General features: G+C 38.2%; 2 protein-coding genes across 2 annotated transcripts; one reads left to right on the top strand and one right to left on the bottom strand.

Moving 5' to 3' along the window:
* Positions 1-23,533: 23,533 nt before the first annotated feature.
* On the top strand, positions 23,534-24,718 carry LOC145093460 (uncharacterized). The gene is made up of 2 exons (XM_079031590.1): positions 23,534-24,063; positions 24,250-24,718. The coding sequence occupies exons 1-2, from the start codon at positions 23,704-23,706 to the stop codon at positions 24,412-24,414; spliced, it is 525 nt and encodes a 174-aa protein (XP_078887716.1). The 5' UTR covers positions 23,534-23,703; the 3' UTR covers positions 24,415-24,718.
* A 985-nt stretch (positions 24,719-25,703) lies between these two features.
* On the bottom strand, positions 25,704-28,985 carry LOC145093459 (glucuronokinase 1-like). Its single transcript, XM_079031589.1, has 6 exons — positions 28,523-28,985; positions 27,839-27,988; positions 27,529-27,717; positions 27,347-27,463; positions 27,106-27,266; positions 25,704-26,071 (listed from the first exon to the last, which is right to left on the bottom strand). The coding sequence occupies exons 1-6, from the start codon at positions 28,748-28,750 to the stop codon at positions 25,822-25,824; spliced, it is 1,095 nt and encodes a 364-aa protein (XP_078887715.1). The 5' UTR covers positions 28,751-28,985; the 3' UTR covers positions 25,704-25,821.
* Positions 28,986-72,089: the final 43,104 nt, after the last annotated feature.

Below are 72,089 nucleotides of genomic sequence, written 5' to 3'. Positions count from 1 at the left end.
TCCAGCATATTTTTCATAGAAAACAGCTTAAGTCCCTGAAATTTCAGTTTTCTCGGTTATAACCCTTCTTTTTCGCAAGTTTGACAATTTTGGCCCAAATTGTAAAATTTTTGCAACTTTGGTCCTTTTTAAATTTAAAAAGCATTTTAACCCTTTGAAAAGGACTTGGATCACTTATGGTCCACTGTTTTACAAAAAAACACAGTTTTGGCCCTCCAAAACAGAAAATTTCGCATAATGGGCCTCATTGGGCCAAAAATGTCATTTTTAGCCCATTAAGCTTGAAATTTATGTTTTTAATCCTCTAAATGAGTATATTTCCAGAAATTGTTTTATTGAAACTGTTTTGACACACTTCATCCATCAGAATTCGTGATTTGTCAATTTGGGCCCTTAAATTTTGTATTTTTCACATTTTAAGTCCAAAATTTGTGTTTTTAGCCCAAAGAAATTGTTACTAAGCCATGTAGCTATTTTTCTAGAAACACATTGTATGTAGAAATATATTTGATGCTAAAATCATTTAACATGAGGTATATCACGGTTTTGAGGGATTTTATGGCTAGATCCAACATTATAACACACATATAAGCATGGAAATCATACAAAGCATACAAAACACATATAGATCTACACTTTCACTTGTATTCCCCCCCCCCCCCCAAAAAAAAAAAAAACTCATAAAAACAGAAAATAGAGGGTATGAAGCTCACCTTAGGATGTAGTTTCGGTTTTTGAAGAGAATATGGAAGAACACTTGGTGATTTTTGGCCTTAGCACTCTTTCCTTGAAGATCTCGAGTTTGAGTGTTTCTAGGGTGTAAGATCATGATTTTTGCATGGATTAGGAAAAGATTTTGATAACAAAAAGAATCTAAATCATAGATCCAAGCATAATCTTACCTTAGATGAAGAATTTGTGGAAATTTCTTCTTGAATGCTTCCTAATTTTCGAGATTTTGAGTGGAGAGGAAGGGATGTTCTTGAGAGAGCTTGAGAGATTTTTGTGAGTGTGTGTGTGTGAGTATGGCCGAGAGTGAGAGAGAGGAGAGGATAGAAGTGATTTTGAAGTGATGTTGCATGGAAATATGGACTAAATTGCATGGATATCCAAGGGACAATAATGAGGTGGCATACTAAAGTCAACTCTCTTCTTATCTTCTTGGATTTGGGCCTTGGGCCGAGATTTTTGGGAGGGAAAGAAAAAAAATTGGGCCTTTGCCCCTAAGACCACTATTAGAGTTAATCTTGGGTATTTATTGGCCTTATAAAATAAAATTGCGATTTTTATGCTTTAATAAGCTAGATTAGGTTAATCATGGATCAAAGCTTTCAATTTATTTCATTCTAGGCCCAATATGGCCCATAATATTGAAATAAATGAATGTGGGTCCAATTAGAGCCCAATTAGGGTTCTAAGCCCATGATAGTCTAATTGGAAGCTTATTGGTCCATTTGGATCCAATAAGGGAGTCCTAGTCCAAAATGGTCTTAAACTAGGACTTCTAGGGTCTCCAATTGTTTGATGACTATTTGTAGTACTTGTATAATGTATTTGATTGAAGTTTTTGAAGTCATAATCATAGGTGTTACACATGTTCTTAAGTTTTTGATTCACATTAGCTTGAGTGTATAGATTACATGACACAAAATTTCCAGTTGTGACAAATATTCTAAAAGTCGTATCTAAGTCTTGCTTGAGCCATGGAAGGTTTTAAGGGCTTAAAACCCTTATAATTTAGTGTTTACGGCCTAGACACCTTCATGGGCCGTAAACTCATAAACAAGGCTCTAAATTATGTTTCAAGGCATTCTAAGCTCATTCCATAAAGTCATTTAGCCATATCTAAGGTCTAATTGTGGTTTGGAAGGGTTTTGTTGCTCCAAAAACCCCATTATATGAGTTTACGGCCTAGGACTGTTCTACGGCTGTAAACTCATGGTCATGATCCTAATCCATAGATTAATCTCAAATTTGAAGGCTAAAGAGGTTACATAACAAGCTAGGGAAGGTACCTTGGTGATTAGGAGCCTTAAACTTGAGATTTGGACCCTTAAACTTGGATTTAGGAGAGAGGTTGGTGTGAAAGTTGTAAAATGGAGAAAAAGCTTCAAAATGAAGACTTAAATCACTTTAAATAGTGTCCAAGTTCGGGACACGGTAGAATTCTACCCGATACCGGCGTTAGACGGGGCTTTTGGTCGCACCCGACCAATTTGTTGTAACCCGATATGGTTGATTCTAGAAACGTTCCGATCATTAATATGAGACGTTAGAATGAGTTCTAAGGGTATTAAGACACTTATTAAGTCATAAAATAAAATATACATTAATGACTTAATAAATTGTCGGAATCGGAAACGAAATCGGAAACGGCGATTGGATGATCGGAACGAGTCGCGAGAAGGGTTACATTTAAAGATATAAATTTCGGGTTGTTACAAACTAGGGACTTCAAGAAATGATATGGTACTCCATAACATGAGTTTACGGCCGTAAACTCATGGGGAAGTGGTCCCCAGGCCGCAAACTCAATACAAGGTCATTCTTGGACCTTAAACCCACATAGCATCTTGTTTAAGCCTTGGAACACTTAACCACATAAGACACCTTACCTTTAAGCCTCATTTGGTGACCCATTTGAGAGTTTACGGCCAGGAGTAAACTCCCCTGAGCCGTAAACTCCAACAAGTATGTTCTATGGACCATAAACTCACTTACAATGCCTTGCACTCCTTTGTTGCAACCCAATGGCCTCCTAACACTTTGACCAAAGTGTTTTCCACGCCTTAGAATGTTTATACTTGTCTAATTAGTGTTATAATCACTAATTATATATATACATATGTCTTTATATGTTATTAGGATCATTGTGTGTGTTTAAGTCTTCACTTGACACCAAGCACTTGTCCGACACTTCCATCCGATCCACTCAATACAGGTGAGTTCATACCCCTTAATTAACCTTTAAATGTTTTTAAATGTTTATAAATGCTTTATGGGGGGGGGGGGGAATACAAGTTAAATCATGCTAGTTATTATATCAATCACATGTGATTAATAACTAGCATACAAATGGATTTACTATATTGTTAGCTGTTTTACATACGTTTTCAAACTCTGTTACAATTGTGTTTCAAACAAAGGTTTTCCTTATACTTAAAACTGTCTTTTCAAACAAACTACTTTCAAATCATTTTATACACTGACATCAAGTCATCATTTCTTAGTTATTAAACTTTTCAAAGGTTTTACAAACTTCTTTTATACTTTAATATTGTCAAATGCATGCCTAGATAAGTATAGTTATATAAGTAATGTTTAAAGGATTAGGACGGCTAGCTCGCTTTATTTCCTTTTCCTCGTTGGGATGTGGCCTTAGGGCATCGGTTACTCGTCCGAATGTCGTCTAAATATTAGTTATATATATCATGTATACATATATAGACATAAAAGTTCCAGCAGTCAGTTCAATACCTTTGGGTAGCAAAGACATACTTTCGGTTATACACGTACATTACTAGTAACTATAATAGGTATAGTTAGGAGATATTACTTACTATTCTAAGTACAAGGAATCACACAAGAGTCAGTTCATTCATGAGTCTATACTAATAGATTACATACAATATGAAGAGATACGTTTACATAGATACGTTTACATAGATACATTTACAGAGATACGCTTACATGAATACGTTTACATGAATACGTTAACATAGATACGCTTACATGAATACGTTTACATAGATACGCTTACATGAATACGTTTACATAGATACGCTTACATGAATACGTTTACATAGATACGCTTACATAAATACGCTTACATGAACACATTTACATTAATACGTTTAATAGATACTATTACATAGAATCTTTTACAAACATTTCGGGACTTGCCATTCCACACCCAAGGCTGTTAGCTACAGTAGGGAAAATGCTCATCGACGGGTGTCTACGGTTGTACTGTTCGGCGAGTTTCCACGCCGTGAATATCCTAGTTCAAAAGGATACAATTTCAGTTATTATATTATTTTCTTCTTACCTTTACTTTGTGACACATTCACATGAACGACAAGGTAGGATATATTTGATATAGATAGACTATTTTCCTTATTACCTTTATATTGTGACTCATACGCATAAACGATGAGGTAGACTATGTTTTATAATAATAGTTAAATAGGGAAAAACTGTCACATTTACAGTGATGCTTACCTACAAAACAGTCGGGTCTTAGTAGAAGACTACTTTCAAAACAGTTGGGTCTTGGTAGAAGACTACTTTCAAAACAGTCGAGTCTTGGTAGAAGACTACTTTTTATACTAGTAGGAAATATGGGATTTTCTAGGGTTGTCAAACGCTTATGATTACTTACAAACATGTTCATTGATACAAACTTTTCTTCAAACATTTACAAGTCTTTCTATACATTTTTACAAATCAAAGACACATTAATACTTATGAATTCACCAGCTTTATTGCTGATACTCGCTTTCAAAACAACTTGTATTCTCAAGTCACAAATAGACAGGTACGACGACCAGGTTTTGTGAAGACAGAGCAGTCAAGAATCGTCTTTTATTTTGATTATTCATTATGTTGTTTTCTACTATGAAAGAACACACTTGTAATTAAAATTATACTATTAATGCAATGGATGATGTTGTTGCTTGTTTACTACTTTGCATTGTTGTGATACTTTACATGACGTCCTTCGCCCTAAAACGTTTCCGCCGTTCTCGATTTTGGGGTGTGACAGATTGGTATCAGAGCATTGTTTATAGTGAATTAAGTATATCAACCCATAAAAGATATACTAACTATAAATATAATGGGTTTAAAAATACTCTGACCAACATTTTATACTTTTAAATAATAAAATATTTAACTAAGTATACATACCTGCATTTATACTAAAATCTGTGTCACAATGACAAGAACAAAAGTATTACGATTGTTGAATATCACAAGTAAGCTCGGGGATGTATGGTCAGTCTTGGGAGTGGCATAGCCTGATCAACTATGCTGGTCCGAGGAGTGATTAGCACATGCCCAAGAATGGTTGTGATGTGGCAACAAGTCTAAAAACTTACCAACACTACCACAATGAAAACATTATAACAGAACCTAAGTTTAAAATACTATATGAGTATTTTGTGTTACTATAATTACTTACTTGAGAACTAAAAAGATCTTCATTAATAGGTCAATGGTTTCTAAGTGGATACACTAAGTTTATATGTAACTAGGATGACATAGACTTAGAATCTGTGAATTTTTTCTTTACCCCTATTCCTTGTGAATTGGAGTTAAGGTCACTTATTCGAAGGCCTATCCTGTTTTGATTTCATATAATTGGTATGCACTTTACAAATAGTGATGTAACTAATGAAGATTATCTAATAATTATCTAGATAGTTCGTCTAATAATTATTTTCTTACCCCAATTCTCGCGTAGATAACATGGCTGGACTCCATCCCCACGACAATCCGTACCTTCCGAACGAACACAATGCTGGATGGTTTGGAGAAGAACCCGAGAATGATCATCCAATCCTTTTGAATGCTCACCATGTTGAAGAACTTTTGGATGATGATAACTCCAAACCCGAGGTTGATAACCTACCTCCGGTAGCTCCCATTCCAAATCCTAACCCTCGTCCGACTTTTCATGGCCCGACGCCTCCTTGGGTAGAATGTTTGGAGACATGGAGCGAAGAGCAAGATCAGCCTATGCCGTTTAATAGAGACCGAAGCTTCTACAACGTAAACTAAGGGAGCTCAGCAGACAGAGTTCTACCAATCCTGATCCGTAGGGTTGCCCGAAACGAGATTCAGGGCAGGACAGCTCTCCATCGTATTGCAGAGGTTGATGTCAATGTAGGAATGCATACCATCCGCACCAATCGCCTTGAACACACTCATGAGAGATCTGAGAGAGACCATGAGACCCTGCTACAAGCACTAGCTGAAACACGAGCCAAAATCATAGAGCTCCGAGTATGCCAGAGGGTGTACGAGAGCCACCTGCTTGATATGGAACGTCAAGTAGCTGAACTAAGGGTTCACCATAGGGGTGACCGTCACCAGTAGGAGATGCTTTACTTTCCTTCTTTGTTTTAAGGAACCATGTTCCTGTCTATGTTCTGTGTAGCACTTTTCTATGTGACTACGTTGTACTGTAAGTACTTTTAGTTAGGTCTTTATGTTGTCAAAGACTTTTCTACTCCAAATATGATGTAAGATCTACTACAAGGTCAATTTTCCCGAACTTATTACATCTTAAACATCGATGATATTGACAGTCGGCTAACTTCCGTGTCACTCTTCGTTCAAATACTTTCATCATACCTTCATTGGAGTCTATCTGAAACTCGCTTTAGTCAAGTCATTAGACTATAGTAATTTAACTCTAGAAACATTTTCAAGTCTCTTTCAAAGGTTGGATCATATTATCCACCAACCTATAATACCTTGGATTGAACGACAAACGTCTTGAGACCATCCTACGAATTTACTTCTACTCTTTACTAGGTGTAACATCCCAAAAATACAGGCCAAAAATTTCATTTTTAAGTACGTCATTATAAAACCAACAGTGTAATAAAACATTTGTAATATCATGTCATGTCAAAACTAAAGTAGAAATAATCAAAGATGTTATCATAAAACAATATCAGAGTTTAATCCCAAAGATCTCATGTGCGGAAAACCATAGTGTGATGCACTGCGATCAAGCCGGCTCCTTTCCTTTAAACACAAAGTACCTGAAACCAAAACTGAAAACCGTAAGCATAAAGCTTAGTGAGTTCCCCCCATCATACCACATACCGTATAAACACATAATGCCTAGAATATCTGGGTGCTGGCCTCCCATTTGGTATCTTTCAACCGGTAACCGCCTACCATATATGGGTGCTAGCCTCCCCTTCGGTCTCTCCGGATAACTGCCTAACATATTTGGGTGCTAGCCTACCCTTCGGTCTCTTTCAACCGGATAACTGCCTAGCATATTTGGGTGCTAGCCTCCCCTTTGGTCTCTTTCAACCGGATAACTGCCTAGCATATCTGGGTGCTGGCCTCCCCTTCGGTATCTTTCACCGGTAATCGGGGACTATTCACCCCTACCACTACCACATAAAAGCATAACATAAACACATAAATCACATACTACCTAGCATATCTGGGTGCTGGCCTACCCCTTCGGTCCTGTCGACCGGTAACTGGAGACTATTTCACCCCTACTACTACCACATAATATCATATCACATATATCATAATCTGTCTAACACATAAACATAACATGTAGTAGCAAACTGTCACACCCCAAAACCGAGAACAGCGGAATACGTTCTGGGGTGGAGGACGTCATGTCAAGTATCACAACATATGCAGTATAGTAATCAAAGTACAACAACCATTGCATTAATAGTAATAATTTTACATAGGTTACATTTCATAGCAACATCAAAGTAAATACAGAACATAACATAGATGCAGCTTGGTTCTAGGCTGACTTCGCAAAAGCTCCCGGGATGTACCTGTCTATCGATAACCTGAGAATACAAGTTATTTTGAAAGCGAGTATCAGCATTTTTTTATAATGCTGGTGAATTCATAAGTATTTAATGACATTAGTATAAATACACATTTTTATTCAAAATAACCTCATGAAAGATGGTAGTTTAGAATCTACAGAATATTAAAATTCTTTCCAGAAAATCCTATATTTTCTAAATAAAAGTAGTCTTCTACCAATACCCAATTGTTTTGTGTTTAAACCAAGGAGTATCTCTATTAAAAGCAGTCTTCTACCAAGACCCGACGGTTTTATGTTTAAGGAGTAATTTCCCCAAAAGTACTAACATTATCAAAATATAGTTTTTACTTTTAAAGGAATTGTGAGAAAAGTCACAAGTAAAAATAATAGGGAAAAATAATATTTTACCTCAGCAGAAACACTGCTGGCTAAAAGTAAATAAAACCTAGACTCCAGGCAGGACGCCTCGCAAAGCTTAAAGGTAAATAAATCATAGACTTCAGGTGGGACGCCTTGCAAGGTCTAAAAAGGTAAATAAATACAGACTCCAGGAAAGTATCGAATGGACAATACGCCTGGCCCATTCTAAAGGAGAATAATACATAGACTCCAGGAGGGTATCAAATGAACAATACGCCTGGATCAGTCTAAAGGAGAATAAAAGGGTGAATGTGAACTCGTATGTAACCATGTTGATTGACGATCAAATCCTTGACGACCCTCCAGGTCACGCGTAGAGTTAGTAACATTATGTCACCCATGGGCCTTACCGGCTCAGACTGTAGCTAGTAGTCAGGATGTGGGAGTGTCTGTCCCGTATAGATCTATACACATGATGTCCGATCTCCCTCCAAGAGACTCTGGTTACACGACGATGGCGCTATGAAGCGTCGTATTAGGAAATAGTGCGTCACATTCCATTTAAAGTATTATAATAATAGTATAGACTCACGAATGAACATGACTCCTGAGTAATTCGTCGTACTAGAGAGAGAGAGTGTGTGTGTGTGTGTGTGTGTGTGTGTGAGTAAGAGAGAGTGAGAGTGAGATAGTAAATAGAATCTCCTAACTATTCCTATAATAGTTACTAGTGTTCTAGATATATGAATAATGGAAGGATGCTTTTGCTACCCAAAGGAGATGAACAGGCTGAGAGATCTTTTATGACCATACATGTATACATGATATATAACTAATATTTAGACGACCTTCGGACGGATAACCGATACCCTAGAGCCACATCTAAACAAGGAAAAGGAGGTAGGGCGAGCTGGCCTTCCTAAGTCCTTTAAACATTACTTATATAACTATACATATACGGGCATGCATTTTATAATATAAAAGCATAAAAGAAAATTTGGTAAAAACCTTTGGAAAACTTATGAATAAGAATTTATAACTTGATGTCCTTTTATAAAGCAAGATTTGAAAACCTTTGGAAAATCTTTAATAATCTAAAAGAGGATATTCATACTTTAACGAGACTCAAAAACATGATTTGGAAACCTTTAGCTGGATAAAGCAGTTTAACATGCAAAAATCTATTTTGCTATACAGTTATTAATCACATGTGATTGATCTAATAACTGTATAGTTCAACTTGTATCCCCCCCCCCCATAAAAGCAGTTAAAATCGTTTAAAAGGTTAATTCAGGGGTATGAACTCACCTGACGTGGGTGATTTGGATGAACGGATGGTATAGGATGCTAAGTGTCAAGTGAGGACTTGAACACACACACGAATCCTATTTAACATGTAATGATACATTTAAGTATCCAATTAGTCATTTAATAACTAATTATGCAATTAAGGACATCCTAAAGCACGAAAACACTTTGCTACAAGTGCTAGGAGTACCAAGGATTGCATATAAAGAGAGTATGGCCTCACATTGGAGTTTAGTCTTCAAATGATGGCCCTTAGGGGTGTTTACGGTTTTTGGACCATAACCCCCATGAGTTTACGGCCGTAAACTCATGGTAGTGGTGCCATGGGGTGTTTAAAGGTCTTATCTCACTCAAGGAATTATGCTAGACTCGAATCAAGGGCTATGGAAGTTACTAGGGCTCAAAATAGACACTTTATGGAGTTTACGGTCCTTGGACCACTCCCTTGGGTGTTTACGGTCGTAAACACATGGGTTTACGGCCGTAAACCCATGTTTGTCCATTTCTCTTGTGTTTTGGTGGTTCTAACTCATGCATGCAAGGTTCTAGTCACTTATACGAGCATAGGAAGGTGTTAAGAGCACTTAAACACCCTTTGGAAAGGTGTTTACAGTTTTGGGAGGTCCCCAAACCATAAAATCATGTTTCTTGGTGTTCTTCAAGGCTTTGACATGAATTCTAAGCAATCAACTAGCTAGGAGAAGTATACTTACATATAGGAAGCTTGAATGGGTGTTTGGAGCCCAAGAACACTAGTGTGTTCTTCGTGATCTTGATGAACACTTGAAGATCTAAGCAAAATCGAAAATTCATGGATGAAGTGTTGTAAAAACACTAGATTAAGTGTTATATGAACAAATCTAGGCAAGAAACACTTACGTTTTGGCAGATTTAACGGAAAAGAAATATGATACTTGAGAGGATTTCTTGAGTGTTCTTGAGTTGAAAGTTGGAAAAATGAGAGAAAATGACTAAGTGTCATATTTATACTCTCTTGGGTTTGCGGTCGTAAACTCCAAAATTTTGGAGTTTCGCGACTTACGTTAAACACGCAAACTCTAAATTTATAATTCCTTATTTTTTTTGGTTCGTTTGACGAATATTATTTAAAATATTCCAACGGGATTAAATCCCGCCAAAAATGTTTTGAGATGAATTTGGCTAATTTTTGAAGTGCCTAAATGCGGAGTTTATACAAATAAAAATTTCGGGTTCTCACACAAACATAGACGATTATCACAAAGACAATCATCTAACAACAACTCCTACTGGTGGGCCGGCATTGTGGCCTTAGACCCACCCCTACTGGAAGGTAACTCACCTCACACTGTTGAAGTCTTGCAGACACAATCCCACACTGCTGAAGTCCCGCAGACTCAACCCCAGCTGCTGGATGACAGATTCCCGATCTGTCAATATCTAAACATAACCCAATTAATAATTGGGTCCCACTACATAACCATAAACACTTACTTTGGATAATTACTACATTACCCCACGCTTGGCTTATTCAAGCCCAAGGCCCAATCCGTAGGCCCAAAGTCAACTAGGAATCAAAGCCCAAAACATGGCCCAATTTTCCAAATTAGGCTTAGGCCTATACATGGTCTCATTCTAAGGCCCAACATCATATAATTATTAAGGCCCAAACTATCGCCCATTTATGGCGAGACCCTTACATGGGCCTTACCCTAGGCCCATTAAATTACTCTAGACCATTTGCTTGATCTTAGATAGCCCATTTAATAACCCAATCATCAAGGCCCAATAGAAAGGTCCAACAATAAACCCAAGTGAAATTAGGGTTTCACATAAAATGATGATTAGGGTTAAGTTTCCTACTTAACACGTCTGGCGACAGTGTTGTGGTGGTATCAAGCGGTTGACGACCTCAACGGAGGTGCTTGTGCGGCGCCGGAGGTTGAGTAAGTGGGAGTGACGGCTGGAGGTTTCACTTGGCGGCTGAAACATAGCAACTAGGTTTAGGGTTTGGCATGGAGGAGGTAACGGGTTTAATACCCGTGTCCCATACAACTTCGTGAGTATTGACACTTCCAACCCCTCCTATCTCTAATATTTAAAATCGAAATCTAAATTTTACTCTTTTAACCCCTGCCTTCAAAACTCTTTACAAATGGAATCCAAAATTTACCATTTAGCCCTTAGCTCCCAACATCTCTTCATATTAAGTCCCAATAATTATCCAATAGTCCCTGCCTTCATAAATATTTATAAAATGAGTCCCGAACTCACACTTTTAACCCCCGACTTCTAAAAATGTGGCAATTAACTCCACAAACCCAACACCATGCATATATAATTATTTATTTTAGGTCTACCATTTGTTCATTAATTAATTAATTTATTTAATAAATAAACGGGTGTTACAACTCTCCTCCACTTAAATAAGATTTCGTCCTCGAAATCATTCCTTATCCTTCCTTACACACCCAACCACTCTGGTAACATGGTCACCATCCCAGGGCATACCCTTGCCTTCCCAGGGCAGCCATGTCCAATCTCCGCAAGGCCCTAAAATCTATATGTGAACGGGTCCCTCGCAAAAAGCTCTCATTTACCCCGTCTGGAATATGTTGTCTCGAGATGATCTGAATCCCTGACATACCACTCTTACTGAATCATCATCGTCGAATCTAGCCCACTTATCTTTCATCTGATTACTCAGTCCCTGATAACTCGAGGTTCCCACTGAAAATCGGGACTACAAGCCCAATTACCTTTGCAGGTCACTTATACTCGGCTAAGGCTCAAATAACCCCGATGTGAGTGACTTGCCACTTCCCAATCAACCAGCTATTTCGTACATATTTGCAACCTGAAATGCAAATACTAACACTTCCCAAACGCAGAAACTACCCGAACACTAAACTGCCTGAAGCAATATGCTGCTACCTAGTTGCTTCCCAAAATCTATCGAGACCTGCCTGGTCTCGATTCATTCACCAATGATCTGAAATGTAGGGTTCAGGCCCGGCTGCGGAGCCAAAGGACTCCCCACTTAGTTGCCTCACACGAATTCTGAATGAAATACTTCCTTGGAACTAGTTGCCACTAGTTATCATGCCATAATGGCTCAAACAACTTTCTGATCTAACCGATCGGCTCCATGCGTCGAATCCTAATGTCACCCAATCCAAAACTAAAAGTGATTGCTACCTAACCAATGGTGGTCTTCATCACAAACGACCTTAAGCAGTCCATTGCTTCCCTGATCTCATATCTGTAGTGACGTCCCTACCATCTCATTATTGGCTTAACCAGATCTAATCCATTTGGGTAAGTCCGAAATCCAATCCGTGGATTTCCATATCCTCACTGCTGCACCCGAACTGGTGTGTACTATTGCTCCTTTCGCATCCTAACAACGCACTCATGCTACCTACTAACCTAGTGAATGCTATGGCTACACCCACAGACTTACAACACTATATCGCTATCTGGATGCTAGTGAATGCTACGGCTACACCTGCCGACTTACAACACTCTATTACTATCTGAATGCTTGTGAATGCTACGGCTACCCCCGTAGTCTTACAACACTTTCCAAACTATCTGACTGCTAGTGAATGCTACTAGGGGTGTTTACGGGGTGGTTCAGATCGGATAGTAAAAAAATTATAAACCGTGACAACGGGGCGGGTACCTTGCTAGCACTAACCGTAACCGAACCGAATTGCTAAAAAACCCGAACTGAACCGAACCGTATAAAGGCGGGTAACCACGGTTCGGTTCACGGGTATCCATTAAATATAAAAAATAATATTCAATCAAAACTACAAACTACATTTTAAACAATTCTTTTCTAAAAATAAAAAACTCACAAAATTAAGAAAAAATCAATGCTTGCTAATAAACCAACTCTTTAATATTATAAAACCAATCATCAATTCTTTGATATATTGATATTTGATATTTCTTAATTCTTGTTTTTTTGCATGTGGCATCAAACTAATTCTTTGGTTACGAAGGATAATTAATTTGATATCATAAAACCAACTTCACTTCTAGATTTTCTAGATTTACGCATAACAAAACACAATATATTCGAATTACAATAAAAAAGAGTTAATTCTTTGATGTTTAAATTACAATCAAATATATTAATATAACCGAATATATATATATATATATATATATATATATATATATATATATATATATATATATATGTATATAACGGTTCGGTTCGGGTATCCGCGAATATCTAAATATCCAAACCAAAACCGACCTGTAGGTACTTGTTTTTTTCGGTTTCGGTTTTTTCGGATTCACCTTAACGCTAACAAAGTGAATGTTAGCGATAATTCCAATCCAAGTAATAATAAAGTACCTCAGCGAGTAACGAACTACCACGACACTCCAAATCTCAAGCCCAAGAATAACAAATGAAAGTTCTGGGCTAAATTTAAAGGCAAATCACCCCAAGGGGCAAGCAAAAGACAACAACCTGTGGCAACCTTCGCAGCCACAACATTTGTACCTCCTACTACCATCCCTTCAGGTATCCCAATTGCCCCTAACCCAGCCAGACAGTATGTTGGAAACCTACCAAAGTGCAATAAGTGCAGCTTGCATCACCTAGGTAGTTGTCATCAGTTACACTGCTATAACTGCAACAAGAACGGACATACTACCAGCTGCTGCAGGACTCGGATCCAACACATTTCTTCAACCACAAATGTCGAAATCTCTCGAATATGCCATCTATGTGGCGTAATGGGACACTTCAAGAGGGACTGCCCAATAGAGAAAAACGATGGTGGAACAGGAGGAGTTTGACCTCAGAATGGAAAAAGGCAACGAAGGACCCTACTATAGTATAGGTTCACTTCCAATCGTCAGTATTATGTATGCTTTTAAACTGTTTTAAAACTAGTGCAACTCGAGTCTTATCTTTTGCGATATCCCGCCAGTAAAGGGACCCTCGTGCTGCGTATACTTGTCTTTTGTAGTATACCTTGTTCGCAGCAATAGTCTTGTAGTAAATCTCAAGTACTGTAACTCTGTTAAAAGTTGCACTGTTGTATTTTGTCTGTAATGCCTTTATGTTCAAATCTAATGTCTTTACTTCCAAGTAAGTCCGACATTATCATACAACTTGAGTCAATTCGATCTGCACAATACCAGTTTCGTGCGCACATCTCTTTCTCCGAAATCGCCTTTCTAGCAAAGCCGTCATTCCAGAACTCCGAAGCATTTGTGCATAGAGTACCTCATACTTTTATCCTTTCCGAAGAAAACTCAGCAAACCTCCCCGAAGTACCACTCGTACAGTACATCAAGTTCAAACCAAGGACCTTTACGTTTGATGCATCGCTAAAGAATGTATACACAAGGGTGGTATATAATCAAGGTTCTACAGGTTTAGAATTGATGATTCCACTTTAACTTCTTTTCCTCATCGGGATGTGAGCTTAAAGAAGAATCATTTATTCGACTACCTTTTCAATCTTAATTATATACGACTCGTATACACGAGACTATGATTGATGAACTATGTGTGGCTTCTAATATGAACTTCAGGAAGGAGATTGCCCAAGACTACGAGTAATCGCATCGTCATGAGAACAAACTTAGAGCCCAATATTGCTCCTGTAACTAGATCGCCCTACGGTCTAACGCCCACGGAGATACAAGAACCATCCGGAAAACTTAACGAACTACTCAACAATGGAATGAAAAGACCAAGCTTCTCACCCTGGAGAGCTCTAGTCTTGTTCTTCAAGAAGAAAGACGAATTGTTTCGTAGGTCCATCGACTTTAGAGACCTCGACAAGATTTCGATTAGAAATCATTACCCTCTACCTCGCATAGAAGAATTGGTTGACCAACCACAAGGAACTATTTACCTTTCAGAAATAGACCTGAGATCCGAATATCGCCAGTTATGAGTGTTAATGAAGGATGTCCCGAGGACAATCTTCCAAACTCGATACGGACACTACGAACCCGTAGTGATACCCCCAGGATAAGACCAATACGCCCGTAGTATTCATGAACTTAATGAATAGTGTACACCATTCTTACTTGGATCAGTTTGTCATCCTCCTTATAGATGACCTACGTATCTACTCACATAGTAAGAAAAAGCAAAGAAACATCCACGACTCAACTTACCCCGCGAACTCAGTAACGTACATTTTAAACTCCATGACTCAAACTTGAAAAAGTACATTTCCGTCAGGACTCTTGTAATCCCACTTGACGAGATCGAGATCAACAAGAACCTCACCTTCGTGAAAGAACCGTAGTGACCATGGACTGAGAGGTCAGGCGAACAAGGCAAAGCCGCTTCCCATTAATGAAGGTTCACTGGAATGCCAACCGAGGACCTGAATTCACTTGGGAGCACGAGAATCAATCGAATAGGAAGTGTCCCCACCTCCTTGATCGATTATTCATGCCTACTCCTTTACCTAAATTCTAATTTCGGGACGAAATTCCCTCTAACAGGGGGATGATGTGACAACCCGAAAATTTCTATCCTGTATAGTCAAACACTTCATTGAAAGTCAAACTCATTGCTGTTATCTTTTAGCACAATTAGGAGTTTATTTGAGTGTTTTGAGCCTTGTGCACTTAAGGGATAAGTGTCGGGGTTTATTTGCTGAAGTTATAGCTCAAAGAAACGACCTTAAACACCCTTACAAGGAGTTCACGGCCACCACATGGGAGTTTACGGCCGTAAACTCCATGTGGGCCGTAAACTCCATCTTATATGATGAAAGGGTGGCCATTAGTTCACTTCCTTCTTTCCCTTGGCTGAAAATCCTCTCAAGTATCATCCCGATCTTCGTCCCCGATCTTCAAAACTCGTAAGTTTCTTGTCCTAACTAGTTGGTATCTTACTTAATCTAGTGATCTTACACAGTTCCATCCGTGAAATCATTCCAGTTGTGTTGATCTTCAAGTGTTCTTAGTTTCACCAAGAACACACACTAGTGTTCTTGGCCAAAAAGCGACCATTCAAGCTCCTAGATCGTAAGTACTCTTGTTCTAACTCCTTGTACACTAGGTTTAACATGTTTAGGGCTTAGAAAACATAAATAATCACATGATCCAAGGAGTTTATGGCCAAGACATGTTCTTGGGCCGTAAACCCCTTTAAGTGGGGCAAGATGCACCCTAACACCTTGCCAAGCCTTGGATCTTAGTCTAGAACCTTACACCATTGAACTAGGGACTTCAAGAAACGATATGGTACTCCATACCATGAGTTTACGGCCGTAAACTCATGAGGAAGTGGTCCCCAGGCCGCAAACTCAATACAAGGTCATTCTTGGACCTTAAACCCACCTAGCATCTTGTTTAAGCCTTGGAACACTTAACCACATAGGACACCTTACCTTTAAGCCTCATTTGGTGACCCATTTGAGAGTTTACGGCTAGGAGTAAACTCCCCTGGGCCGTAAACTCCAACAAGAATGGTCTATAGACCATAAACTCACTTACAATGCCTTGCACTCCTTTGTTGAAACCCAATGGCCTCCTAACACTTTGACCAAAGTGTTTTCCACGCCTTAGAATGTTTATACTTGTCTAATTAGTGTTATAATCACTAATTATATATATATATATATATATATATATATATATATATATATATGTCTTTATATGTTATTAGGATCATTATGTGTGTTGAAGTCTTCACTTGACACCAAGCATTTGTCCGACACTTCCATCCGATCGACTCACTGCAGGTGAGTTCATACCCCGTAATTAACCTTTTAAATGTTTTTAAATGTTTATAAATGCTATGGGGGGGGGGGGAATACAAGTTGAATCATGCTAGTTATTATATCAATCACATGTGATTAATAATTAGCATACAAATGGATTTACTATACTGTTAGCTGTTAACGACTTTCTCAAACCTTTTCACATGTTAAAACTCTTTATCAAACTGCTTTACATATTGTATGTTTCCTTTCAAACTCTGTTACAATTGTGTTTCAAACAAAGGTTTTCCTTATACTTAAAACTGTCTTATCAAACAAACTACTTTCAAATCATTTTATAAACTGACATCAAGTCATCATTTCTTAGTTATTAAACTTTTCAAAGGTTTTACAAACTTCTTTTATACTTTTATATTGTCAAATGCATGCCTAGATAAGTATAGTTATATAAGTAATGTTTATAGGACTTAGGACGGCTAGCTTGCTTTATTTCCTTTTCCTCGTTGGGATGTGGCCTTAGTTCATGGTTACTCGTCCGAATGTTATCTAAATATTAGTTATATATCATGTATACATTTATAGACATAAAAGTTCCAGCGGTCAGTTCATTACCTTTGGGTAGCAAACGCATACTTTCGGTTAAACATGTACATTACTAGTAACTATAATAGGTATAGTTAGGAGATATTACTTACTATTCTAAGTACAAGGAATCACACAAGAGTCAGTTCATTCATGAGTCTATACTAATACATTACATACAATATGAAGAGATACGTTTACATAGATACGTTTACAGAGATACGCTTACATGAATACGTTTACATAGATACGCTTACATGAATACGTTTATATAGATATGCTTACATGAATACGCTTACATGAATACACTTACATGAATACGTTTACATAGATATGCTTACATGAATACGTTTACATAGATACTTTTACATGAACACGTCTAAATCAATATGTTTAATAGATACTATTACATAGAATCTGTTACAAATGTTTTGGGGCTTACCATTCCACACCCAAGGCTGTTATCTACAGTAGGGAAAATGCTCATCGACGGGTGTCTATGGTTGTACTGTTCGGCGAGTTTCCACGCGGTGAATATCCTAGTTCAAAAGGATACAATTTTAGTTATTATATTATTTTCTTCTTACATTCACTTTGTGACACATTCACATGAACGACGAGGTAGGATATATTTGATATAGATAAACTATTTTCCTTATTACCTTATATTGTGACTCATACGCATAAACGATGAGGTAGACTATGGTTTTATAATAATAGTTAAATAGGGAAAAACCGTCACATTTACAGTGATGCTTACTTACAAAACAGTCGGGTCTTGGTAGAAGACTACTTTCAAAACAGTCGGGTCTTGGTAGAAGACTACTTTCAAAACAATCGAGTCTTGATAGAAGACTACTTTTTATACTAGTAGGAAATATGAGATTTTCTAGGGTTGTCTTATGCTTACAATTACTTACAAACATGTTCATTGATACAAACTTTTCTTCAAACATTTACAAGTCTTTCTTTACATTTTTACAAATCAAAGACACATTAATACTTATGAATTCACCAAATGTATTGCTGATACTCGCTTTCAAAATAACTTGTATTCTCAGGTCACAAATAGACAGGTACGACGACCAGGTTTTGTGAAGACGGAGCAGTCAAGACTCGTCTTTTATTTTGATTATTCATTATGTTGTTTTATACTATGAAAGAACACATTTGTAATTAAAATTATACTATTAATGCAATGGATGATGTTGTTGCTTGTTTACTACTTTGCATTGTTGTGATACTTTACATGACGTCCTCCGCCCCAGAACGTTTCCGCCGTTCTCGGTTTTGGGGTGTGACATTTTTTTTCCTAGATATCGTTCTAACCATCTTAACTAATAGAGTAAATTACACGAATGGTCCCTATGGTTTGGGGTAATTTACGTGCTTGGTCCCTAACTTATTTTTTTAACTCGAAAGGTCCCTATGGTTTGGTTTTGTTACGTGTTTGGTCCCTACTGTTTATTTTTGTTACGCGTTTGGTCCCTGTCTCATTTAAAAAGACTATTATTTAAAGAGGGAAAAATGATGGGGTAGGTGAGGTAAGGTGAGGGTGTAACACCGTGAATTTCAAAATAATTTTTCGCATATTATAAAAACATTTCTCATTTAATTTTCATAAAAACATTAAGTTTAAATCCCAATTCACATCATACAAAATCCCAAGATCATATATATATCAAAAATCCCATGCGTGTGTATAGATCAAGCCGGCGCCTTCCCACGGTCATCGCTAGTACCTGAAACAACAACACTAACACTGTAAGCACAAAGCTTAGTGAGTTCCCCAAAATACCACATAAACATATATTAGCCACTCGAGGCTATAACTCTATGGGTCCGTGCACCCAAGCTCTGTGAACCCTCAGGTTCTAACTCTGGGAACCTTCCGGTTCCAACTCTATAAACATGCACAGCATAAATCACATAGACATCATGCAGTACAACACATAGCATACACATAACATACACATACTTCTGACACATAACTCTGATTACCTACTCAAGGTAAAGTATAGTGAGAAGACTCACCTCGTGTATCTCGATAACTCGCGAATCCTGGAAATCACTCGTGCTCGATCCTCCGAGCTATAATCCTCCTATAACATCATATATCTCTTAATTAACACTTTTACCACTAAGGCTAACTACCCCTATCAAGTCAACTCTGGTCAACGGTCAACGGTCAACGGTCAACTTTGACCGGACTCGGCGAGTGCACTAGTGCGACTCGGCGAGTCTATACCTATTCACCAACTCTCTAGGATTCTCTTTTGACACATCGAGTACTCCCCTGACTCGACGGGTTTCACCTGGCATGAATCGCGGGTCTACCACGACTCGAATCGTCGAGTCTCAAGAACAACTCGGCGAGTCCCAGCTTGACTCAGTCCAACTGTCAACCCTCACTAACTCTCCTTGACTCACTGAGTCGACCCTTAACTCGGCAGGACCACTCGCTGAGTGGTTAAGGACAATCTTCATGCTACTCGCCGAGTCTGTTCTTCAGACTCGGCGAGTCCATGTCATGCAGCAACTCAAACTAGTTTCTGAGGTTAGATCCGCACCATCCACTCATAGATCTGGCCCTCCTAAGCTTATTCATCACGTAAAGTCCATATCTTGGTTACCATACAACACCTACAAGGCTCTTTTGGAGAAATAACCTCTAAAATGGCAACCCTAGCCTCCAACCCAAAAAGGGAGGACATAAAGCATGACATTAGGGACTCTCTGGACCTACTAAGGTCCAGATCTAAGCACCATAACCCCATGGGACCTCTCACACTTCCAATACAAAGAAAATAAGGCATGAAGAAACCCTATATTTGACCAAATCAACAAAATATGGAAATGAGCTCTGAATGATACCTCAAGAAGCCTCCTCAGATGAAATGAAAGAAGATCCCAGCTCCCCAACTCTTCTAGCTTGACTTTCCTCTTCCTTTCTTGCAAAAACACACAAATTTGGTGAACAATAGCCTCTTATCTCACTCACACGAATCCCTCAGCTGCTTTGGTGCTCTCAAGACCCAGGTAGCCGCAATGAAGGGCCATAAGGTCCTTTAAATAGGGCTTAGGACCGGGAATTTAGGGTTTCATTAAACAGCGAGGACTCGCCGAGTCCATTCCTTGGACTCGTCGAGTCCGGGCGCGAACCCGCGTCCTGAACCGCGATCCTACTTGACGAGTTTGAGCTCCAACTCGCCGAGTCCCCTCACAAAACTCCAAAAATATAAGCATAAAAGATACCTGGAGATCCGGGCTGTTACATAGGGGATGAGATTAGGGGTGTGTTTATTTAAATAAATTAAAAAAATCAAGGGCATAATAGTCTTTTTAGGTAAGATAGGGACCAAGCGCGTAACAAAAACAAATAGTAGGGACCTTCCGAGTTAAAAAAATAAGTTAGGGACCAAATGCGCAAATTATCCTAAACCATAGGGACCATTCGTGTAATTTACTCTGACTAATAACACATGTCATATTTAATAAAAAAAATATATTTTTTAATATATTTTTGTGATACATGTATAAATTTACTATTACATGAGTATAAAAACAATTTTACAACTAATGTACTAGCATTTTGGAAACTTATTTACAAATTCGAATTTAACGCAAACCAATTAACAAATAGACCAATACTTGACAAACTGGTTTAAAATTTCAAGGATTTATGAAATTACAAAATCCTAATTACACATGGATTCAGTCAATTTGGCAATTTTCAAAACGGCAAACCATTTAAATTTTAACATAAAGGAAATTATCATCAAATGTAGCAAAAATAAATCACTATGTGTAAATTTCATCCAAACTTGAAATCGTGAAATTACATCAATGCCCCAAGGGTCATCGTCCTTAAGTTATCAAAAATCCAAATCTATCCTAATAAATGAAAATGTTTTTGCCAAATGTCATGTTCTCATTTAGTTTGACACATGTCATTTTGTAGGATTTTTTGATTTTTTCTTTTTCCACTTGGCATTTTCTTGTGCTTTCAATTTTCCTAAATTTAAAAGTAAATTCCATATTTTATGCGAGTTTATTTATGTTATGTAGAATCATTAAATTAAATTTCAATAACCATACAAAAAAAAAAAACGTACAACTACAAATTGGGGTAATAATCAATTCTTCCATAATTAAATGTTTACACATCATAATTTTCACTTATACAATAACTTTTTCAAAACAAAAAATGTTATGGAATCCAATTATAAACAAAGAAATTAGTTTTCATTTATTAGGGTAGATATATTGAAAAACTTGATCCTTATTATTTTATATTCAACTTTTTAAAATAAACCCGTGTAATACACGGGGCTTACACCTAGTACTTCAATTTAAAGTTGAAAATCAATGATAATTACTATAATTTCAATCAAAATCAGAAATCACGAAGATAATCATTAATTAGAATCATAAACTACAAGACTCAAGAAACTGAAAAGGTAAGCATCATAAATTTCAAAATTGTTAACTTCTGATTTCCAACTCAAAGCACTACTCACAAGTTCAAGCTCATATAGGCTACAGTTCTACTCTTGAAGCAAACCACAACTCTGAAATCAGAAGAATATGAGAATATGTGTGAAATCAAAGATGTATATTTTGAATAAAACTGATAGATTTCAAATAAAAAGGAAATCTAAAATAGGATAATAGGAAAAATTAGAAATTAGTTTTAGAACAGTCAGACTCCTCGATTTCTATAGAGTTCTTTTTTTAGGCATCGACAATCAAATCACAAATGCCGACAACATCTCTAGCGTCAATACACTGTTGGTGATTTGTTATCATCAAAGTTATTTAAGTGTAACCAAAGGGCTTCTAGCTCAGCGGTATCCGGTGTTGCCCTCCCTCCTTGAGGTTGAGGTTTCAAGTCTCGTCGTTTACTTAGATGAATTTAAGGTGTAGTTTAAGAGTAGGTTAGATTTGACGTCTAAAAAAAAGTTATTTAAGTGTAATAAGATTAATTTGTTGACCAAAAGTGATATTGATAAATATTAAACAAGGGAGGTGTAGAGTGCACACTTGTTTAAGTTTGATCAAGTTTCAAAGTATACTTTCATTTAGGGGAGAAGTCCCTGAACGAATAGGGGTTTGGGGGCAGCGCCCCTGGGAGCGGGGTCCAAGGGGCGACAGCCCCTGACTGAGGTTGAAATACTCGTTTTTCAGAGATTCGTTTTTTTTTTCAAAAAATTAACCATTGTTTTGACCCTTAGCCAAATACTCGTTTTTATGTCAGTTTTGGTAGTCTTATGACATTTTGAAACTGTCATATGACAGTTTTCAGACAGAGATCATAAATCGGGTTTTGGTCTCATTTTCTGGTACATTCAAAATTCATAACAATCACATTCTCTGTTTTTGCTCTCATATTCTGAGTCTTATTCGATTAAAGATTGGGAGTACCACCCAGATACTTTAATTTGAAAGTGATATCACAATTCTCAGAATTTTCAAGCTTTTCTATACCCCAAATTTCTAACATCCACTATGTTGTTTGTGTCGAGAAAACATAAATCCTCTATACTTGGCTAAAGTGTTTGGGTCGAAGTGATATATACATTATTACTTACCAAACTAAATAGATGCCCTACATATTTTGTTGTCATGGGTTTTGGCCCATCTTGCCTAAGTATTGGGTCGGGCTTGCATCCTCGACGCCGAAGGTCTTGGACTTGCATAAAAGGAAGAGATAGAGATTGTTGAGGACGATGGGGGAGTTGATGGCTAGGACATATTTTCACTGTAACATAATTGATCCATGAAGTTTATAGTAATTTCAAAAAAACCGAAAAGATAAAAAGATTGATATAATTGTATTTATAGGTGTTTAACAGATGTGAATTTACGGAGTTAGTCTCAAGGCCATGTGCGCAACTTTTGGAAACTACAAGGACTATACATGTCTAAAATTCAAAAACGAAACTAAAATTGCATATGGGTGTAAACAACAAGGGCCAAAACTGTAGTTTACTCGTATATCTATCTTAAAATTTTAAGTTTTTCATAGAGCCACGAACAGATGCGATCTTGTGTGACGTGTATCACTGTATTGGCACACTTTCTTCTTCCGTATACTTCCGAAACTCCCTCCGCTCCACTTTTTCAAATTTCATTCCCCATTTTCGATTCAATCCACCCGTGGAATTTTTGCTAACGTCATCAGATTTCAAACCCTGAAAAAACTCCATGGAACTTCATGACGAAGATTGGGAGCTCATCAACGACGACGGCTTCGTTTACAAGCGTCTCAAGCGCCTCCGCGTTGATCCCACCGTCTCCACCTCCTCCGTCACACCGCCGCCGGATCCTGCTGTCGAAGAGAGAAATCGCAAGGAAAGAAAGAAGACAATACTGTTAAAACTCAAAACAAGGTATCAGCAGGAGATTCACCAATGGGAACATTTGTCGAACACCTTGAAGGCATTGCAAGAGCGTACCCAAACACAACCACTACTCACGGCGTTACCAGATCCGTATGTCTCCCAATCAACACATCATTCGACGAATTCCACGTATCATGAACTCGCTCAAACCCTCCTGATTCAGGTATCAAATCGCATTTTCAAATTTCAGTTCGTTTGTGTTTGTAACCCTAAACAATGCCCTCTTTTAACTCAAAATTATCATCAATATCATTGTCAATTTTCGAAAAAAGAGGGAGTTTTCCACTTTTCCCAAGGCATTGAATCAGGAAACCCGTATTAATCTGTAATTTGGGGGTAATTTGATTAGGTTGAAGCTCAAGAAGCCTCCATAAACCAAGTTTCAAGATTATGTGATGTTGCTGAAGCCCTATGTAGTGCTCAAGAGCAATTGTTGAAGCAACCATTTGTGTATCTACCAATTTGGGAATCATCCCCACGAAAACTAATCACATCATTATTATGTGAAGAATGAGATTTCTTCCATGAAAGTAAGCCAAGTCGGAATCATTAAAGAAATCTTGATCTCAACCAAGAATCTGTTGTGCCATATTGACATAGATGCATAGGATTACAGCTGATGATATTGATACTAACCATAAATGTAGGAGAGTTAGTTGATGTTGACATGTTGTATAAGTAATTATTGTAGTACAGATTATGAAATGTTTGAGGTTTTTGTGAGTATTGAAAGTTGTGATTTGTTTTGAAGCATTTGTTAAGAAAATTGAAGGTTGTAATGTTTGTACATAAGTTGTTATTAGTTAAAAACTTTCAAATGTTTTACTTGTTTTTTGCTTCTTGTTGACTTTGTTGATTTTGGTGGAATAGGACGGAATTGGAATATGGGATTCCATTCCATGGTGCATATGATTTGCCAAATAGATGGAATTTATAATTCCTTCAAGTTCCATGTTTGATGAATGCAATTTGCATATTTTGAAATTTTGGATACTAGATTTTGATATACAAATATGAATACATGGAAATTCCAAACAAAAATCCTATGATACTTTCTTGTAAACAATCTATTGCATATTGGATTATCTTAAATTATCGACAAAATACTATCTTAAAATTATCTAATTTTTTCTAGACAAAACTACCGAAATAAATGATAACAAATTAGTAAAATTTCATAAAAACTATTGTATTTTGTTGTTTAATCATTAAAAGATTTGTTTTTTTGGATTAACCATTAAAAGTTTGATATTTTTTACTCAAAAAAACCAACGATTTTTTTGGAGTAATGAACAGAAGAATTATCAGAAGAGAGCTCTTCAAGTTAAGGGTTTTTTTTTTTTAATTTTTTTTTTATTATTTTTTATTTTTTATTTTTTTTTGTTATAACTCAATTTTAATTTTTTTAATTCATTGGTTAAAACCGCTCAAAATTTTCTTTGAATAGTTAAACCGAACAAATTCCAAGGTTCTTTTATAGAATTTGAAATTTTATGTAATGTTTTTATTTTGAGAAGTGATTAAACAAAAACAAAAAAATCTTTAATTAATTAAACCGAAAAAACCAAATTAAAATGGGTTTTTTTTTATGAAATTTAGCCTAACAAATTTTCAATTACAAGTGAAAATTCAAATTTATTCAAATATTAATATTGAATTTTCATTTCAAACCAACCACCGATTCCTTCCATTTCAATTTCAATTTCCTCCATTTCATTCTTTTCAAAATCATTATTGTAAAACTCCTTCATGTTTCAATTTCCAAATTCGACAAAATCCATTCCTAAATATTACACCAAAACGAACATAGAACATAGAACATAAAAACTTCATAATGTCACAATTTCTACACAATAAACCAATAAATAAAAACACCTTACACATAGCATTTAGCAACACTCTTTCAAGTCTATTCATTTTTTCATTTTTTTGATGATAGAGTTCTAATATCGATTTCATTAAGAAGAGAAGGCACAACTTTCACACTTTGAATAAAGAACCCACTCTTCTTACAAGCTTCTTCTAGAAGCTCAACTTGTGATTCTCCATCCGGGCAGAATGCCACAACTGCCCCACCACTGCCCGTGAATTTTGTAGCTGCCCCAACTCTTCTCCCCACCTCCACCATTTCTATGTTTAAACCACCAAGCGCCGCATCCCCAAACATCCTCCTGAAATACCTTTCTACTCTCAATTTTCTTTTCTTATTATCAAATTACACTTTTTATTTGCATGATATTGCTATAGGAAAAGTTCTTATATATATATATATATATATATATATATATATATATATATATATATATATATATATATATATATATATTTATTCAATTACATCCATAAAATCGGCAACTGTATTCATTTTGACCATTTTAACCTGTAAACTTGTCATCCCTCCTTCAAAGTTTACATTTTTGGCCCAAATTTTAAATTGGGAAATTTCCGATAAGTCCTAATATTTTAGGTCAGTTTATGGTTTAATGCCAATTTTTATTTTTTGAACAAAAAAGACATGATTATTTTATATTTTGCCAAAATTAGCGAAACAATCCTAATTTTTTTCAACAGAAAATGATAGATTATTGTATAAGATTAGATAATCAGGATTTTTCTGATCAAAAAATAAATGTTGAGATTAAACCATAAACTGACCCAAAATATTGGGATTTTATTGGAGATCTCCCATTTAAATTTTATTACAAATTTGGTAAAAAATTTACACTTTTGGCCGAGATTGCAAAATTTTGTTACAAATTCACCTTAAACTTAGGGTAAATTCGTAACAATGCACTCTAACTTCAAAAAAAAAATTGTAAAAAACTAAGTTTAGGGTGAATTCATAACAAAAGTTTGCAATCTGGGCCGAAAGTGTAAAATTTTGACCAAATTTATAATAAATTTTAAAATCTAGGTCAAAAGTGTGAACTTTGAAAGAGGGATGACCTGTTTAACGTGTAAAATGGTCAAAATGAATACAATTTCCCGTTTTAGGGACTTAATTGAATAAAAAATATATATAAGGACAAAAATCAATTATGAGGCCAAAATATAAGGATTCTTATGGAGATTTCCCTATTGCTATAAATTATAATTAGGTAGATTTTTCTTTTTTCAAAGTATAATGCTGTAATATGAAGAAATGAAAATAGGATGCAATAACAAACAAATCAATTAAAGCACATTTTTCTATTTCTTGTTTTACCTTCTTAGATCAAAGTTTTGATTCATAAGAGTAGCAAGTTTAGAATAATCTTTTTCAAGTAAAGCTGTTTTTCCTTCAAGAGCTAAGTTTGCCACTTCCTCCATTGATGATATTATAAACTTGTCTCCATCTAACCATCTTTGTCGAACTGTGCTATGCACCTAAAGTCATTAAAACTTTATTTTATAAACAAAATTAATACAAGTAATTTGCTATTTCTTGTATTTAACTATTTAAATACCTTTCCAGAATCACTTGGATTTTCAGCATAGATGAGATAAAGAGGAGGAAGAAGACTTGTATCCAACTCTGTGTAATTTCCATGCCCATATTTATCCATCTTCTCCTTGTCAAAATCCTGCAAATAGATTTTCATTATATTATATATTAAAAACTAAATTATTTATGTCAATTGTCGAATACCATGTATACAAGGCCTCCATAAACTTGAGCTACTCTGTCTTGTAAACCTGCAACAATTCCAAGTTCTTTTTCTGCATTGAGGATAAGTTGAGGTCTAATCTCCACTCCTATTTTGTCTCTGACATTGTAGAAGTCAAGAAGACAGCTAAATGCAGCACATACAATGGCACTAGAACCAGATAGCCCTGTCTGAGAGATGAAAAGGGTAAGATAGAATTTCGAAAATGATAACACGAGATTTGGGATCAAGGATCATTGGATATACAATGAAGAAGAGATAATAGAAATGGTTGAAACTTGAAAGATTTACCTGACGAGGGATGTTGGTTTCATATGAAATAGAAAAGTTGTTGTTGTGAAGATCAATCCCCTGTTCTTTGCAGTATTTGGTAAAAATTTTACAAGTTGCCATGAGGAGGCGTACACCTCCATAGTAACCTTCATTCTCCAATCGATTTGTCTGTAACACAAATGTGTGAGAATACGATTCTAGTTCTCAGTAGGAATTTCATTTCAGGAGTAAGAACAAAATATAGCAGATCGAATTGAATGATGTAAGTGTAACTACAGTTTAATGGCAGAAAACAGCCTACATTTTGACGTTTTAGATCAAGCACAGTACCTTCCGAATTGAATATGGATATAAAATTCGTTAAGATTCAACTTCTGAAATTCTATACTTTTAAAAAATAGATGAGAACTTTCATTGGATTTGACTCCTACAAGTTAAAATGCACCAACAGTATAATCTCGAGAAGCATCGATTCACTGTTCTCAATCTTAGCAACATTGAAGTACATCAAATCCGTCGTTTATATTCATCACCGAATCGAATTAAAATAGAACAACACAGATCGAGAACCACAAAGTCGGAAAACGTAATTAACATGAAAAATGGCGAGTGAGATAAGGAAATGGATCGTAAAATAATAGATCAGGAATCAAAGGATAAACGATGCAATTAAGAAGAAGCGGAAAGCGAATTGAGGAGTACCAAGTGAGAGAGTGAAGTGAATTTAACGAGATCGTGAGTCGGGTGAGGGACGATGACGAGATCTGAAGATGGTTCCAAACGAACAGAAGCCCAAAAATTGGAGATGTTTAAGGAGATCGTACGTCCGTAATACACGTCGCTGGGATTACCGAGGAGTCCAATTCGAGCATACGCCTTGTGCTCGATTATCGCCGCCGATGGTGGTGGTGGTGCTCCATTTCCTTCCATTTTGATTTTTACTTCTTCTGTTTGTCAAAGTCTTCGCACAATTTGAAGTGATTTTCAGTAGCGAAATTTGTTGAAATCAAAGATGTATCTATGTCAACGGATAGATGGATGTACATGCATCTGTCATCCCCTCTCTCTCCGTCTGGAACCTACAAGGAGCCTACAAGGATTCTTGATTTCGTGACATAACCGTCGTAGTTTCGATATCGCCCACCATGCGTTCGCTTATTTTTCATTTTTTTTTTTGGAGTAAATTGCAAAATTGGTCATTTAGATTAACCAAAAAGTGCACATTTTTTTTTTCGCACAGATGGTCCATGATTAAGTTTGGATGTAGAATTGGTCCCTCGATTTAATCGTATTTATTTTTCTTCAGTAAAGTTGGTCGGTATATTTGTCATTTTATAAGTTTTCTCAAATTATACTATTATTTATTGTTTTTTATTAATCTCTCCCACTCTCGCTCCCTCCCTCTTTCTCATCACCACCAACCTTTTGCCATCAACACCACCGTCAGAAGCCTTAACCAATCTCATTCGCATTTACCCTCGTTCATATCTCTCTACCTCAGAAAACCCACCTCTTAGTTCCACTTCTGAAAATCGTGAAACAAAACAATCGTGATTCTTGATTTTATTTGGGATTTGGTTTCAAATATGAGAATGAACACGTACTTGTAATCCGGAAAAGAACGAGGGAGATGGAGATGATGACACACACATACTCTCTATCCTCAACAGATCTCCACCCTCCATCTTCGATAAGCCCCTTATTCTTTGGAAGCTTCACCTTCCATTAACTACATCGTTGTCTTCGTTTGAAGACTAACACTAGGTCGTCAAATTTCATCAATATCTCTCTCTTTTGTTTGCCTTCAAGGCTTCCACCCGGATCTCCCACATGCCTCTCTAGTTCCACCTCCATGTGGGGTTTCTAGATACTATGGTTGTTGTAGGAGATGAACACAGTGATACCGATACATATTCAATTTTTAGATCCACAAATTTACTCTCACAGAAGATAGGATTTGGTGATTTATATCTTTTATTTGGGGATCTACTTAGTCTCCTTCCGTTCTTCTCTTGGGTACGATGAAATCATCACCATAATCAACAAGCATAACCCTTAAACTATCGTCACCACCATTATGATTATCATCAACTTAAATAGGAAAACCTAACCCTAAACCAAAGTCTATCTCCAAGTTATTCGCATCCAGATCCAAATCGACATTCCAATCGACATATATTGTAAATGGAGATTAACGATTTAAAGTAAGAAATCATCACACAGAGAGTTAAAGTGTTGGGTGGTGGCCCCTCTTTGTCTTCTCTATCACTGTTGAGAGAAAAACTTAGAGACACACTTGAACAAACGTTAGAACAAGTATATTGCGGAATAGTTAATCTCAAAGGATCTAAAAGCTCAACAATAATATAGTTAGATAGTTAGTTGCGGAAAGTAAAGAAATATAAATGACAGCAATTGTTATATCAAGAATACACTTAAACTGATTCATAACAAGGAATGCATTCACTCCGAGTTAATAAGGAAGATCAAGTTTAGTGATTAAGTCTAAAAGACTTGCTCCGGAGAGAGGTTATAGTTTGATATGTTTCAGTAGCAATTTAGAGTGAGAAGAGTAGTAAGATAGAGAAATGAAGAAGATAACTTGGAGAAATATATTCAGAATAATTCACAAGTCATCGAGTGATAAGAGAGATGGTTGAAGAAGAAATCTTGTGTAGTAAGAAGTTATGTTTAATACATCAGAAAGAGTCTCTATTTATAGAGTCTCAGAAATAAACAACTACTCTATAAGCAGCCGTGCAAGGCATGCTGGATAATAGAGTACATTACATAAAGATAAGAAAAACATAACAATGGACTGCGGATGCTGAAGAAGAACTGACTCCGGGTGCTGAGATGATCGCTGATGGTGAACCGTTGCGGTAGATAGATGGTTGCGGTATCTTAGTTCAAGAGGGTCACTTTTATGTTTCAACAATTCCCCCCTAAGTGACCTCTTTAACTCCGGTTCATGTATCAAGTTTGAGGAACTTGATCAAAATCCACCAGAATTTCCTGACATTTTCAAGCCAAGTGATTCTTCTAGAAATTTCAAACTTGACTTCAGCAGTAGTATGCTTCGATCTTTCTACTGCGGTCTTGCAGATGTCAAGTTATTTCTTGGGCAGGCGGTGCATAGCATTCATTGGAATGAAGTATTTGACATTGTCAGCCTTCCGTTTGAATATGATCCTAAGTTCAGGAAAGTTTGTTGCGCCTAATGATCTTTCTTCAAAGCCTTCGGTAGGCATTGGCACAGGTTCAAGTGGGGGGAGATCAATCTTTCTGATGATGGTGGGGTGGATATCCGCATCAATCTTGGCGAAGTCACAAACTGTATCCCTTAGAAAGGATTTGGCTTTGTCGAGCGCCATTTGCATCTTCGGATGCTTTTCTGCCTTGTTTTGGAATACTCTGGCAATGAGGAAGATTTCTTCCGGATTCATGCTTGGGAAATCTGCCTGAGTGCGTATGTCGTCATGCTCTCTTCTGGTAAGAGTGTACTGAACGAAGTCAGCCTTCATAAACTTCCGCATCTTGTAATTCTTAATTGCGGATGGTCTATCGTTAGACCATATGTTTTCCACAGAGGAGCCATGCTTCACATAAAAGCGATTAAGTCTTTCAAAGTCCATAGGCATTTGTTTGTGATCAGGGAGGCTGCAGTCAAAAGACTCAAAAACTGCAAAATACTTGGCATTGGGAGAGATTGGAATATCCCAATATCCATCAGAGGGAGGTTCAGCATATGTGAGATGTGGAGTGTAGTCTTCATCCAGTAGCCTGCAGAGCGGATTGACCCATGAGTTAATCAGCGACTCATCTATCATTGTATCAAATCCGCATTCTCTCCATATGAGTTCAGCAAGCTTGGCCGCTTTCCAATCGTGTTTTCTTTGGGTTGTGGCAGGAGAGTCTGTGGAGCTCGCTGATGACATATTTTCCTCAAGATTTTTTAGGTGAGGAGGAGTCTCAGGCCTTTGAAGAATGTTGTTTATAAGTGAAGAGTGAGGAGATGGAATATTGTGGGACGGTGGAGGTGAGGGCTGTGGTGTGGGAATTTTCTTTGTGGTGATGGGAGGGCTCTGATGGATGGAGGTATCTGAGTGGTGGACTTCTTCATCACTTCCCCCTCTTGAGGGATGCAATGGAGGTGCTTCCTCAAGCCATTGTTTAAGGCCATCCAACTTGGCACAGACTTCTGCAAAGTGAGCTTTCATGGTCTCGGCCAACTGTGAGTTGTTTAGGGTGGAGGAGTCGAAGAGCAGCTTGTGTATATCTTTGGTAAGCTGGAGGATCTCAGGGCCATGGAAGTTAGAAGTGAGGGATTTCTGCATTCGGTTGATAGTGACATGAAGAACAGAGATAGTGGACTCATAGGCAGTATGAGTCTTATCTACCACTTTCTGAGACAGTGAAACTGGATCCGCAATGGCTGCTTGAAGATCCTGTTTGATTGTGGTCACCTCAGTGATGAGGCGTTCCGCTGCAGCCATAAATTCCTGATGATCGGCCCTGCGGTTGTTGTCAAGGGACGGGATCCCCATTCGACCTTGAGAGAGATGCGCTCAGCAGCCATACACTCTCTTGTCTCAAGTCTTTCAACACGTTCAATTAAGGACTGCGGTCCTGGAATATCTTTAGATGGAGGTTGGGTAGTTTTAACCGCAGCCAAAATTTGATCAACTTTGGCTTGGAGATTGAGGAATTCCTTGTTGGTGACAACATCCTTCTTCTTCTTCTTTTTCTTTTCTTTGGGCTTAGAAGTGGAATGTTGAGAACCGTTGGACTCTTCTTCTTCTTCAAACATCATAAGGTCGTTGTCTGAAGGATTTGGTTTGTTGACCTCTTGGATGTCTTCATCATCAAAACCGAAGGTAGGGGCTGAGCTGAGTTCAATTGCCGGCTCTTCGTCTTGAGATGGGTTGACTGCGGGAGATGGAACAGGAGTTGGAGTAGGAGGAACTTTCGAGGTAGCTGCGGCTGCGGCTGAAGCTTGAGCTTTCATCATAGTGTCTGCTATTTGATCCATCCAGGTTTGAACCTTTTGGATTGTGGCAACAGTATGGGCATTGCTGATGGCATTTGCCCAGTACTTGGCCACATACAATATTTCCTGTTCCTTCTGTTGTTGTTGTTTGACCTGTTGTTCCTTGCGGGCTTGGAATGCTCTTTTAAATGCAACATATTTCTTGATTTCAGCATCAGTAGTTAGCTGATACCGACTCCAAGAATCACTTGAGTCATCGCCGTCAATTCGTTGTGTTCGCACCAAGGTGTCCCTTGGGTTCACGGATCCTTGCACATGAGTACTCACCGTGCCTAAACCACCTGGAAAGAATGGAAGCAGAGTAGGATTTCCTGGGCTTCCTTGGTCTCCTTGACCCATGGTCAAGTCTGGCCTCAACCCAGTTCTGGCATGGGCGAAAGAGATGCCCTGCGGATGGATTGGTGTTTGAAGTGTTTGGGATACATGCAAAAGGATGGAGTCTAACTCCTCAGATGAAAAAATGTGCAGTCGGGAAGCCCTGGAGACCTTAGGGCGATGTCTAGATTTATCTACTTGAGATATAACTGGGGGGCTGTCTCCACGTTTGGATGATGAAGAGGATGAAACAATCTCACATGATGAGGTTGAGTGGTATTCGAGTGTGGTATTGAATGGATGTGCGGCCATCCCAAGGACTACCGGAGCCTGTTGAGAGGCTACAGTATCAGTCCGGTCACGCATTTGGCCAGAGGTTTCGGCTGTTTTTCTTTTCTTTAGGATAGATATTGGTTGTCTATCTTCCTCAGAGTCACTGCTCGATACAGTGGTGGGTTTGGTTTTGCGTTTCTTTGAGGGTGCGGTTTGTTTTGGGGCATTCTTCTTAGGTGTACTAGATTTATTTTTAGATGCCACCGTTTTTCTCCGTTGAGAAATGTTAGATAGTGTAGTAGCAGAGGGGGCTACGGTACCCTCAATAAGAATGGTTATGGAAGGAAGAGGTGGGGGTAGAAGGGTATGGGACAATACCCTCCGTGGCCTCTATATGATCTGAGACATCAGCAGTCTCAAGACCAAGCAAAGTAAGGATGTGAATGGGAAGCCTGCGGATAGGTCCAAATAAAGTTTGATCAGAAGAGGGATTGTACCTTTTGAGATCCTTAGTGACAAAGAAGTTGATGTCACTGCCCATGTTGATACCAGCATCCGCATGTAGATCAGATATGAATAAGGACCAGAATCGAGCAAATGTGAGCTCGGTTGGGTTCTCCCTTGGGTGCTCTTTGGGGATATATTAGAGGAAATCATCCCAAAGAATCTGGCCATAATTGACATCGTGGCCCGTGTAGATGCTCCACACTAGTTCAAGGAGCTTCAAACCCATGTTGTCGATGCCTCCGGTTCTGCCAGATAGACAGCAGATGACGAAATGGCATACGAACTGCGAAACCGCAGGCAATTGGTTCTTCTTAAACTCACCAATCCCTCAGATCGGTTTCTGATAACCCATTTCGTAGAGTGCGGTGGTGATGTCAGATAACGACAGTGTGAAGATCTTGATGGAGGGATGAATCAGAAGATTTATGGCAGACAAGAACTTCTCTTTGGTCAAGATGACCAAAGAATCATCGATAAGGTTGAGATGCATTTCTTGTGGGTTCTCCAATGGTCGGTATGCAGAAAAGGCACACTTAAAGAGTATAGAAACATGAACAACGTCAGTGAATGTGTCAAATGGACCAAACAGAATATGGTTCTTGAGAAACTTGATCATAAGCTTTGTTGGGGCATTATACGACGGATGATCTTCAAAAACTGCTCTAAAGTTGCTTGAAGCTATCGTTGGAGATGTGGAACCAGTTGGATTCATGGAGCCTGAAGCCTTGGATTGCTTCTTTGATGCACTTGATTTTGCCATTGAGAGATAAGAGAATGGTGTTCTTGAGAGTTATGGGAGTTTTGGAGAGTTGAGATAGAATAATCGATTAAACAGAGAGCATAAACGATTTTAGGGAAGAAGAAAGGTTTATAAAGGAGGTAAAAAGGATTTTAACCCTAGGTAAAAGATAGAAGAGGGTAAGAAGTCGAATGAGGTTTTTGGGGGGAATCAATGATTTTGGGATTAAATCTCAGCCACACGAAGATGAAACGGGTTTTGGAAAGATTTTGAGAGATTTCAAAAAGGGTTTGCATTTAATGGAGGATTAGACGCATGGAAATACATTAGGTAAACGTGGGGTGATGAGAGAGAAAGTTGTAACTGATGGGACGTGGTTGGGAGAGGAAAGGACAAGTTGAGGATGGATTTATTTGGGAATCGTTCTTTTTGTCATCATCCCTAAAATAGGTCTGATACGGGGTTTATTTAGAAAGGGAATGTGACAGTTTCTAAATGGAATGTTTGTATTTTATTTAATGAAGGATCATTAAATAGCACACAAAGATTCGAGGGTTAATGAAACTGTTGGAATTTATTTAAGATGATTGCGGATGGAATCATCATTGCGGTTGAGAAACTTTATCGCGGATGAACAAAGAAAGATTTCAGAGAGAATCTTTTAGAATATGATCTTTGATGAAATGATACCGTAACTCAATATGTTTTGTCTTGGAGTGTTGAATAGGATTATGAGAGATCGCTATAGCACTTTCAGAGTCACAGTAAATTGGTATCTGCAGCATTCTGTACCCGTAGTCTAGCAATTGTGTCTTCATCCAAAGAACTTGGGAACAGCAGCTGGCTGCGGCCACATACTCGGCTTCTGCAATAGATAGAGATACACACGTTTGCTTCCTTGAAGACGAGCTGACAAGTCTTCCTCCTAGGAATTGGCATCCTCCTGATGTACTTTTTCTATCGAGCTTGCATCCTGCATCATCCGCATCGGTGAAGGCTTGAAGACTGAAGTCGTTTCCTGCGGGATACCATAAACCTATTGATTTGCTTCCTTTAAGATACCGAAGATTTTGTTTGGCTGCGGTCATATGAGACACTTTTGGATCAGCCTGGTATCTTGAACATACACCAGTTGCGAAGACAATGTCAGGTCTACTTGTGGTGAGGTACATCAGTGAACCAATGATACCTCTATAAGTCTTGTGATCCACAGATTCACTGGAGGGATCAGTAGAGATCTTATAACCGAAGGCCATAGGGACCTTAGCAGAAGAGCAGTTGTCCATTGAATATTTCTTCTAAAGTTTAGTGGTGTATTTTTCTTGATGAATGAAAATTCCTTGCTGAATTTGTTTGACTTGAAGACCTAGAAAGAAATTAATCTCTCTATTCATGCTCATTTTGAATTTGTTGGTCATGAGCTTAGCAAATTCATCTACCATGCCTTGATCAGTCAGCCCGAAAATGATATCATCCACATATATTTGTACCATCATAAGGTGGTCACCATTTGATTTTTTGAATAATGTGGGATCAATCACTCCTCTTTTGTACCCGAATGAGACAAGGAATTCAGAGAGTGTCTCATACCAAGCTCTTGGGGCTTGTTTCAGGCCATAGACCGCTTTTTCAAGCTTGTAGCAGTGGTCTGGAAATTCAATATTTTCAAATCTTGGAGGTTGCTGAAGATAAATCTCTTCTTTTAGTTCCCCATTGAGAAAAGCACTCTTAACGTCCATCTGGTGTACCTTGACATTTTTGTGGGTTGCGTATGCTAGAAAGATCCGGATGGCTTCCATGCGTGCTACCGGTGCATACGTTTCATCGTAGTCAATGCCTTCTAGTTGACTATAGCCCTTGGCAACAAGTCTTGCCTTGTTTTTGATGACTGAGCCAGATTCATCTAGCTTATTCTTGAAAACCCATCTTGTACCAACAATAGTATGACTTTGTAGAAGAGGAACAAGTTGCCATACTTTGTTTCTTTCAAATTCTTCTTGCATTGCGGCTATCCAGTCCGGTTCAAGCAATGCTTCTTTGATCGTTCTAGGTTCTACCGAAGACATAAATGTTGCATAGTGGCAGTGATCAGATAAGTCCTTGGAAGACCGAGTCTGGATACCTGCGGATGGGTTGCCAATAATTTGACCTGGTGGGTGGTCTTTCGTCCATACATGAAGACGTGGCATCAGATGATCAACAGTTGCGGTAGAAGGGATATCTTGGATGTCAGAGGAATCTGCGGTTGGAGATGGCAGTTCCCCCTGGATTTGAGAACATCCTGCTGAATCATCTTGATCTATTGGAGCAGAATTTCCTTGAGTAATCGGCAGAGGTTGAGGTTCCCCCTGGATTGCGGATGGGAGAGTGACAATTCCAGGATCGGTTCTAGTGTCAACATTCTCTATGAATTCATCATCTGAGTCCGAAGGTTCGTTTGATGGTGAAGCTTCATTTCGGGCAGGAATGTAAGCAGCATCAAATACTGGAACCTCAACGGTTGCGACAAGATCCGGAGTAGAGCTTTCCCCCTCAACCGGAGAGGTGCAAGTATTGAGCGATACTACTTCAGATAGAGATGGTCTAGATACGTCGGCATGTTGTTGTTGAGCTACGGGTGACACCAAAACTTCGGATAGTTTCTCCGTTTCAATGGGATCAAAAATATCATCATAGTTGACTTCAACTAGATTCAGAGGTCCGGAAGCGGCTGGAATGTCACTTTCCATGATTGCAGTGGTTTCGGTGGACGGAGGTGCGATGCGGATGTGAGAATCATCAAATTTCACATCAAAGCTTTCAATGATCAACCTTGTTCGTCTGATGAGCACCCGATATGAAACCTTGTTAGTGGAATAACCAAGGAAGATACCTTCGTCAGACTTTGGTGCAAACTTGTTGAGTTGGTCTCTATTATTGATCACGAAGCATCTACATCCAAAGATATGAAAGAAACGAACATTGGGTTTGCGATTGTTGAGACCTTCATATGGTGTTTTATTGAGACGCTTGTACATGATACTTTGGTTGAGACCTTCATGTGGTTGCTACTGCTTCAGCCCATAAGTAGAGAGGAAGTTGGGCGAAGTTAATCATGGATTTGGATGCTTCAACGAGTGTGCGGTTCCTTCTTTCTACTACACCATGTTGTTGCGGTGTATAGGGTGCTGAGAAGTTGTGAGAGATGCCTTTGGAAACCAGGAAACTATTAAGAAGATGATTAGTGAACTCAATTCCATTATCACTGCGGATGCGTCTGACTGGAAGCTTGATTTGAAGTTCGATTTCTTTGATGAAGTTAATGAAGATTTGCGGTGTCTCTGATTTGAGTCTGGGAAAGAAGACCCATGTGAAGCGTGTATAGTCATCAACAATAACCAATATATACTTTTTGTGGTGAAGACTGGCTACGGTTGATGGACCGCAAAGATCAATGTGTAATAGCTCCAGTGGTTCAGAGATGGAAGAATCCATTATCATAGGATGGCTTGCTTTTGATTGTTTACCGCATTCACAAGCTGGACAAAGGGTATCATTGCTGAATTTGAGAATGGGGAGACCGCGGACTAGTTCTCCAGTGACGAGGTTGTTGATGTACCGAAAGTTAAGATGAGCTAGCTTGCGACTTCGGATACAGCTTTGGACAGAAAGCACACCTGCAGTTTACCAATGATGAGAGAAACATCCAGAGGATACATCGTTCCTTCGGAGCGAGATTTGATTAAGCAAGTGCTTCGATCACTCGTCATTATGTAACAGAATTGATCGTCAAATTCGACACGATGTCCTGCTTTACATAGTTGGCCAACACTGTTAAGAATGTGTTTAAGGCTTTTCTACATAAGAAACCTTCTGAATGGAAAAGTTCTCCGTAGTGAGAACACCGTAACCTCGGATGACACCGTTTGCATTGTTGCCAAACGTGTAATTTCCACCATTGCATATAGGCCTGAAATCCCGAAGGTACTCTAACCTTCCGATCATGTGCAAGGAGTAGACACTGTCAATTAACCATTCTTCTTCTTGTTCCTCCTTGCACAAATCCTGAGAATTACACGGTTAGTTTAGGCATCCAAACAAGTTTGGTGCCAGGGACAATTGATGTATTTTTAAATGATGCATAGTCCGAGGTTGCATGGACAGGTCTTTTGTCAACTTTTAGACCTAGTCCTGGGTGTTTGTTTATATTTGGATTGTTGCGATTTTTTTTGAAAAGTACAATGTTTCTGGCTTTGATTTGACTTGAGATGAGATAAAACATTTTGACAGCTGCACTGACATTTACAAAAAGAGAGTCTGTCATTGAATCTGACATTATGCTTGGTCAGCGGTTTACAGAGTGAATTGGACTTGGTATTGGTTCGAGGTGGGTAACTTCTGAAATATTTGACATTTGGTTTCTGAAAAAGTTTGTTTTGAACGAAGTTTTGGACTGTGAGACTTGACATGCATGTTATTTGGTTTCTGAAAAGTTTATTTTGAATGAGGTTTAGCACGTGTAAATCTTTGAGTCCCTTTAGGTGGATTTGATAAGATTCCCTTCCACTTGTTTTGATGTGATTTTAAAAGTGTTGGAGTGGGTAAAATTCCTTTCCAATTAGGGTCTTTTGAGGAATAAACCTGAAAACGTAGTTTCTTACAAGTTTGACACCTTTTTGGGTTATGCCAGGAATGACTTTTGAAACTAAACTTCCTTTTTTGCTTGTTTTCATGAAAGAAGAGTTTTTTGAAATGTAGTTTGTGAAAACAAAATTTTCTGGACTCTTAGATTTTGGAATTCTCACATGTTTCTTATTTTTTGAAAAACTTTGTCTGCTTGTGCTTCGAGATCTAATTTCTTCTTTGAAAGCCCTTTTTGCCAAGGATTTTGGTGAACCGCAGTCATTGTTATTCAACTGCGGATTGCTAGAATCATCAGAACTTGAGGATTCTGGAATTTGAGAGCATTGGCCTACTTCAAAATTTTCTATAGGTAACTCATGAAAAATCGGCTGAAGAGTTGTGGTTCCTTGAACTGATGGTTTTGGTAGAGATGATTTGACTACCGCAGAGTAGGTTTTAGATGAAATTGCGGTAGGACACTTCTGGGACATTTGACTACAGTGTGGAACACTGTGGTCTGAGGACAAAGATGGAAAGTCCTTTGAGACTTCGGGGCCTTCAAAAACAATTTCTTCATCAACTACGGATGAAGTTTGAGAATTTGAATGGGTGGTGCCACAGATGGGAGTTTGATCACATGTGTGACTAGAATCCTCGGGCACAATTTCCTCAATGACACAATTATTGCTCAAATTGTGTAATCTACCGAAGTGAGTTTTGATATCTTCGGGAAAAGTCTTGTCATTGACAGGGAAATGAAATTCTCTATCAAGAGGGACATACACTCTGTCTTTGTTGAACCGGGGTGAGGAATCCATTGCGGTAGGATACCCATTTGACCAACTCCAATTATATGTATTGTTCACGGTTCCATTGTTTACCAAATTTTCAATAGCATCACTTTCATTAAATAATTTTTCAATTAAGAGATTTAAGCGTATAATTTCTCTCGGAGCTAAATCTCTCTGGTTCAAAGCTATCTCTAATTGGGTTTCACTTAGCATTCTAGCATCTTTCTCTAACTCTAAATCCTTCTCTAACATTGCCATCTTAAGTCTCTTGTTATCTAGTCTTCCTCTCACATGGAACATCTCTTGGGACGCAATGTTCTTCTCATCTAAGGCTTTGTTATAGTCTGTAAGGACGGCAACACAAGTGTCATTAAGATCATCTATGTAGGGTTGATAGTCATGCATACTATAATTTAAATTTTGGATCATGAGCTTTACCTGTTCAACGATGCTTAGAGTCCCATCCTTTGCCATGTAGCAGTAGTTTTTGTTCAACAATGCTGACCCATCATCATCCGCAGTGGTCAGCATGCAGATTTTCCCTTTTCCTTTAACACTGCTGATGGTCTCTTCTTCATCTCCTGATGACCAAACTTGATGGTCTTTTTTAAATTGGGCCACATATGCCCTTGCCTTTTCTTTTTCTTCCAACTCTTGAGCCATTCTAAGATAGAATGCTCTGTCCTTGACTACATTGGCCTTACAGTCTTTTGCGAAGTGATTTTCTTTATTGCATTTGTGACAAATCACAACATCAGTCTTGTCTTCTGATTGAGTACCGGAGTCATTGTTCTAAGGAGACTGCGGTACCTCCTTGGGTTGATTGTTCTGAGAGCCTTTAGGATATCGAGAATGGTTGTTCTGAGAACCGAAGTTACGGTTGAATGGAGGTTTGTTGAATTGTTGATTCTTGCGGAAAGAAGAAGGTGGTATGCGGTTGAACTGTTGGCTGACCAGAGCAATAGCCTTCTGAACTTCTTCTTCATCATCATACTCAGAATCCGCTTCGTATGACTGTGGTGGGGTATCATACGATGAGGAGTAAGGTGACTGGGGTGGAGCTTGTGCTATGAGAGCAAGTGATCCTCCGAAGTCAGCACAATCTTTGAGTACAGTGGATTTTTGTGCTTGAAGTTCTCCATAGAGTTTGTAGAGTGATAAAGAGTGAATCTTCCTGTCACCTTGGACTATCATTTTGGCAGTAGCCCAATGTCGTCCTAAGCCATTAAGGAACTGGAGATTGGTTTCATGGTTGCTGCGGACGGTACCAGCATTTGATAACTTTGTGACTATCGGGTTGAATCTCTTGAAGGAGTCTTCCAAACTTTCACCAGCATGAGCTTTAAGTTGTTGAAGTCGTTGAGTGCGGTAGTGAGCTTCTTGTCTTGTGCTTGTTCTGAGCCTTCGTGCAGGTTTTTGAGTACATCCCAGATCTCTTTTGCTGACTTGCAGTTTATGATAATATCAAAGTTGTCTGGAGCGACACCACAAGAAATTTCATAAAAACCAACAACATCATTTTCCATTTTATCAAGATCATCCTTGGTAGGACGGCTCATAGTTGGTTGACCTCCTCCTAGTCTGGTTGCCGCGCCGTCAGTTTGAACTGGTGTGAGGATTGGAACATGTGGTCCTTCTTCCACGGATTGCCATACATCTCTACCCAGTCTTCTTAAGTACCTCTCCATTCTGTGTGACCAGTGATGATATTCATTTGCTACCAGTATTGGAGCTCGGTTAGAACCACCAACACTATTGGAGACATTCAGAGATAACGATTGTGCCATTTTGTTTTTTTAAGAAATGAGCTTTAGAGGTATAGAAGGCCTAATGAGAAAATCAGAGTTCCGATATTCAAAAAGCAACCACTTTGGCTCTGATACCAATTGTTGAGAGAAAAACTTGGAGACACACTTGAACAAACGTTAGAACAAGTATATTGTGGAATAGTTAATCTCAAAGGATCTAAAAGCTCAACAATAATATAGTTAGATAGTTAGTTGCGGAAAGTAAAGAAATATAAATGACAACAATTGTTATATCAAGAATACACTTAAACTGATTCATAACAAGGAATGCATTCACTCCGAGTTAATAAGGAAGATCAAGTTTAGTGATTAAGTCTAAAAGACTTGCTCCGGAGAGAGGTTATAGTTTGATATGTTTCAGTAGCAATTTAGAGTGAGAAGAGTAGTAAGATACAGAAATGAAGAAGATAACTTGGAGAAATATATTCAGAATAATTCACAAGTCATCGAGTGATAAGAGAGATTGTTGAAGAAGAAATATTGTGTAGTAAGAAGTTATGTTTAATACATCAGAAAGAGTCTCTATTTATAGAGTCTAAGAAATAAACAACTACTCTATAAGCAGTCATGCAAGGCATGCTGGATAATAGAGTACATTACATAAAGATAAGAAAAATATAACAATGGACTGCGGATGCTGAAGAGGAACTGACTTCGGGTGCTGAGATGATCGCTGATGGTGAACCGTTGCGGTAGATAGATGGTTGCAGTATCTTAGTTCAAGAGGGTCACTTTTATGTTTCAACAATCACTATTAAGACTATCATTGACCACCATACCTAAAAATCCTACACTCGTCATCATCCCAACCATACCACACCACTATTATCCTTTTTCATAGTCGGATACCACCACCTTCATGTACAAAAAGAACTGACATCACCATCCCGATGCTAGACCTTCTATCTAGATTTTAGGGAGAAAGAGGTAAGGGATGCAAAAATAGAAAATGATGGAGGTAGAGACGGAGAGGATATAGATAGACTAGGAAACAAATAAATAAATAAATAAATAAATAAAATAACTAAAAAGACGAAATGCCCCTAACTTTTAACGAGACCTTAGACTTAACATATGTTTTGGATGGCCAGTTAAGTCAAGGAACCAATTCTACATCGAAGTTTTAGTTTTGGACCATCCGTATGTGAAATTTTTTTTGGCCTGAAACTCCACTTTTTCGTAAACCACAGGGGCCAATTTTGCAATTTACTATTTTTTTTCTTTCAGGATTCCATATATACCCTTCCTAAATATAAAAATATTATATTTGTTCAACCAAATTTTTAAATATCATATTTATCCTTATAAATATTTCAAAATATCATATTTATCTAATTGATTTTTCTAACAGTTTTTAATAATATATATACAATTTTTATATTTATAAATCATTATAATTATAAAATATATAAATTGACCTTATTGCTCACGCTTCTAAGTTTAAACATCATTTTGAAAGAGAATTCCAATCGGCATGATGCATGTGTTGTCCTACCTAAACAAACCAAATCCATAAGGACTTATGGTGTTTTTGTTTGGTGCATTTTATGATGGGTTTTGATACAAAATATAATTAGTTTTTCACAAAAACCGCAATGGAAGCTTTTAAATAACAAGTTTATTTTTGAGTTTATAACAAAACCAAACCATCTAGGATCCATTATAGAGGTTAGAATGATATTAAAGGAATAACCAAAGAGTGTTTTAGAACGACAACCTTTGAAGCCTTTTGAACACACTTGAATTTGGGGTGTTGATGAAGATAGAAAAATCAAAAATTATGATTTTCTCTACAAGTATCCATCATCAAGATTAAGACACTTAGAATGCTAGTTTCTTCTTATATTCTTGAGTGTCTTAATCCTTTAAGTACTTAACTCAAATAAGTACTAAAGTATTGGTAGCCTTTTAGAACCATGGGGAGCAAAGGAGAGAGGTTGACAAGCACCCTCCCGTACTATACGAACTTTTAGCCATGTCCTCCAAGAGGACAAAAAATGTGTAGCTATTTTATTCACCATGGTATGTTAACTTATTAACTTGATCATGGTTGACCAAAGCGTCCAAAACTTTATACATGACTTATTAAATCATATTATATGATATAGTAACTAGTTATACTCTCTTTTAATTGTTATTTTCACAAAACAATAATTATTCTCCAATTAAATACAAGAATTGATATTATTTATTAATAATCATATTGATAATAAATATACAAAATATGCCAACTTGATAAAGGTGTGACCCTATAGGATCATATGTTATTAGAAGTATCACTTGATAATGATTCTTGGGCATATAAATTCAACATTTTATGCTCCCATTTTGCACTTTTATTTCATATCATTGCATTTCATTTAGGCTTAAACTCATGTATTTTATATGTTTTTTGGGACATTCATGGTATTATTTCACTAGCTCACTTCTGTGATATTTTAGGGACTTTTGGAGGTGAGATCTCGCTATGGGAGGTGATTAGATGATGCATACAATATTTCATGACTATCGGAGTATCGAGGAGGAAGCTATGGAAAATTTGAAGAATGTAGCCATCCAGGGACTTCCACGGCCGTGGAAATTAAAGCACGACTTTCCACAGGCCGTGGATTTGAATTCATACCGTCAATGTAATTTGAAGCCTTGACCAGTTTGAGCATTCTACTTTGTTGAGTTTCCACGGGTTGTGTTTTCTCTAATAAAAAGTTCCACGGGCCATGGAAAAGTAGACGTGTGTTTAGTGGCAGTTTCTCACCCTTCCTAAAATTAGGCCACCGACTTCATTATTCTATGGATCAACTTTTCGAGCAGAAGGGGAGATTTTCTTAAGTAAATTGAGTTTGATTAACACTTAGGAACATTTTATTTCATCTTTGTAATCACTTTAATTTCATTTTATAGACTTGTGATCTTGTTCCAGTCATGAGTGGCTAGAACCTTAGTTTCACCAACTTCATGTCTTGACTTTTTAGTTGTGATTCAAATCATATAACTTGATGTTTGCTTTTAATTTCTATCTGGTGAATTTGATTTTATTTTAATTGAATGTTTGATTCTAATTGTAATTCTTATTGGCCATTTGAATTAGGTTTAGATCATTCAAGTTATCTAATTGCAAAATCTGTAACTATTCTGTGAATTAGACTAAGTAGCAAGTACTGAACTGATTTCCATTGAATGAATTTAGTGTAAATATTATTCACACACTCTTATGCTCCCGATCTTGTGAGGGGTATTGGGTGTTTTTGGGAACATTCACATCAAACTTAATGCAATATTTCAATCTAATAATAAGAGCTTGTTTAGGTTTAGTTAGTAAGGTTAGGGTTAATCAAAGATGTATAGTGAGCATATTTATGTTGAAAATATCATTGAGGTTTTCATGGATGATTCCAGTGTATATGGAGATTCTTTTGATGAATGTTTGTAAAATCTCACCAAAATCTTACGAAGGCGAATTGATACTAATGAGTTGAAAAACTCTTAGATCGATTAGATCTTCAACAGGTTAATCAATAAAACAAACAAACACAATAAACACGATATAGAATCAAGTAATGTTTAATGATTCAAATGTAGTCACGCCTCAGCAGAGCTCGATCAAGAACTTCCACTGTAGAGGCGAGCTAGGGTTTGTCATACAATCTTGAGAATAATAAATGAAAGTGATAAATACAAAGGATGCATGCATGCACCTTAAATACTAAACCCTAATAAAATAAGCATGGTTGGACAGGCCCAAACCGAATAACAAAACCGGGCTAAGGACCGAGCCCAAAGACGCAACACTTCTGGTCCCAACAATCTCCCCCTTTGTGTCAATTGGGGCGAGACTTCACTTCGGTGGAGGTTAAGGAGTTCGCTTTACAACCTTGAACAGTCTTGGAATAATGGCAAGAAGAGTCTGTCTGAAAGCCATATACCACCAAAGCATATCTGAGAACAGCTTCTTGTCTGCCTCACTGTTTTGATCACACCCATGGATAAGTTCAAGAATGTGCCCCAAGCAGGAATTGGAGAATTGATGTTTGTCAGCCAGAGAAAATAAGCACCTTTGACCTTCGCCTCTAAGAAACATGACGGTGTGAGACTGTGGATCAATTTTTCCCTTCACCATCAGCTTAGTGTCGCCTGCCTTCCCGATTTAAGGGCCTCTTGCGTATAGCATAGACAATCTCCTGATCCATCTTTGCCACTTTATGAATGTAACATACTAGCATACGAATGAAGTGATCAATGATTGGCTCATATTCCTTCTGATTGGAGAGTAGAATTTTGTTCCAAAGAATCTAATCATGTGGATTCAGATTTGGCAAATCCGAAAGCGAGACCATATGGACCGAACCATCTGATCCTCGGGTCACTTTGAACTTGATATTAATGAACTTCCCTACTACAGTAGGTTAGGTACTGAGGTTGAGAGAATTCATGATAGTATTCAAACAAGTCTTGATCAACCTTCGGGTCCAGAGAAGGAATCGCCACTGTAGGCTCAAAGCAGTGAAAAATGAAAGCATTACGAGTGATTGGCATATCAAATTGAGAATCTTTAGAATTCTTGACATTGAAGTAAAGAACAGGCTCTAGACAATGTGAACTTGGAGCTTCAATAACCTCTTTTCGAAGCCTTTCCAATGTCCATAGAGGAAACTTCAATTTCCTCTGATTAAGCAAATTCGCTTCTCTCTTCTTATTCTCCTTATTAATCGCTTCAGTAACCTTTTCTTTAATCTCCTGAGCAGTGGGCTTGGCTTTGAGAGGACTTGGTTTAGGAACTGTTTCTTCAACATCATCAACATCATCTTCATCATCATCAACAATTCCTTTTCCCTTATCCTACAAACCTGAACCCGAAGCTTCCATCCCTTTTGGTTCAGTAACCACCTTCGGTTGTTGTGGTTTCGGGTGTTGAGGTTTTGGTTGTTGAGGTTTTGGTTGTAGGGATGAAGACTTCATTTCTTCTCCCCCTTGTTGCGGAGAGACAATAGACTCCGGAACACCCTCTATCCGACTTAGAATATCAAGAGCAGGCCGTAACTTCTCAGCTAAATGACGTATAACCGAGATGGTGAGAACAAAATCGTAGGATTCAAGAAGATGGAGAAGAACGGAGTGAACATTACCAACAGAGCTTTTTACCACAGACCACTCTGAACGCAGTGCTTCAAGTTCCATGTTCGCTTGATTGAGCTTCAGAGTCTGGGTTTTGAGTTGAGTGGTCTTCAGAGCAAGCTCATCCATCACTCTGCTTTCCAAGGCAAGATCTTCTTGAAGTTTATCCAAACATTCAGAGACAGATGGCTGATGTTTAACGTGATCAGAGGTGAGGTTCTTGCGAAACATCTCAAAAAGCTCTTTTTCTTGTTGAAGAGATTTAGTAAGTGTCTGAACTGAGGCATTGACCGTGTTGGCATTTTGCGCTGCAACACTCTGTAAAGTCTCAAGAAAAATATTTGCGTTAGAAATTAGTTTATCGACTTTTTCGATCACTTCCGTGCAAACTTTCGTTGAAGCATCAATTGTTGAAGTGGATTTGGTAATTGACGCTTCATGTTCTTTAACCCAGGTGGCCATCAAGTCTTTTATGGCAGACTCAGAAGAGGAGTCCTGAGTAGAGGAGGAGGCCATAAGCTTATCTAGCTTTGCATTCATCTCCTTGAGATGACGTTTGGTGACAGGGGCATCTTCATCATCGTCGCTTTGCACCCTGTAGGGACTATAGTAGAAGCTGTCGAAATCGACATCTTCACCACCAGGAACGGTATTGGTCTCTGTCGATTGGGTAGGTGATGTAGGTTTGGTAGTGACAGGGGTTTCGGGTGTTGAAGTACGAACCCCTGTATCAGATACGTTGGTCTGAACTCCAGTGGTGGTTGTGGTTGTAGCTTCAGAAAATATAGGTGTAGGAATGGGAATAGTGGAGGAAGGTTGAGATGAGATGATAGGAAAAATTTGAAGAAAGCAAAATAGGAATGGAAACAGGTGGAGGAGATGGTGCTTGGGAGTGAGCAGATACCTCTAGTGTAGGCGAACGAGGTGGTGTGCCACCACGAACCGAACCTTCATCATCTGAGCTTTCGCTCTCAGATTCGCTTGGAATGATCACTTGATGAACAGTAGGCACGTACTCTGAGTCAGAGTCGCTTGATGATGCAAGAATAAGCTTTCGAGCAGGTTTCTTGACCTTCTTCTGCTTGGGCTGGGAAGGTGTTGCCTTCTCAGACTTTTGCTTCTTTGGAGAGTGAACCTTTGATACTCTACCTCCTTTTTCACCCTTTTTTGCTTCTTGCTTCTTTCCCCTCTTAGCAGGTTTGTCAACTTCTTCAATAGACTTTAACATTTCTGGAGTAAGTTCCCTTGGACTAGAGGAAGGGAGCTTCTTTTACTCCTGAATAAGCTTGCTTTCAGGGGACACACAAGCATACATTGACTCTGGAATTGAGCCAACGAAGTGAAACTTCGAGGGATGAGTGACAATGATATTTGTGGTATGAAATGTAACAATGGAGGAGAGTAGTGAATCTGCCATGATGGGAATATGAAAAATGCTCCATTATCGATTGAGTGATAATAGTCCAAAAGCGGGCACAAGAAATTTCTGTGTGGCGAGAAGCAGATGACAAACTTTGGACTAGTTGAAGCCATAAAACCAAACCATAATCAAGGTTGATACCAGGGTACAACCCATAAAGCAGAGTCATGAAAGACTTGCAAGCACCATCTGATCCTGCACTTTGTTCTGAAAGCCCTTTGAAAAGTAGGGTGAACAGTCCATTCCCTTGAGGAGGAAGGCATGATTTCTTGAACTTGGTCACAGTAGTTAGGGTTTCAGTGTACCCCATGTTGTAAAACATCGAGAAAAGCTGAGCTGTAGAGATGGAATCAGGATTCACCATGGATTCTTCAAAAGTGAGCCCTAGCAGCGAGCAAAATCGGTTCTTGGAGATTGAGGCCTTCTGGTTGAGAATATCAAAATTAATCTTGTCTGCACCTTTGTCGTAAGTAGCAGTGGAATAGAGTTGTGAGAGGCACGCCATTGGTACGACTTCCACCGTTGATAAAGCATTGATGAGTGGCAAATAATTAAGACATTCAACCACGTGATACATGTAAGTATCGTAGATGAATGGTGTGAGGTCGATCAGCAAGTTTTTGTTTGGCTTGATTACAAGAAGAGTGGAGCGTGTAGAGGTTTATGGAACGGAAGAAGACTCTGCCATTGTTGAAGCCCGATGAAGAGGAAGATGAACAGTGAGCACCAAATCGCCTAAAAACGTCTTTTTGCTTGAGAGAGTAGAAGTGTGGTAAAGAGTAAGATCACGGTACTCAAAACCCTTATATACGATTTTGTGGAGAGAGAAAAATAAGGAGTAATGATTCCACCAATTTGGGAAATGACGCCTAAAAATGCTTGATTGGACAACTAGCAACCCCGATAAAGCAGCTGATGACGCATGATTGGGTAACTGTTCAAATTCACGCGCCTTCCATACTTATCCTCTTTTCAAATCACCAATTGATTAAGCTTCCTGCTGACTCATCTCTTGAATCTTTAATAGAATTGTTATCGCCATAATTAACCAAGGCTTTATACCAATGCATCCCTTTGTTTGTAAATAACTGCATTACACCATAAGGAACCGAAGCTATATATTTGTGAATAGCTTGTGAGTAACCGAACTAGACTTTTGGTCCAAGATTTTCGTGCAAGATAGTGTCAAAGATAAAGAAATAAATCAAAATATTTGTGGGATTTTGTGATGTCATTTAAGACAGAAAGCAATGGATCCCGGGCACGGATCTCTTCCTTCAAAGTCAAGAGAGACTTCAAAGTGCTTGTTTGGATTCCCATTGAAATACGATCAAGTACTTGTTAAGAAGCATTGAAAGACATGTTTTGTATATAAGGCTATTAAGGGTGGCTTTTGCTTCAATTCAGGTTTCGGTACTTAACATAAGACCAAAATGGAACGAAGTACTTGTGAGACCGATGTGGCCTATTAAACAAGTAGGTTTGGAACATATTCAGTGACTTGTTGACAACTGGTAATTAGAAATCTCAACAAAAAATTAAAAACTGAATCCTTTGGGAGGAAAAGTCTTGGTTATAGAAATTTTCATAAGGATCTCTCAAAATAACAGGAGATTTAAAGGTACATCCACAAAAGTGGTTTCGTTAATTCAAAGTGAAAACTAGAACATTAAATTGGTCACCGTCAAAGCATTATAGGTATTGAATTTTGGGTTTCACTTAGCACGTAGTGTCACGAAACTAAGATCATTAACACAGAAGTTGTGTAACCATAAACCTCAGTGGTTGTATTGAGAGTCTCAAGGGTTACAATTATGAAATGAATAATTGATGGAGAATAAGATTGAGGTGATTAAAGAATGAATGTACCTCTACTATAAAATTGGACCAAGCAGAAAAACTCTTAACTCAATTTAGAGAAGAGTAAGGTAGCTCATGATTAAAGTGAATTTGACAGCCTGATTGGGAAAACATGATTGGTGTTTATCAAGTCATTAAGGGTTCACTCAAAATCTTTGAGGCTTGAGTCAATATACAACAACATGATTGGTGTTTATCAAGTCATTAAGGGTTCCGGGTTTCTTTGCTCATTTTCTCTCCTTCTCTCGCATTTTTACCTCGTTTTGTGTGTAATTAATATCCCGAAGTCCCGGTTTTCATATCCAAGTCCCGAAGGACTGTTGGATTAGTGTCTAAGTCCATAACTATTTTGGTATGTACTTGACCTGATGGTGCATGGTCCTTTTGGGTTGCCTTCACCAAACCAACTTGATAGGATGAAAACGGAGAGAGAGGATTAATTATGATTTATTAATATATTATGAGAATAATATATTAAAGGAGAAATCATATTGTTTAATTAATATTAGTCAAGAATTAATAAGAATTAAGTTTGTGGCTAAAAGACATTAATTAAACTTAAGGGACTAGAACTGTCAATTGTGTGATAGTTGAATATTAGGCTAATGGACTCCATAGAGGATGGAGTGGACGAATTCTATGGGGGAAACCCATTAGAAATCGTCCAAGGCCTCTAAGGAGGGAGTCCATGGGTTGCTTAGGGATTAAGCATCCAAATTAGGGTTTCCTTGTTAGATAACCCTAATAGCCTCACTATTTAAAGGACCCTTGAGACTCAAAAACGTGGTGAACAATATCCTTAGGGTTTCCACACGTTTGGACAGCCTCCTTCTCTTCTTATTCTTCATCCTATTGCTCTTGGTGTTTGTTAACCATTAGAGGAGTGACATTTGTGACTCTAAGCTTTCTAAAGTCATTACAAGGAGGATCTGAGATTGTTATTACTACATAAAAATCAAGGTAATATCTTAAAACCATTGTTATGTTAATATTGATTATCATATGCTAGATCTAGGGTTTAAAGTCTTGGATGAATTGCATGTACAATAGAGAAACCTAGATCCAAGCATTAGGGTTTGTATGAGCACATAGGATGTTCTTATGGCAAAAACCCATCAAGTTTTACACTCTCGAGATTCCCAAGAATCCCGAGAAATCCGCTTTCTCCTTTCGAAGTTCTGCTCGATTATTGCTTTATCTTCTTCAACCCGCCCCTTCAACCAAGTGAGTTCATACCTCAATTTCTATGCTTTTAAATACTTTTTAAATTCTTTTAACACATTACGGGGGAGAATACAAGTAAACACACGGTTAATCTTGTGTGAAAACATCTATCTTTCGTTATACATTTCATATTTTTTGTAATAACTATCATATGGATTTGTTAACATGCAAAACATCTTACCTTACTTTACCCTTTCAGAATAAAACATGATTATAAATACTATAAGCTTATTTATACGTTTGCATCATATTAAGGGTAACTATTTTTCAGTATATCATTTTTATACATACAAGAACATCCACCTTTTATTATGCCTTTGTTAACATTGTGAAAAAGGACAATCATATCAAAAAGAACATTATTCATTTTAATACGAGACTTAATTGAGAATCTGTGAGATATTCATCTTCATTATACCTATTAAGGTATTGCTAGAAGTCCTGTTTATAACCAGAATCTCCCGTCCCGAGAACGTGACAAGTGTGTATAGATCTATACGGGACTAATGATCCCGCGCCCTGACTGCTAGCTACAGTCCCCAGGGTGACAAGTGTCATCTCATTTCGACGCTTGAAGAACGTCGCTACAGGCAAATTATGATAGTACGGTTATAAAAACTCATTGGATAGACAATTATTATGGTATTATGTTTTCATGGGGAAAGTGACTATTACGGTCACTTTTCATTTACAAATATGATCTTCTTATAGTTTGGTTTTATAATAAAACTATACATCATTCTTTTGAGCATGTCATAGTTGCTTACAACTTACAGTCTTGGTCATTTGAGACTGCATTTCACTTTTAGGAAAATAAGGGATTTTCCTGGTTCAAATACATTCATTTAGTACAATAACGGTTTACAACATCATTCTTAGGAAAATAAGGGGTTTTCCTGGTTTAAATACATTCATTTTGTACAATAACGATTTACAACATCATTCTTAGGAAAATAAGGGATTTGCCTGGTTCAAATACATACAGTTTATACAACGATCTTTCATACTCATTTCCTACATCTAATAGAAAATGAGGGATTTTATGGAAAACATACTCGCACTTTCGAATGACATTCATTTTATCAAAACACTACTTATGAACTCACCAACTTTATTGTTGACACTTTATTTGAAATAACTTGTATTCTCAGGAAACCGCTAAACCAGGTAGCAACTACTTTTGAAGACTAACGCGTTGGCGTTAGTAACATATTTTGGGATTACCATATTGTATTTAATTTCTTTTTTAAACATGTAACACATACAGTCATGTAAACTTTTCAAATATATTTATATTATGGTGGTGTGTACTTTCGTTACTATTTTATTTGTTATGATACTTGACATGACGTCCTCCGCCCCCAAACGTTTCCACCATTCAGGTTTGGGGGTATGACAGATTGGTATCAGAGCATTGTTTATAGTGAACTAAATATATCAAAACCATTTTTGATGGACAACTATAAACACAACTAGGCAAAAACACTCTGAGTGAGAGTCATACTTTTAAAATGAAATTTTTATAAAGTATACATGCATACATTATATAACAGGGTCAGTATCATAATGAAAACAATATAGAAGTATTATAGATGAGTTGTACAATACATGTATGACTTGGGATATGTAATCGGGACTGGGATGAATATAGCCTGATCAACTATATTTGTCTGAGAGTCGAACTAAGTATGCCAGGGGATAGCTACAGTAGACAACAAGTCTAAAACTTACCAAACTTATAAACTTTAGAATCAAACATAACATTTAGAATACTAAAGGAGTATTTTATGCATACCATAGTTTAACTTTAATAATCAACCTTATGTGCCTTAATTCTAGACAATTCTTATACCCATATTCTCGTATAGACACAAGGTCCGTATTCCATCTACCAGGGGATCCCTACTACCCGAACCAAGACAATGGGGAATGGGTAGAGAATGATCCAGAAGAAGAAATGCAAGAAGACTCAGACTCAGATCCTAAGGACAATAACCTACCCTTAGTGACTCTGATCCAAAATCCTAATCCTCGACCGGAATTTCATGGCTCGACACCTCTATGGGCAACCAACCTGAATAGGTGGAGTCGTGAACAGGGTCAACCCTTCCATACAATGGAGACAGAAGCTTCTACAATCTGAGCGAGGGAGGCTCAGCAGACAGAGTCCTTCCTATATTGGTTCGCCGAATTGCTCGCATTGACAAACAAGGAAGGACAACTATCCATCGAACTGAGGAAAATGATGCGAACATTGGAGTCAATACAGTTCGCATCCGACAGTTAGATTCAGCTCGTGGAAGAACCATAAATCAAAATGAAACTTTGCAGATAGAGCTAACTGAAGCCCAAACTGAAGTCAGGGAACTTAGAGCACGCCGGGCAAGGTATGAAATGCGTTTGCTCGAGATGGAACGTCAGTTGGCAGATCAAAAGGCTGAGCAGAATAGTTCCCACCGCAAGTAGTGGATACTCTACTCACTCCTTCTTTTGGTTTGTGGAATAACCTTCGTGCATGCTCAAAGTAATACTCTTTTTGTGTAAATATTCCCATTTAGCAATTTCTGTTTCACTAAACCTCTATGCTGTGAAATTTTCCCTGTATGGAATGTTGTAAGCCTACGACAAGGTCAAGTTTTCCAAATTCTATGAAAATTCTATACCAACTATTATGACAGACTTCTTGTTTCTTTTAAAGATCATCATTAGCAATCCATGCTTTGGGCTATGTAAATAGTTCGTGTCATAAACTGTTATAGCAACTCACTACACTGTCCTTGTCGTTCTAATTTATTGTAGTTCAATGTTATTGAACTCAACAACTCTGGCGAAGTCTTGCCACCATTTCATCTGTAACCTTATAGCTGGAATTTCCTTCTCGCTATTCTAACAGACTCAATCCTTCGATAAATTCAACTTTTCTAACACCAACACCCTTTAGAGAAAGAGACAGTTACCATAGAATAACAAACCTTTACAACTTCAACTAAGGGAAATCCAAACAATGATGGAGATTAAACATACATGAGGAAAAGCAAGGACACCGTAAATATAGATACCAGGCTATAGCAAATCAGTACCACTGAGGATAGGACAGAGAACAGAGGAAACCACTCGTGAAGCGTGCGAGGTGGTAAAGAACCTGATACGTCAGACTAATAAGTAATAATTATTATTACCTATTGAGTTGGTAATTATATTACTCACGCTATGAGATAGGTACATCACATCCTTCTTCCTAACTCGAGATAGTAAGAAAGATACCCTCTCCCAAAACCCATGAAACTAGATCGACTTAAGATTTCAACATCCCTACCCTAAATTGCTAAAACTAAACTTAAAATACGATACCTATTTCAACCCTCAATCTCAAACACATCATAAATAATAATCATGTCTTCACATGGAAATAACCGACCAACCAACGAAACGCCACTCCTGCATATTGACTCAGCTACTTTTCAAGCTGCGGTCACAACCGCCATGACAGTCATCATGGCACATCCCAACGCAAGAAACACTAGTAAAACTGGGATGGATGTCAAAAATTCAAATGTTTGTGACAACCAAGGAAATCAAAGAATGTCTACCCACAAGGATACTCCAAACCACAAACCTAGTAACACGAAACGAAGGTTCGGGAATGATAAAGGGGGCAGTTCAAAACAAGGGCCTACCAAAAGACAACGTATAGTGACAGCTCACGTTTTTACTGTTCCTACCACCCCCACACCCACAAGGCCATACAACGACAACCAGCCTAAGTGCAACCGATGCAACTTTCATCATCACAGACCCTGCCGTGAAGTGCATTGCACTGAGTGCAACAGTAAGGGACACACCGTCTGCTACTGCAGGGAACCAACCCAACCAACCGCTCCAGCCACAAATGTCGTAGTAGACCGTACTTGTTATAAGTGCAAAGAAACGGGGTACTTCCGAAGGGACTGTCCGAAGGAAAACAACAGGAATACTGGGGGAAGTGGCCAAGTATTCGCAATGGACTGGGAGGAAGCTGTTGCGCACCCAACTATGGTCACCGGTACGTTTCTCCTCAACAATACATACGCATGCATTCTTTTCGATAGTGGCGTGGAGAAAAGCTTCGTGAGCCATCAATTTAAATGCTTGCTTAAACAGAAACCACAAACACTAAAAGACACCTTCACTGTAGAAATGGCTAACGAAAAAAAAAACAGAGAACACTAACGACATTTACACCGAGTGTACCCTCACCCTAAACAATCACTCTTTCCAAATCAACCTTATGCCGGTCACCATAAAAAGTTTTGATGTCATCATTGGCATTGATTGGTTGTGCCTTCACCACGCTGAAATCCTATGTCACGAAAAGGCCGTTCCCCTTAATCTGCCAAATGGCGAAACTCTCGTCGTTTATGGCGACAAACCTAGCTCAAGCTTTCAGATAATCTCTTGTGTCAAGGCTCAAAATTATCTCCGCAAGGAGTACCACGCCTTCCTAGCCCACGTTATAGACACAAAACAAGAAGCGAAAAACATCAAGGACATTCCGGAGGTCTGTAATTTCCCCGATGAATTCTCATAAGTCCTTCCCGGAGTGCCTCCTGTTAGACAAGTTGAATTCCAAATCTACCTAATTCCTGGGGCTACCCCCGTAGCCAGATCGCCATACCATCTAGCCCTAACCGAGATGTAAGAATTGTTTTCATACTAAATTTACGGGTGTCCGATTTATGATTGTTTGATGTATAAATCAAAGTTATTTATAATTAAGACCATGTCGACCTAGAAATGATGGTTCCGCCTTGGATCCTGTTCATTGTTTGGTTGTGGGCCCATGACAGACCCATTAGATTCGAACGATTGTTGGATGAGCCTAATATTGGTACTATCACAGACGTTCCATACGAACCATCTATCAGCATTCATAAAGACTATATTTCATTATCTATAGACCTCTGGTATGCATGTATTCATACAATATCTTTACAAGTCAGAATCATGATGCATATGAAGAACTAATAATGTTTAGTCTTAACTCTCGACTTATGAACGCTATCGAAGACTTATTGTCTTCTCATTCTTAATATGGAAGAAAATGCCACCTCGTAGAAATCCTAGACGTGGCGGCGCCACAGGAACTGCACCACCGCCACCACCACCACCCCCTCAGTTCGACCCATTAATGTTCCAGGCTGTCGTGACAGCCGCAGTAGCAGCCGCAATGCCCCAAATCATTAAACAAAACCTTCGTAGAAGTGATAACACTTTTCCTGATCGACTTCACAATTTTTACGATAAGAAGTTCCCAAATAGCTACTAGAAATGGATTGGCTTGGTCTTCACCATGCCAATTGCATGTGCTATAAAAAGACCCTTCACTTTCACCATTGGCTAACGAAACTCTATCGATTTATAACGACAAACCCGAGACAACTCCCAAACCGTTTCTAGTTTCAAAATCCCGTAGCACTCATATGAGGAGTACTAAATCCTTTGTAACCTTCCCGGAGTATTGCCGACAGACTATTTAGGAATATCACACATACGACGAGTCAAGTTCAAACGCAAAGGCTAGGAATGATTACGGTAAGAATTAAACCATGAACTTCAAAATGAAACAACCTTTATTACGGGTGAAAAATGCTAACATTTAGATGAACATAGTCAAACAAACCCAAATCCACACGACCTCTACCTGTCGAAGCAATAGACGGAGTAATGAAGGTCCGCACGAACACCCACGCTAGGACCCGGATTCACTAGAGAACAAGAAGATCAAATGGAACAGAAGTACACTCACCCTTCCTTGACAATTGAAGTGCCAGTCAAAATGCGAATATCAGGACAAAATTCTCTCTAAAGGGGGGATAATGTAACACCAGCAAATATTAGGTCAAAAATAAATTGATAAATGACCTCAATTGGGATAAATAAAGTGATAGAGATCGTAACTAGGTTTCCAAAAATATAAAGAACACTAAAATCCGAGTTATAACGAAGAAGTTATGACCAATCGAAGATCCGTAACAATACCGGTAAAGTGCTGTTAAGCCTAAAAAGCGAAATTTCAATAAAATACTTATTAGCCTTAGGTATCTAAACAAAAGTCGTAGATATCCCTAAACCGTGAGCATACATAAAAAGAACGCCCAAATCTGACTTCGTATGATGAAGTTATGATTTTTCGAAGTTTCGGACATTGCAGTAGAGAGCTAAAAACTCGAATTAGAGATCAAGCGACTTTTTGCCAACATGACCTAAATGAGAATCGAAGATCTCATCAATGGTATTACAATGGTAAAAATTCAGATGAAAACGGACGTCAGATGAAGAAGTTATAGATTTCTAACAGACTTTTCCAGTCCCGGCCTGTTAAAAATATATTATTAAAAATAAATTCAAAACTAGCCGGCGGAGTCTAAATGAAAGTTGTAGAGTATATTCTCACCTACGTGTGCAAATAAAGAATGTAAAAAACGGAGCTCGTATGCGAAAGTTACAGATTTTACAAGTTCGATGCACACAAACCAAGAGGATTTACGCCCATCGTACCCTTGTACGCCCAACATATTTGGGTGCTAGGCCTCTGTTCGTCCACGTCGCTCCAGGTCCCATCCAATGCTTCGTCCGTGGATGTGGTAAGCCATGATGCATGCGAACGCCCCACGTAACTTCGCTGGTACGCCCCGCGTACGCGAGGGTTCCAACCCCTATAAAAGGGATGCGAGAGTTCTGGGTTTCTTTGCTCATTTTCTCTCCTTCTCTCCCGTTTTTACCTCGTTTTGCATGTAAGAAATATCCTGAAGTCCTGATTTTCATATCCAAGTCACGAAGGATGTTTTATGCTCTCGAGATTCCTGAGAATCCAGAGAAATCCGCTTTCTCCTGTCGAAGTTCTGCTCGATTATTGCTTTATCTTCTTCAACCCGCCCATTCAACCAAGTGAGTTCATACCCCCATTTCTACACTTTTAAATACTTTTTAAATGTTTTTAACACATTACGGGGGAGAATACAAGTAATCACACAGCTAATCTTGTGTGAAAACATCTATATTTCGTTATACACTTAAGATTGTTTTTAATAACTATCATATGGATATGTTAACATGCAAAACATCTTACCTTACTTTACCCTTTCGGAATAAAACATGATTATAAATACTATAAGCTTATTTATACGTTTGCATCATATTAAGGGTAACTATTTTTCAGTATACCATTTTTATACATACAAGAGCATCCACCTTTTATTATGCCTTTGTTAACATTGTGAAAAGGGATAATCATTTCATAAACAACATTATTCATTTTAATATGGGACTTAATTGAGAATCTGTGATACATTCATCTTCATTATACCTATTAAGGTATTGCTAGAAGTCCTGTTTATAACCAGAATCTCCCGTCCGGAGAACGAGACAAGTGTGTATAGATCTATACGGGACTAATGATCCCACGCCCTGACTGCTAGCTACAGTCCCCGGGGTGACAAGTGTCATCTCATTTCGATGCCTGAAGAACGTCGCTACATGAAAATTATGATAGTACGGTTATAAAAACTCACTGGATAGACAATTATTATGGTATTATGTTTTCACGGGGAAAGTGACTATTACAGTCACTTTTCATTTACAAATACGACCCTCTTATAGTTTTGTTTTATAATAAAACTATACATCATTCTTTTGAGCATGTCATAGTTGCTTACAACTTACGGTCTTGGTCATTTGAGACTGCATTTCACTTTTAGGAAAATAAGGGATTTTCCTGGTTCAAATACATTCATTTTGTACAATAACGATTTACAACATCATTCTTAGGAAAATAAGGGATTTGCTTGGTTCAAATACATACAGTTTATACAACGATCTTTCATACTCATTTCCTACATCTAATAGAAAATGAGGGATTTTCTGGAAAACATACTCGCACTTTCGAATGGCATTCATTTTCTCAAAACACTACTTATGAACTTACCAACTTTATTGTTGACACTTTTTCTTTGAAATAACTTGTATTCTCAGGAAACCGCTAAACCAGGTGGCAACTACTTTTGAAGACTAACGTGATGGCGTTAGTAACATATTTTGGGATTACCATATTATATTTGATTTCTTTTGCAAACATGTAACACATACATTGATGTAAACTTTTCGAATATATATATATATATATATATATATTATGGTGGTGTGTACTTTCTTTACTATGTCATTTGTTATGATACTTGACATGACGTCCTCCGCCCCCGAATGTTTCCGCCATTCAGGTTTGGGGGTGTGACACAAGGCCTTAGTAAAGATGTCAGCCAATTGATCAGTGGTTCTTACAGAATGAATTTCTACATTACCATCTTCCACATGATCCTTGATAAAATGACACCTCAGTGCTAGGTGTGTCGTCTTTGAGTGTTGCACTGGGTTATGAAAAATCCTAATTGCACTCTCTGAGTCACAATATATTGGGATTTTATGCATGTTTAGGCCGTAGTCTCGAAGTTGACTTTGTATCCAGATGACCTGAGATGTGTATGATGCTGCGACTATATATTCTGATTCAGCAGTGGAGAGAGAGAGACACAAGTTTGTTTCTTTGACTGCCAACTAACAAGTTTGCCATCCAGAAATTGGCATTCTCCAGTCATACTCTTTCGGTCCAGTCCACATCCTCCAAGATTAGCATCTGAGAATGCTTGGACAAAGAACCCTGAGTTGGCTGGGTACCATAGACCGAGTGAAGAGGTTCGCTTCAGGAATCGAAAGATGTTATTTACAACTAGTAGGTGAGGTTCGAGTGGATTAGCTTGAAACCTAGCACAATAGCAAACAGAGAACATTATGTCTGGTTGACTTGCTGTTAGATACATTAGGGACCCTATCATCTGACGATAGAGGGTCATGTCAGTAGCCGGTTTGTCCAGAGAAGGTGTTAACTTTGTGCCAAACGCCATAGGAACCTTTACTTTCGAATCTCCCAACATTCCAAACTTGGCAAGCAAGGTCTTCGTGTAAGCCTTTTGATTAATGAAAATGCATTCGGGTCCCTGACTAATATTTAAGCCAAGGAAAAAGTTAATCGGACCCATTAAGCTCATTTCAAATTTAGTCTCCATCAACTTACTAAATTCAGCTGTTAAGCTAGGATTTGTGGAACCGAAGATGATGTCATCGGCGTAAATCTGAACGATCATAAGGTAGTCACCCTCTTTCTTACGAAAGAAGGTTGGGTCAACCGAACCTTGTTTAAGCTTTGAAATTTTAAGAAATCTAGTTAGAGTTTCATACCATGCCCTTGGTGCTTGCTTGAGACCATAAACAACCTTGTCCAGAATGTAGCAGTGATCTGGATACTTCTTGTTCACGAAACCCGGTGGTTGCTCTACATACACCGTCTCTTCTAGTTCTCCATTTAAGAAGGCGCACTTCAAATCCATTTGGTATACTTCAAAGTTCTTGTGTGTAGCATAGGCGAGAAAAATACAAACCGATTCAAGCCTTTCTACTGGAGCGAAGGTCTCTTCGTAATATATGCCTTCTTCTTGACAGTAACCTTTCTTAACCAATCTTGCCTTGTTGCGAATCACGTTTCCTTCCTTATCCATCTTGTTCCTAAAAAGCCACTTTATTCCAACCACAAAATCATTCTTTGGTGTTGGAATCAGTCTCCACACTTTATTTCGCTCGAACTCATTGAGTTTGTCTTGCATCGCCTGTACCCAATCAGAATGATCGAGTGCAGTGTTGATCGTCTTCGGTTCAACCTTGGAGACGAACGAATTGAACATGCAAAATTCCACTTTATAGAATAGTGTAGTTTGTTTCGCTTTTAGTTGTGATCGTGTGAGAACTTTTTCTTTTGAATCACCAATAATTTGTGTTTGTGGATGATCTTTGGTCCATTTGGTGAGTGGAAGTTAATTAGGATCATATGTGGGATCCAGTTCGACATTAAGTTCTTCTTCGAATTCTGACTGAATATCATCATCGTTTGAATTCGCGTTCTCCCCCTCGAATGATGATACTTCCTCAGCTTCAGGCTCAAAATTCTCCCCCTGGACTTGACTTTCGGGTGGTATTGATGAAGATGGACTCTCCCCCTGGAATGGTGAATTGTGGTTATTTGGAGAAGACGAGCCCTCCCTCTAAACATAAGAATTATCTTTTGAAGGTTTGCTTAAGTCAGGCTGTTCGGTTGCTGTCGGTTGTTCATCTGCCATTTTCTTTGCAGCATCGTCAATTATCTTCTTTAGGTTGTCTACCTTGTTGTCTGCAGCTTTGGATTCAGAGTGAATAGCCTTTTCTGATTCATCAAACAACAGCTTGCACTGCTCAAAGAGGTTTGAGATTGGTATCGTAGCTTGACCAGATTTTGGAAATATTTCCTCCACAGAACATTTGGTTGTCTTCAGTTTCTTGACGTAGTTATCATCGAAAGTGACATAATAAGTCTCTTCAATTTTCTTTGAACGCTTGTTCAAGAACCGGTATGCTTTGGAGTTTAATGAGTAACCCATAAAGATTCCTTCATCTGCTTTGATGTCAAACTTGTTTCGATGATCTTTTGAATTAAAGATGAAGCATCTTGAACCGAACACATGAAAAAACTTTACATTAGGCTTTCGGTTGTTCAAGATCTCATAAGGAGTGATGGAAAAACGTTTGTTGAGATAAGATCTGTTATGCGTGTAGAAAGCAGTAGCAATGGAATCCGCACATAAATATAGAGGTAGTGATGCGAAGCTAAGCATGGTACGGGCTGCTTCACATAAAGATCGGTTTTGCCTTTTGACAATCCCATTCTGTTGTGGAGTATATGGAGCCGAGAAGTTGTGAGTCGTCCCCTTCTCTGCAAGAAAATCTTCAAAGTCTTTGTTCTTGAACTCCAACCCGTTGTCACTTCTTATGTTTTGAACTACCTTTCGTAGTTAAACTTTCACCTGCTTGATAAAGAGTCTAAGCTTGGGAGTGGCCTCTGATTTCTGTCTCAAAAAGAATACCCAGGTAAATCGAGAGAAGTCATCTACTATTACAAGTATATACCTGTTACCACCAATGCTCTTGATTGAAGATGTACCACATAAATCAACGTGAAGTAATTCAAGTGGTTTAATAATTTTCGTCTTAACACAAGAAGGATGAATCTGTCGACTTTTCTTTCCTATTTCACACACATCACATAAATGTTCTTTGTCGAACTTCAGAACAGGAAGACCTCGAACATGATCCCCAAGCACCAGTTTGTTGATGTCTTTGAAATTGAGATGGGGGAGTCTTTGGTGCCAGAGCCAACTTTCGTCTGAATGAGCCTTCGTTAGCAAGCAAACGACTGGCTTCCCTAGTATGGGATTGAGATTTAGAGGGTACATCTCTCCTTTTCGCTTTGATTTCAGCAAGATATTGTTCGTCTTCTTTTCAATTATCTCTGAGCCATCGTCATCGAATGAAACTTTTAACCCGGTACCGACCACCAGTTGAGAAACACTGATAAGTTCTGTTGTAAACCTTCAATGTACACCAATTTTCATATCGAGAAATCACCATTGGTGATCATACCATAACCTTTGATTGTGCAAAAAGAATTATTACCATACTTGACACTTCCACCATTTGTAAGGGACCGAAACTCCCTCAGCTCTTCCCTTCTTCCTTTCATGTGACGTGAGCAACCACTGTCTATGTACCATTCATCGTCGAACTGCTCGTCATGTATAACCTGCAAAAATTAAGTAGATTTAGGAACCCAAAGTTTCTTGGGTCCTTGTGAGCCTTTTACAGATCAGAGAATTGTAAGAGAAACATCAACTAAAAAGGTTCATTTTATTAAGGTTGTTTCATCTTTTCTTTTCATAGTGAAAACCTTGATTTTATTAGATTTGAGTTCTTTAGGATCAATTTTTGATTTGACGTTAGCAGTCTTTCGGTTCTCCTCTTTGGGTTCAAACGACGTCTTCTTTTCATTTTCTGGAAAGAGCTTTCCTTTTCCCTTTCGATCATTCTGTGAGTGAGAGTTAGAATGAGAAAGATGAGACTTGAGAGTAGAGTTTAGACTTTGGTCATTTCTCTTACTTGGTTGAGAGCCGAAACTACTTTCCCTTCGGTTCCTCACATTGGTTGATCTAGGACCGAAACCATCCTTTCCGTTTCTCACATCTTGAGGACCGAAACTTCTTTTTCGGTTGTCGTCCATATGAGGACCTAAACTTCTCTTTTGGTTGCTATTCCTTTGTGGACCGGAACTCTGTTTTCGGTTGTCTTGATTTTGGGGGCCGAAACTCTTCTTTCAGTTGTTTTCATTATTTTGAGCGCGAGAAGTTGAGTTTGTTTTTGCTTCTTCCTTTAACTTAAAGGACTTTTCATAGCGAACGTAATTAGGGTTTTGAGATTGCCAAAATTGTTTTCTTTCAGTGATATTATTCTTGTATCTTAAATTATGTTGATGCTTTATTTCTAACATCTGTTTTGGATTTTTGTGGATGTTGGCATTTTTCTTCGGTCTTTGAGCATGAGTTTCGGTCTTCAGTGAAGAGGTTTCGCTTGATATCATGACCGGTTCACCTGAACGACTTTTGTTACCACTTGTACTTGGCACATCAAAGCGTGTATGTTCATTAAGTGGTTCTGCCACATACCTACCCTTCACTCTCCATGATGTTTTCTTAGATAGACCTTCTGTTTCATCAGCGTTATCAATTGGTGCTGACCAGCAAAACTTATCACAGCCATCAGCATTATCTTCTTCTACCAAAGCTGTCAGTTCGGCTGTCTGTTGCTGAGTAACTCCTTTAACTGTATAAACTTGATTTGGAGTTGTTTGGACCTTTTGTTATACCGCAACCTTCTCCTTGAGGACTTTAGTCTTGTTTTTGGATAAACGAGTGAACTCAACATAATTTTCTGAAATAAGATTTTTGTTGGTTTCGGGTTCGCTCTTGACAAATTCGGAACGGTCCACCTCATCTTCAACAGATATTACATTCATATCATCTTCCTCATTGAATTCAGAAGTGTTTTCAATATCAATTTTATTTTCTGAATTCAACTTGGCATTCAAAGAGTCAAATTTCTGTACACTTTCGGTTTTGATTTTTAATTTTTCATTTTCATCCAACAAATTTTTGAGCATGTCCTTATGGTATTTTGACTTTATGAAGGACTCTATTTTGTCAAGACCAATTTTGTAAGCGGGAGAGATATCATCAAAAGAAACAACGTTTTCACAGTTATATGCATCGGCATCGATTTCATCCTCCTTTAACTCAAGGAAGGGTAAAATTATACGATGTATCTTCTTCCTTATATCACAATCAAGATGCAATTGAGTAATGTTGGAGTATAATCGTTTAGCAATCAAACAAAAAACATTTCGTTGTTTTAATAGCTTTAAATTATCTCTTTGTAAATAAATTGTTTCATCCCTAAACCTAATTAACTCCTTCTCCTTCTGCTCAATCCATATACGCCTCTCCTCACTCTTTGACGATATCCTGCTGATTTGATCAGTTAGGTTAGAATTTGTGATGCGAGTTTGAGTTAGACTACTACTTATACTAGAAAATTTAGATGTTAGTCCATTAAATTCTTTTTCATAGTTTGCGATGGGGATACGTAAAGAAACAAGAATGGATTGTACCTTCTTGATCAACTCATCACATTCGATGATCTGCTCACTGACAGGTTTCGCTGCAAAACACCTTTCTTCTTGCTCTTGCGCTTCGTCTAGCCCCCATCAGTGGTATAGCCTCTCATTCATGACACTTTCGAGGTCACCATCAACACTTTCCTGCAATGTTCTCTTCTTTCACCAACAAATCCCTTCCATGAGTGGGCTTCCTCACTTCTTCATCTTCAGAATCTGTAGACCAAACTTCAACATCACCGAACTCATCATCAACATTATTTCCCTGTACAATAAGAGCATTCATAGTGTTATTAGATCCAACTTTCTTCTTCTTGATTTCCTCCAATCGTTGTATGAGGTTCGCTTCCTCGTCGTCATCATCATTCTTTTTTGACTTCTTTCTCAACAGACAATCTTTGGCAAAGTGATTTTTGCCTCCACAGTAGTGACAATTAAAACCTGAGTCACCACCAAGTTTTGCTTCCTTCTTTGGTTCTTCGGTTTGAGAAACACTCTTCGGTTCCTCCTTCACTTTCTCGGCACTGTAGCTTCCCTGCCAGTTTTGGTTCTTATTAGCTGGGAACCTTCTTCTGATCAACTTCTTGGTTCACTTGTTAGATCATATTCAGACAGATCTAAATCTTCATGTTCTTCACCAACATTCTTTCCTTTGGAGATTAGAGCCAAGGACCCCATGCTAGAAACCACATTCGTTTCTTTAGTCCCTGCACTCTCATGTGACTTTAAAATCCCCACCAGTTTTGCCGGAGAATAGGCCTTGAATTGTTCGTGTGCCTTCACAGTAGACACCATATCCATCCATTCAGGTCTAATGCCATTCATGAATGTGACCTTTTATTCAATGACTTTACTTTCTATCCCATGCTTTATCATCTTACTAAGGAGATGATTAAAGCGATCGAAGGCTTGAATAAGCCTCTCTTCAGGCTTCTGCTTGAAGTCACCAAATTCTGAGAGCAATAGAGTTTGGATCGAATGCTCAAGATCTTCATCCGTAGAATATAGTTCCTTGAACCTGTCCCATATTTCCTTCGTTGTTGTGCATGAACTTACTAACCGAAACATGTCTGATTGTAAAGCATACCTAATCATCCTTAAAGCTTTGATGTTGCACTGAAACTTTTCTTTCTCATCTTGGGGTATGTCTTTCACATCATAAACGAGTTGATTGTACTCCTTTTGAGTTTTAACAATTCTTGAAGTGCTTGAGTGAGCGAATGGACCTACAGTAATCGCCTCCTAGATCAAGTATCCATTGTCTTGTGAACCAATCACGTAGTCTTCGAAGTGATGCGTCCAGACCTCATAATCTTGAGTGTACAATATGGGAATCCTTGTCGTCGATCCTATACTGTTGGAGATATTGATTGGGTTTGACTGAGAATCATCCATGGACATGATGATGTTTGTTCAAAAACCTGCTTAAGATCAGACTTGTAAATAACGTTAGGGTAAGATCAACTGTTGAAGAACTACGTCAATAGCAGAAGATGGCTCTAACAATATCGATCAAAGCGGAAAAACCCTAAGATCTTCTTCAACAAAAGAAATGTGTATGGATTACACAGTCTCCTACTCTGATACCAATTTATGAGTTGAAAAACTCTTAGATCGATTAGATCTTCAACATGTTAATCAATAAAACAAACAAACACAATAAACATGATATAGAATCAAGTAATGCTTAATGATTCAAATGTAGTCACGCCTCAGTAGAGCTCGATCAAGAACTTCCACTGTAGAGGCGAGCTAGGGTTTGTCGTACAATCTTGAGAATAATAAATGAAAGTGATAAATACAAAGGATGCATGCATGTACCTTAAATACTAAACCCTAATAAAATAAGCATGGTTGGACAAGCCCAAACCGGATAACAAAACTGGGCTAAGGACCGAGCCCAAAGATACAACACTTCTGGACCCAACAGACACAAACTTAGTCCCTAATTATAAAAAAAGTCATTTTATGGTTGACAAGGCCTTGATACTTGGATATGTAGTGTTACATAAAGGCTTGGAAGTTTACAAGACCAAGATTGATGTGATTAAGAGTTTACAGTACCCGAATAATGTTTGGGAAATGTGTTCTTTTCTTGGACATGCAGGTTTCCATCAACATTTCATTAAATACTTTTCCAAAATCACAGTGATGATGTGCCAACTTCTACAAAAAGAGGTCGACTTCGAGTTTAATGGTGCATATAAAAGTGCATTTGATTATTTGAAGGAATTGTTGACATCCGCACCCATCATTCATCCATTGAATTGGGATCTTCCATTTCAGATCATGTGAAATACTAACAATACCGTGGTTGGGGCAGTTTTGGGAAAAAAGGTGGATCGAGCTCATCATGTCATTTATTATGCATCTACGAACCTTGATAGTGCACAAAGCAACTATACCACAACAGAAAAAGAGTTGCTTGCTATGGTCTTTATGATAAAGAAGTTCCAGAAATATCTCATTGTGACTAAAGTGATCATCTATTCGGACCATGCAGCGATAAAGCTTTTACTAACCAAGAAAGATTTGAATTTGAGGTTAATATGGTGGATGTTGCTTTTGCAAGAGTTCAATATAGAAATTAAGGAAAAAAAGTGGGAAAGAGAAATTGGTTGTGGATCACCTGAGTCATATCGTATCTACCGAAAATACCACACTAATCTATGACACCTTTTCGGATGAGCACTTGTTCGTGACCAAAGAAGCACCATGGTATGCTAACATCGTAAAGTAGTTGGTCACAAGCCAATTTCCCCGAAAATCCACATGTTGGAAAATGACAAGATCAAGAAGGAAGCAAAGTGGTTTGTGTGGGATGAGCCATACCTTTGGAAGTATTGCATAGACCAAATGATCCGAAGGTGTGTTGAGCAAAATGAGGTACAATCCTTAGTTAACTTTTGTCATTCCTATGCTTGAGGAGGTCATTTATGACCCCCAAGGATAGCTAGAAAAGTTTTAGATATTGGATTTTATTGGTCTGCCATTTTTCATGATGCTTATGTGCTATGTGCACATTATGATAAGTGCCAAAAATCCGAGTCCATAGGTTCATGAAATCAAATGCCTCTTGCCTAATTTTAGTTTGTGAAATATTTGATGTGTGGGGTATAGACTTCATGGGACCATTTCTTCCCTCTTTCGGTTGTTCATTTTTAACGTTTTGATTTTTACCATATTTTTTTCTTTTAAAACGATCTTTAAAAGAATAAGTTAGTAGAAGACTTGGTTAATTCAAAACATTTTCAAATCACAGCGTTACCTCAAAATCAATTCATAATTCCAACCCATTTAAAACATAACGAAGGTAAATGTGTAATTTGATAAAACCTCTAATGTGTCCAAAATGGTATAATCTAATTAGAATAACTACCCCATAAGCAACCCCTCTTACCAAGGCCAAACTTCTGACCAATCATAAGGCACAAAAAAGAAAAGACACAAGTGTCAGCCCATGACAAGTGAGTTCATAGAGGTAGCATAAAAACATACAAACTCCAAACGAGTCAATCATTCATTATACGATGAAGCATAAAAATGAGAAACAAATACCACTTAGCAGACAACCGTGTATCGTAATCATTCAATAGCATGTTCAAACGTATACATACATAAATGTTTAACCATAATTCTACAAATAAAATATATGATCAACTGTAATCCAGATAAACAACTGCATAACATATAAACAATCACATTTCATTATTTATTCAGCCTAAGTTTAAATAACCAACATTTTGTTATATATGCAACCTTTTATTATATAACCAACATTTTATTATATATTCAACTGTTTATAATATAACCAACCAAATAGCAAATAACATTCAACCACATACATCATAATTCATTTCAACCATTTATAGTACATCAGTTCACCATACATCTTGTAACACCAGATTCCTGGTATGTATTTCATTTAAGAATTTTATGTATTTTCTCTGGGACTCGACGAGTTGATGGCCCAAATCGTCGAGTAGAGACGGGATCTGCGGGAAGTTTAAGTGACCTACTTGACGAGTCGGGGGTGACTCGGCGAGTAGGCACTGTTTGGACAAAACCCTAAATCTGAGGGATTACACCCTATTTAAACGTCATTATAGCCCCAAACCAACCCCCATCACCCCCAAAACATTCCTTCCAAAACCCTAGTCTCCCTATAAGTGTTCTTGAGTGTTTCTCACCTTTGTCAAGGATTTTTGGTGCATCTAGAAGCTAGAAGAAGAAGAGAGAAGTTGAAGATTTGAAGGGGGAAAAGTAGATCTAGAAGCCATCTTCCTTTTTGCACCTTTTCTAGTAATCAAGTTCTCAACTTGACCCTTTTATGTGTTAGATCTTAAAAGTCCCCAAGTTGATGGTTTTGAGCTCAAAAACCATGAATCCTTAGGGATGAAGTAGTTTTATCGATTCATATCTCAGATCTAGGTCTTAGAATCGAATGCATGGCATAATGATGCAAGCTTTATGGCCATGATAGGCCATGCACCCCTTTAGACTCCATTTTTGGGTCCATTAAGCTTATACTCCCATGCATGCACGTAAAGTTCATAACTTTACGTGCTAGATCGACTTTAGAAGCTCAGATCTCTCTTTTGGATGAGTGTTGTACATTAGAAATCGGGAAAATAAGACTTGGACAACATCGACTCGACGAGTGTTCTTGGAACTCGGCGAGTCCGAGGCTTGAGTCCCCATTCTGTTATGGATCCAAAGGAACCCAGTTGAGTGTTAGCAGAAGATTAGAAAAGTCCCAAGGAGTGTTGTGACGTTTGAGAAGAGCTATGATTTGGAAATCATAGGACTCGGCGAGTGTATGAGCAGACTCAGCGAGTCCAAGGCAATCTCCCAACTTTTGAAGATGAACTCGACGAGTTGTTCTTACAACTCGGTGAGTCAAGGACAGGACTTGTTTGAAGGACGAGGATGAACTCGACGAGTAGTTCATACAACTCGGCGAGTCAGATGAAGGTTTATTCGAGGTTGTTTTGGAAGGAGAACTTGTTGAGTCGTTGCTAAACTCGACGAGAAGAGGCACGAAAAGTACAAATGAAAGGATAGGGACTCAACGAGTTGGCGACCCAACTCGGCGAGTCAGGTCAACTGGAAGTTGACTTTGCCTTAGACTTGGTCAGGGGTATAATAGTCATTTTACCCTAAGAGTAGTATCAGTGTCTGTCTAAGCGTTTTATAGGAATTATAGCCGGAGGATCACTGGAGCAGCAGTCAAACATCTGCCGATCAACTTTTCAGCAATCAACCTTACGAGGTGAGTTACCTTCCAATAGGGGTGGGTCTACGGCACCAATGTCGTCCCACCAGTAGGTGATTATGATTGAGGTGATTGTCTTTGTGATAATTATCTAGTTGTTATGACTGTGCTGAGATATGTGCTAGTAGTAGTAGGGTGCACTAGTCCCTAGTTACCAGTTGAAAGATACCGAAGGGGTGGATAGAACCCACACATGCCTAGTAGTATGTAGAGGATATGTTACTATGTGATTCAGTGTGCTTATGTTATGTTACCATGAAACCAATAAGTTTATGCTATTGATTATGTGATAGGGATATGGGTGAAATAGTCATAAGTTACCGGTTGAAAGATACCGAAGGGGAGGTTAGTTCTCGGGTACCGGTTGAAAGATACCGAAGGGGAGGGTAGCTTGTGACAACCCGAAATTTATTCCATCATTTTAATCCTTTCTTCCGTTAATAAGCCTCGTTTTATTTAACCGTCTCTTAACTTTTGGACTGGTTAATTAATTTGGGACTTTTTAAATGACTTTATGAGGGTTGAAATAAATTAGAAACACCACAATTAATCCCTTGCAAAATTTTAGTTTCAACCAAGTCAAAATACGACCACTAAATCGGGTGCGACCAAAAGCCCCGTTTAACGGCAGCATCGGGTAGATTTCCACTGAGCCTCAACTCAAGCCCCTATATAAGGGGGAGTGGACTTCATTTCTACCCTTTTCACACTCTCACTACACCCTCTCTCTACAACTTATTTTCCGAGTCAAAAACGTCCGTTTCGAGCCCCAAACAAGTAAGCCATCTACCCTAACTTGTTGTATAGCTTAATTAACATGAAAATTCACGTTTAAAACATCAAATAGGGGTACATTCATGTGTTTATGGCCCAAGAACACTCTTGGACCATGAACACCATTAAATGGGGTTTTTAAGCCCCAAAACCCCTCTAAATTACCCCTAAGGCTTAGATACGGCTAAATGACTTATGGAAACGGACTTAGAACACATTTAACTTAACTTTTGGGGAGTAAACTTGATTTTACTGCCCAAGAACATTCTTGGGCCGTAAAATCCTCTTCATAGGTAGTAAACTCAATTTCAAGTGTTAGAAATGCCCTCAAACACCTCCTATGGCCTTGGAAAAATGTCTAGAAGCAAACCAATTGAATTAAATGCTTCAAACATTAAAGAAACCAAGGGAATAGGAGTTTACGTCCGTGAACCCCCATAGAATTGGTCCATGGGCCGTAAACTCCCATTAAGTGTCCAAATGATGCCCTAACTCCTTCATTTGACTTGGAAAATGCATAGAACTTTATTTCCTACCATTTAAGACCCTAATACACCAAAGGAATGAGTATATAGGAGCTTATGGCCGTAAACTCCTTGTTTAGGGCCGTAAACTCCTCAAATGGTCCATTTAAAGCTATAAACCCCTTCATATGCATTATATTTGGGCCTAGCATAAATCTACAAGTGATATGAGACCTTTTAGCATTCTAGAACACCCTCACCATGAGTTTACGGCCGTAAACTCATAGGGGTATGGTCTTAGGGCCGTGAACTCTATAAAGAGTTTACTCTTGGAGAGTAAACTCCCTATTTAAGCCATACACACTCTTAAAAGTTACCCGGGACACCCTAGCACATAATCAAAGTGTTTTCCGCACTTTAGGATGCGTATACTT

The sequence above is a fragment of the Lactuca serriola genome, chromosome 3, assembly GCF_051521515.1.
Source record: "Lactuca serriola cultivar US96UC23 chromosome 3, Lser_US96UC23_V15, whole genome shotgun sequence".
In the NCBI taxonomy this organism is placed as follows: domain Eukaryota; kingdom Viridiplantae; phylum Streptophyta; class Magnoliopsida; order Asterales; family Asteraceae; genus Lactuca; species Lactuca serriola.
The sequence above is the reverse complement of the archived record's forward strand: the minus strand, read 5'-3'. Positions and strand labels throughout refer to the sequence as shown.

What these genes read in the sequence shown, in the direction of transcription:
- LOC145093459 (XM_079031589.1), bottom strand. Translation starts at nt 28,750, where the DNA reads ATGGAAGGAAATGGAGCACCACCACCACCATCGGCGGCGATAATCGAG. An exon ending in TCACTTCACTCTCTCACTTG is followed by an intron (nt 27,989 to 28,522) that starts GTACTCCTCAAT and finishes TTTGTGTTACAG; the next exon opens with ACAAATCGATTGGAGAATGA. An exon ending in CAAAACTTTGATCTAAGAAG is followed by an intron (nt 26,072 to 27,105) that starts GTAAAACAAGAA and finishes AAGGTATTTCAG; the next exon opens with GAGGATGTTTGGGGATGCGG.
- LOC145093460 (XM_079031590.1), top strand. Translation starts at nt 23,704, where the DNA reads ATGGAACTTCATGACGAAGATTGGGAGCTCATCAACGACGACGGCTTC. An exon ending in CTCAAACCCTCCTGATTCAG is followed by an intron (nt 24,064 to 24,249) that starts GTATCAAATCGC and finishes TAATTTGATTAG; the next exon opens with GTTGAAGCTCAAGAAGCCTC.